This window comes from Diabrotica virgifera, chromosome 4 (genome assembly GCF_917563875.1).
Source record: "Diabrotica virgifera virgifera chromosome 4, PGI_DIABVI_V3a".
NCBI lineage: Eukaryota > Metazoa > Arthropoda > Insecta > Coleoptera > Chrysomelidae > Diabrotica > Diabrotica virgifera.
The window spans coordinates 236117135-236189223 of NC_065446.1; the positions used below are offsets into that span (position 1 = coordinate 236117135).

The 72089-nt window shown below is 33.2% G+C and overlaps 1 protein-coding gene across 1 annotated transcript; it reads left to right on the forward strand.

The window, feature by feature from the left end:
• The first annotated feature begins 33073 nt into the window (after positions 1-33073).
• On the forward strand, positions 33074-58522 carry LOC114338861 (odorant receptor 2a-like). Its single transcript, XM_050649500.1, has 4 exons — positions 33074-33112; positions 42803-42910; positions 54433-54591; positions 58472-58522. The coding sequence occupies exons 1-4, from the start codon at positions 33074-33076 to the stop codon at positions 58520-58522; spliced, it is 357 nt and encodes a 118-aa protein (XP_050505457.1).
• The last annotated feature ends 13567 nt before the right edge of the window (positions 58523-72089 follow it).

Below are 72089 nucleotides of genomic sequence, written 5' to 3' on the forward strand. Positions count from 1 at the left end.
ATGGTCTGATATGTGCAATTACATCCTAATGGAAAAAGATATTTAAAGATTTTTCTCAAATTATGGATACCAACAACATTTTCATTTATAACTTTTATTTTTAATTTGACGAAGAAAAGTTATTTTTCGTAAAAAGCTCTTCATAGTCTAAGATTTATGATGCAACCATCGTCTATTAACTTTTATTAATTTATACAAGGTTATAAAAAACAAGAATTTCGATCAAGAGTAAAGTACCTTTATAGTTCACAATATTTAAATTAGAATGATATAATTGCACATTAAAACATAATTTTTAATTCTAATCAACTTTTCATAATAGCAATTTTCCATATTATAAATTAAAATACGTAAATAAACAAAGTTTTCGTTATGATAATGCTCGCATTTTCAGCTTGTTTATTAAATAAACATTCCAAGCAGTGTTTTTCATTTACAACTATTACGAGAAAAGAAATATTCAAATAATCCAAAAAACAAAAACTAAGGGATGTCTCCGATATAATACGAAAGGACTACGAAACAAAATCAGCCCTTTAATTTTCCCACAGACTTTTTGAAAGTTAGTAGAAACTACAACGGTTCCATTCACCCCCGTATAATGCCAACTAATTAAAAATTGTTTATTAGCAGAATAATAAAAAACGATGTCAATACATGCACCTACAAACTGATGAAATCTTGAAAATCGAAGTACAAATAAAAAAATTATAAAGTGTCAAATTTGTCAAAAATTTTTAGTCGCGGAATTTTATGCCTGTGAGTGTATTCATTTCTTCTAGTCATATTTCTATATATAACATAACAATCCACTTTGTATACATTTTTATATAAAATGTTACACAAGTAACTGAGTTTTTGTTTTTGCAGTGCAAATGGTACAATATCGCCGGTGAGTACGGGAATGAGTTAAGGGGTAATTTATTTTTATATATTGGTAATACATTTACTCTATTTCAATTTTAACACACTGTATAGAAGAACATACCAATCAATATTATACAAACCATCGAAAACATCTATTTTCATAATCGAATACAAGCAAAGATCCAAAATGGAAAACTAACGCAGTTTATACCAGTACAAAGCGGAGTCAGACAAGGTGACTCATTAAGCCCACTGCTCTTTAATATAATAATAAACGAAATAATAGAAGCAGTACGTAAAGGTCATGGTTACAGAATGGGGAACAAAGAAATCCAAATATTATGTTATGCAGATCTTCAATACAACAGCCAAGAAATACAATATGATAATATCAGCAGAAAAAACCAAATGTATGACAACATCTAAATACCCACTACGACGAAAAATCGAAATTGATGGGAAAATAATAAAGCAGGAAGCAAGGTGTAGATATCTAGTCTGGGCTGATTATCGGAGAATAGGCCATTTTTGGGAAAAGTTATTTACCAGCAATTTTATTGCTGGAATCGAATTATAAGATCCTTTATATTAATAATATAGGTATGCAAAGTCCTCAGATAGTGTGCTCCTTTCTTTATAAACAAAATGGCGCACGAAAATCGTATTTTTTTCAATTATTGCTCTAGAACTCCGAAGATTTTAACTTTACAACAAAAACATTCAAATAAAAATTCACCGTGATTAAATTCTACATAGAGACGTGTTTTTCCCGATCTGCTCCGACGAAAATTTTCCTCGGAAAATGCGGGTTTTCCCAACAAAATCTTTAATTTTCAAATAAAGTTTTAGATAAGTAATTATTTACCAATAATTAAATAATTTGGTGACTTAAAAGCCTTCTTGGTTTAGATTATAGTTCCAGAAGCTGGTGAAAATTAACCGAATATTTTAGCAACAATTCAATTGTTAATTAATAATTTACGGTCACAATAATAACCAAAATAATTATGATACACTGATCAAAATTTAAAATCTTATAAAGATGAAATGCCTATTTAACATTTTGTTGACAAAATATAAATTTTTTATTTTTTTGCATAACCTTTAAATGTATAAAAAAAATAGTTATAAACAAATTAACGTTTCTCAGAAAGTTTTTAGTATATTATAATTTTAAAAAATAGCTAAAATGCGCATTTGAAATATCTTGAAAATGAATGCTTTAAAACTTTTTTGCAACCATTTTCAAAAAAGTTATGAAACAGCAAAGTTAACGTACGATTACTACGGTGTTAATAATTTTTTTTAATTCTTTCAAAGCGTTGAAGTGAGTTTAAAGTACAAGCTAATTATTTATAAAACAATATCGATTATCAGCTTAATGGTTATATTTTAATTAAAGATTATAAATATATTTTTTTGTAATTTACACGCGCGAAAGTAGAATAATACAGTACCGTAGCTACCCGCCCACATACACAACTCGCGCGAGTTTAAGCGTGTCAGTCGCTTCGAGTGAACATTTTATATCCGGCTCTGTATCAAGCCTACTTTCGCGCTAATAATTACAAAAAAAAGTATTTTTAATCTTTGATTAAAATATAACCATTGCACTAATTTTTGACATTCTTTGTGAGTAATTAGATTGTACCATAGACTCACTTTTATGCTTTGAAACCATTAAAACAAATTATAAACAATGGAGATATCGTATATTTATTTTGCTGTTTCCTAACTTATTTGCAAATGGTTGGAAACATTTTTTAAAGCATTCATTTTCAAGACCTATGAAATACGCATTTTAAGTAGTTTTTAAAATTAGAATATAATAAACAATTTCTAAGAAATGTTAATTTGTTTATAACAATTTTTTTTAAACATTTAAAGATTATGCAAAAAATGAAAAATTTATATTTTGTCGACAAAATATTAAATAGGCATCACACCTTTATAATCTTTCTAAGTTTGATCAATGTCTCATGATTATTTTGGTTGTTATTGCGACTGTAAATTGTTAATTTACAATTGAATTGTTGCCAAAATATTCGTTTCATTTTAACTGGCTTCTGAATTTATAATCTATACCAAGAAAGCTTTTATTTCACCAAGCTATATAATTATTGATAAATAATTACTGGCTCAAAAAATTTATTTGGAAATTCGAGATTTTGTTGAGAAAACCCACGTTTTCCGAGGAAAATTTTCTTCTGAGCAAATCGGGAAAAACATGCCTCTATGTAGAATTAAATTGGGGTGAATTTTTATTTGAGTATTTTTGGTGTAAAGTTAAAATCTTCGGAGTTATAAAGCAATAATTGAAAAAAATACGATTTGTCGGCGCCATTTTGTTTATAAAAAAAGTAGCACATTATCTGTGGACTTTGCATACCTACATTAATAATATATAGGATCTTATAATTCGATTAAAGCAATAAAATTGCTGGTAAATAACCTTTCTTTGTACTTTACTAATTAGACCAACGTATTATAACTATTTTTTTTTTCAAAATTTAAAGATTATGCAAAAAAAAGAAAAATTTATATTTTGTCAATAAAATATTAAACAAGCATCTCATCTTTATAATCTTTATAAATTTGATCAATGTATCATGATTATTTTGGTTATTATTGCGATCGTAAATTGTTAATTAACAATTGAATTGTTGCTAAAATATTCGTTTAATTTTCACCAGCTTCTGGAATTACAATCTATACCAAGAAATCTTTGATGTCACTAAGTTATTTAATTATTGGTTAATAATTACTTACCTAAAACTTTATTTGAATATTATAGTTTTTGTTAGGAAAACCCGCATTTTCCGAGGAAAATTTTCATCGGAGCCAATCGTGAAAAACATATCTCGATGCAGAATTTAATTGCGGTGAATTTATATTTGGGTGTTTTTGTTGTAAAGTTAAAATCTTCGGAGTTATAGAGCAATAATTGAAAAAAATACGATTTATCGGCGCCATTTTGTTTATAAAAAAAGTAGCACACTGTCTGCGGACTTTGCATACCTATATTATTAATATATAGGATCTTATAATTCGATTCCAGCAATAAAATTGCTGGTAAATAACTTTTCCATGAATTTTGCTAATTAGCCCAGAGTAATCTGGGAATAGATCTAACCAGTTACGGAGATGTTGAAGAGGAAGTACGACAACAAAGGTTAAAAGCAAGTAAAGCGGCGGGATCCCTTAATGACACAATCTCGAAGAACAAACACCTAAGACAAGGCACAAAAGCAAAAATCTATAAAGCAGCAATTAGACCTATGTTGACATACACGGCGGAGACAAGACCTGACACATCTAAAACGAGACGACTATTAGAAACAACAGAGATGAAAATACTCCGACGAATATCAGGGAAAAGTCTATTGGATAGGGAGAGAAGCGAAAACACAAGAAGATCATGCAATGTAGAAAACATGGATGGGTGACAAAACGGAAGCAGGTGTGGAATGAGCACATTAGTAGAATGGCAGAGGATACGATAGTACGGATAGCACGAGATAAGTCACCAAATGGACGAAGAAGTATTGGCAGACCAAGAAAAAGATGGTGCGATAATTTAAACAATTTGGGAGGCTAATATTGAAGAAGAAACATTTAAAGCCTACATACAAGAAGGAAGGAGAAGAAGAAGAAAAAGCAGATATTTTAACACCTTATTTCAAATAACACAATTTATGTTTTATTTATTATTTATTTACATTGGCAACTCAATGTGAAGTCGTTGCCACTCACTCTCCTCAATATGAAGACATAATATTGTCTATTTAGCAACGTGCCTTTTTGGAGTCATATAATACCCAACGGCCATATCCTTCGGAATTATATTCATCCTTTGAATTTTTTAATTATTTTGTCATTGTAAGACATTTAGTCAATACTGAAAATGTTTAAACCTATTAGACCAGTGTAAATAGCAAAAAAACAATAAAAAATTAATAGCACGATGAGACCAATTCCAAATGAAAGTACACATATTAGATAACATGTGGAACATTTTTCACCAAATCTGGATGAGGGGAACATGGGTTGGGGGAGCGCTTTTAGAGGTGAAAACGGTTAATTACGATTTGCGGCAAAACGGCACATCCTAGGGAAAAAAGTTAAATTTCAAAGTTGTAGGCTATAAGAAGATCTACCACTTTTGTAAATAAGCATTTTTCACATAACCTCAAAATACCCGAGAAAATTGGAAAATTAGATGTTTTTGATTTTATTTTTTTTCTCACTGAAAAAAAAATTTTTTTTTACCAAATATGGTAGAAACTTACCTCTTTATGTTTCAAATACGCTGTAATTTTTTTGTTTAAAAATATTTTTTAAAACTCTTGTTTTTTATGTTTAAGGGAAAATGTAAGCATTTTTTCAATTATTGAAAAATCTCCCGAAATTTTTTTAGCTTTTTTAAAGAAGTTGGCATTTTTTTTGTTTATTGAAATCTCTATTTTCTGATGGTGCAAGAAATATATACGTTACTGTGGAAAATTTTGTCACAAAAGGCAAAAATCGGAAATTTATTTTCAACCCCTCGCCATTTTCAGATTCTCAGACGTAATGTAAGTTGCATAGCGAGTAGGTGCAGCCCATTTAGTGACAAATTTATTTATTTTAAAGGAAATTGTGGAATCTACATAAAAAGGTAAATACCTACTACCTGTGTCTTATTCTCAATTAATCAATGAAATTTTATCATTTTCTTTCATAAATAGTATGACTAAAATAACCTGAAATTTTTTAATTTTTTTAAATTAACAAATTTTTAATAATAATTTAATAAAATATATTCAAAATAAATTAGAAATAGGTACTTCAGTACAATATTAACAAACAATAATTTCTTTCTTTTGCACAAGCAAATTTAGTTTTACTCAAAGAGAAAATTGTAAAATCATGATTTTGTATTTGTAGATTATCACTATGGATATGGAAGAATCTGTTTGTATAATCTGCAATGAGGCAGATAATAAGCAGTTGTATAAAATAAAAGAAAATGCTTTGAAACGTTTAGTGGAGTCTGGTAAAAAAAGATTTGACAGTAGACACAAAAAATTTGCAAATATGACATCAGCTTTTATTCATAAAAGTTGTCAGAAAAATTATAATGATGATGCTCTAATAACTAAATACCTTGATTTATGGCAAAAAACATAGTGAAAGCATTATTAGACAATAAAAACTTGTCACATTTAGCCAATACTTTCTACAAAAAAGATGCAAGTAAAGAAAATATCGCCAAAAATGGTTTACAATTAATTCTATCAATTTATAAATGTAGAAATGAAAATATAAGTTTGAATCAATTAAGATTTAACAAATACCAATTAGCAAGAGTAAAAACTTCTTTTAAACTAGCTAATCTCCCACCAACTGAAGGCGCAGCAGAACAATACTGTTACAGAGCATATCATCAGATTCAATCTTGGATGGGTAACAAACTGACGGCAACAAATTGGGGCTGGAAGCAACATAAACGTGGCATTGTGCCCATATTCACAAATGCAGAATTAATTCCAGAAATATTACTAAAAAGTATTTGCTGCAGCTGTGAGACTGGATGCAATAGTCAAAAATGTGGGTGCCGAAAGCATGGTTTGAAATGTACCAATTTATGTTCAAATTGTACTTCTGATAAATGCTCCAATGTTTAAAAACCATATTTTTTTATATTAATGAATATGATGCCATTATGGATGAGAAACCAACGCCAAATGAAGAAAATGTAGACGAAGACCATGATGGTCTAGAAGATTTAGAGGAAACTGCAGAATCTGTAAGCATTACCGAATGTGATGAAGAAATGCCATCAAAGAAGCAAATACTTAATTAATTGATGAAAAATTGGCCATTAAAATTATAATAATTACTTTCTTTTGTATTAAATAAACTTTTTCGTTAAAAAAGTTATTGCGACTTTTAATTTGGTTCATGAGAAAAAAGTTTTAAAAAAAATGTAGTTTCTAGGTAAGTAGGCCGACCTTTAAAAAAAATATAGTTTAAAAAAAATAAAAAACACGCTTTTAAAGCACTAAAAATTTAAAAATAACTTTTAAAATTAAAGCTAGTAATATTTTATTTTTAAATTTTTAGTGCTTTAAAAGCGTGTTTTTTATTTTTTTTAACCATAATTTATTCACAAAATTAAAAATCACAGACAACGGTATTAGTGTAGTAAATTTTTAACAGAGGTTCGTTGGTTTCTGCTCGCTATGCCACTTACATCTGAGAATCTGAAAATGGTGAGAGGTTGAAAATAAATTTCCGATTTTTGCCTTTTCTGACAAAATTTTCCACAGTAACGTATATATTTTTTTACACCTTCAGAAAATAGAGGTTTCAATAAACAAAAAAATGCCAACTTCTTTAAAAAAGCTAAAAAAATTTCGGGAGATTTTTCAATTGAAAAAATGCTTACATTTTCCCTTAGACATAAAAAAACAAGAGTTTTAAAAAATATTTTTATACAGAAAAATTACAGCCTGTTTGGCACAGAAAGAGGTAAGTTTCCACCATATTTGGTAAAAAATAATTTTTTTTTTTCATTGAGAACAAAAATAAAATCAAAAACATTGAATTTTCCGATTTTTTCGGATATTTTGAGGTTATGTGAAAAATGTTTATTTACAAAAGTTGTAGATCTTTTTATTGCCTACAACTTTGTGATTTAACTTTTTTCTATAGGATGTGCCGTTTTGCCGCAAAACGTAATTAACCGTTTTCACCCCTAAAAATGCTCCCCCAACCCATGTTCCTCTCATCCAGATTTGGTGAAAAATGTTTCACATGTTATCTAATATGCGTACTTTCATTTGGAATTGATCTCATCCTGCTATTAATTTTTTATTTTTTTGGTCCATTTTAGAGCTATCTGCACTGGTCTATATGTATTTTTGTTGGCTCAGCATGTCATGCCTGTAACAACATACACTGATGATGCTCTATTTAGAGAGCGAAAACGTTCTGTGACAATTATAGCACTTTAAGGGTTTTTAAATAAATATACTTTTTATAAAGTGAATTTTTTCATTAAATTTATTTGTAATTAATTGTATATAGCCAGCTACGGGAAATTCTTCCTTGTAGATACTCAGTTTCAGCTACCTGTATAATCTAGGAAAAGTATTTAAATTATGAAAGGTGGAAATTATTCCTTTTGTAGATAAAAGTTTGTAGTAGTTTCATTGCCTAACGCGATGGTGCTTCACGGTAATTCATACTTCTTCGTCTAATACCATTTTAAACTTAGATACATTTTTATAATAAGTTAAAACTTTTTTTCATTTTTACGATTTTTTATTTTTGCTATTTGCAGTCATAACTCCGTATCAAACAAGCAATTGGAATTCGTAGGTCCTAGGTTTTTACCCAAACTGGCAGGAGGTAAAACCGGAAGTTGATATTTGAGCTTTTCGTGTAACTTTGCGTCAATTGACATAATATTGTACTAATTTTGAATCGTTTCTCCAGTCATAACTTTTTAACCTTTTTGTATATTCGAGCTTGACTTTTCAATACGCATTGATTGATATTACGATTAAATCTTTTCAAACGGAAGTGATATAAAGTTATTCTCGTCTTGCTAAGGCGATTCGTCTTTAAAACAATACTTGAAGTTGCAACTGTGGAACCAGAAGTCTCAGGATAAATTTCTCAGCTTTAGTACCATCCTTGAATTATCAGCTGCCACTCGATGCCTCATTTACAGTTCTAATAACGTAAGAAGGGCAGACAGACGGGCGATTTTTGTTTTCGTCTTGCTAAGGCGCGTCGAATAGTATATCGCTTGTTTTATGTCGGCGACTTTGAAACTTTACTCTAGTCGTAACTCTGAAACAACCGGAAATCCGAGGTCAAAGTTCCCACCTATACTACCATCTTTGGATTATATGGTCTCAGTCGACACCTTATTTGTGATTCTATATGTTTTAATACAGGAGTTATATTCGCTGACAGACAGACAGACAGAAACAAGAAACCATGAAACATGAAATCGAAAGTATATATTATTTGTTCTTATCTTGCGTCGAATAATATATCGCATGTACAATTTTGGCGACTTTAAAACAGTACTTTCGGTTGAAATTCTAAAACCGGAAGTCCTAGACCAAATGTTTTACCTTTAGTACCATCCTTGGGTTATAAGCTTTCATACGATACCTCATTTGTCATTTGCCATGTGCCCAAAAACAAATTTTCTTAATTAAAATTGACAAAAAAAAACTTAATATCGAATTTATGTAATTCAAAATACATTTTACTGCTGCCATAAAACAGAAAAAATATTTTTTGGTCAAATAAATATTGCTTTTCACTTGAATTCCAGGTGAATGTTACAGCTTCCACTAACCTGCCTCTTGGCAGTTTGAACATTTAATTTAGCAGTAAAGCAATGTTAATTTCTGAAAAAAGAAACATTTTATTCTGTTTTCTCAAAGCAGCAAAATGTATTTTGAATTACTTAAATAAGTTGCATAAAACCAATCTTCTTTTTGTGTCAATTAATTTAGTTCATAAATTCTTTTTGGCACCCTAGATAATTAATCGTTAATGTTTATATAACTGAATAGAGAATTGAATACCTTTTCACATGCGCTAGCACACGACCCCTATTCGTTTTTAAAAATATGCCAAAAAATCATAATTTGAAAATAAAAATCGACTTACGTTGGGATTTATTTCCAAAGTCGCCCGTTCATAAAAACATGGAGTTGCTCCAACTTTACGTGCTCACTGTATGTTTGAATGATAATAGAGTTTTGCCCTTGATACATATTGAATTCAGCTCATTGCTAAAATAAGAAGTCTACTCTTACTTTTCCTTCTTATTGAAGAAAAAAATTGTTATGTTCAAGAGTAGTGTCTGTAATGTGTACTTACCGACCATCGCGAACGATATCAAATGTCCAAGTAACATGTAAAATATTGGTGATTTTGAATCATATATCAATCTGCAATATATATTTGATGGACGTTACCTTTTTGTTCCACCTCTCTCCTACTAAGTACGAGGATTGTTCAAATTTGTTTGAACCATTCTTGCGTGTAATTAATAATTTAACTTATTACCGGTACATGTGATATTAAACTTTCCTTATAAATCGCGTCAAAATGAATTCTTTCAACTGATATTATAAATACTCTACAACTTTTTTTTTATTTATTATTTCTTTTAAAGGAATAACTTGTTTTGTTATGAAAACCGAAGATTATTCCAAATTGTGGCATATTAAAGCTTATCTAACAAGCATTCTCTTATGGCCATTTTTGGGTTTCTATACCAAAACAGTTGACTTGATAATGTGCCTGTTACCAGTTATATTTGTTACTATTGGGCTGATTACTTATGTCAGAGAAAACATTTTTTTATATATAACCCCTAATGGATTCTGCAATCTGCCGGAAGGGCAATAAGCGTTTGCTTTGACAAATGAGAGATTGACATGTAGAGTATTACTCCAGTGAGTGATCTCCTTTAAAGAACGATTTAGCTAAATTTAAATGTAGTGTTTTTTGACAATGATAGTACTTATTGGTGTCTATATGTTCTTAGAAGCTAAAACTTATCTAAGTCCTGTAGACAGATCGGCAGGCAGCAGGCGTCCAAGTCTACGCACTTCGTTGACATCGGGCACATTTACGCGGTTGACACTCTTTCAATGTAACGAACACTGAACTGGTAGATCACTTTCTTGATGGATTCCAACTTGACGTAAGAGTCCTTTCAATTTAAATTGTAAGCCGCTATGCCATACTTTGTCAAATGCCTGTGATATATCAAAGAAGGCTGCTGAGCAATATCTTTTACGGTTCAGATCCCTGTAGATTTGGTTAGCTAATCTGTGCACCTGCTCAATTGTTCTGTGCTTTTTTCGGAATCCAAACGGATGATCTAGAATCAGTTTTTTTTAAGTTTATTATTATTTCGGGCCTATTGGCGTAGAGCCTTTCGAAAACTTTGGATAACATTGGGAGCAGGCTTATTGGCCGATATGAGGAGACGACTTCCAGTGTTTTTCCGGGCTTAGGGATCAAGATGATTTGTGCAACCTTCCAGGTACAGGGGAAGTAACTCGTCCGTAGCATTGCGTTGAATATGAAGGTTGTGAGTTTGTAAAATTTTTCAGGTAACTCTTTTAGGATTGCCTTTTTTATGTTGATTTTATGTTTTACAATGTGTTTGACTCCTTTTACAGTAAATTTGTGTAGGGACAAGTCCATTTGAAATGGAGCATCCAGGTAGTCCATTATATCTTTTTCTTCTGCGGTGGATACCTCGGAAAAAAATGGTTTAAATACATTTTTTAGGTGTTCCGCGAAGACTTCAGCTTTTTCTTTATTGCTTCTGGTACATGTATTATTTGAAGTTTTTGATTGGTGGTTTTGGAAGTTGTTGCATTTTGAGTTTTATTGCTGCTTTCCATAATGAGTATTCCGTTGCTTCTGTAGCTGTAAGACTTTCCAGATAGTCTTGAATGCCTTGGTTTAGCTCTTCTTGAATTAGTTGTTTCAATTCCTTGGTTAATTTATTAGGTTACTTCTTGTTTTCACCAGTCCTGGCCTGTTGCCATTGTTTCCGTAATTGTCTTTTACAGCAATTTTTTCTTTAATTGTGGGGGATGTTTCACTTTTGCCTAGAGATGTTTCATAGTTTGTAGTTTCTAACCAAGATGCTTCTTGTATAATATGCTTTGTTAAGTTTTCGACTGCTGTTTCGATGTCTAGCTCAGTTTTTACCGATAAATCTAGGGAAATTAAATTATATAGTTTGTCCCGGAATGTGTTCCAGTTCGTCCTACTGTGTACAGAGAAGGTTGTTTTTCTTCATTTGTAATCTGAGAGATAATTTTATTATTACTAAAGAGTGATCGGATGATAAATCTGGTCTGGTAGAAGACTAGCCTAAAAACAAGATTATGTTTTGGTATTTTCCATTATTTAAGTTTACTTAAATTGATTTTGTTTTATTCATTTTAATTATCCTCTTGTTTGATCACCTCTCGATTTTATTCAGTTGTACATCTTTTCTTCTTTAAGTACCGTGCCCAAATTTTAGGCGTGAGTAGCTTTCATGACAATTTGCCGATATTGATCTCGATCTTGTGCGGCATGTAATAGTTGATCTGCTGATAGCCAGTCCATTGACAAAGGTTTCGGAACCATGAATATGTCTTCCTACCAATTGCTATTTTTCGGTCGATTTTTCCATTGAGTATTAACTGCAGTATCTTGTGTCTGCTACCTCTCATTATATGCCCGAGATATTCAAGTGTTCTCTTTTTTATCATCTTGATTAAATCACCTTCGACTTGACCTACTCTGTTTAAAACTTCTTTGTTTAAAATGCGTTGAACCCAAGATATTCTGAGAATTTTACGATATGACAACATCTCGAAGGATTCTAATTTGTTCATCATGTTAACCTTTATGATCCAGGTTTCACATCCATACAGTAATACAGGATACACATAATATTTTAGGAACTTGATTCTTAGTTGTAAATTCAGCTGAGAGTTGCTCAGAACAGATCTAAGTTTCATAAATGCTCCTCTTGCAATTTCTATACGAGTTTTAATTTCTTCATCCGGATTTACTGTCTCGTTTATCCAACATTATAGGTATTTAAAATGGTTAACTTTTGTTAAAGGTTCCTTATTGACAATTAGTTGCATAGGGCCGACGTCTTGTTTGCTAACCATAAGTAACTTTGTCTTTGTTGTATTTATGACAATCCGTTATTGAAGCATTCTCTAGTGATTTGATCTATAATAAATTGAAGATCCTCGATACTTTCAGCCATGATCGCGGTGTCGTCTGCATATTTGATGTTGTTAATAGTTTCTTCCCCAATTCGAACTCCACATTGCCTTTCCAAGGCTTCGTTAAAAATTATTTCTGAGTATACGTTAAACAAAGTTGGAAATAACACACAACCCTGTCTGCCACCTCTTTGAATGCAAATTTTGTCTCTCTCTTTGCCATCTACCAGAATAGAAGCTTCTCGATTCCAATATAGATGTTGTAAAAGTCTCAGATCTTTATCAACTATTCCAATCATTTCTAGATATTCAAACAGCCTATCAGGATAAACCCTATCAAACGCCTTATCAAAATCTATAAAGCGGACGTGAATTGGTTTCTGTACTTTCCATGACCGTTGATGTAATGTTAACATTGAGAACAAAGCTTCCCTTGTTCCCATTTCTTCTCTGAAACCGAATTGTTGGTTTCCCATTGTCTCTTCACATTTCTGCTTGATCCGATTAAGAATTATCTTAAGAAGTAGCTTATAGCCCGATCAGGAAAGCAAAATTTTACGAAAACCTCCAAAAAAATAAAGAAGGATGAAAATTTGGGAATAGCTAGTTTATATTGTCTATTATTATATAAGAAAAAATTTACAATTCCTCATCCCCTCCATTTTACAAAAATTGGAAAATACGGGGTGAAAAATTTTTTCTCGGGGGTGAAAAATATACGTTCAAAATAAGTCCGGAATTTGATAAAATGACTAATTCTAAGTAACTTTTGTCCTACAGAGTTTTTTTACTAAGTCAATACTTTTCGAGTTATTTGCGAGTGAATGTGTTCATTTTTACCAAAAAAAAATGTTTTTGGACGGTTTTCCGGAGATAACTCAAAAAGTAAGTATTTTAGCGAAAAAAATATTCTTAGTAAACATATAGCTTATAAAAAACTGAAAAAAAATGGTGTATGCGTAACGTCTGCAGACCTAGTAGAAGCAGAGTTGGAGCTAATGAAATGTAGGTTCTTCTTCGTCAGATTCAAAATCGAATATTTCAATATGAAATAACCAAAAAACAGAGCACTTTTCGGGGAAAATTAATTTCAACTTTTTTGAAGTGTTTAAAAAAAGGTTTATTTTTGTCTTTGAAAAAACTTCTAACATTAAAAGTAAATGAGTTACGCTTAAAATATTGTTGGTCCCTTTTATTTTTTGGTAAAAAAATGGCGAAAGTCACCCCTTAATTAGCTTCTCGAATAAAATTAATCGTTACCGCTCTACAAGTTATTTTACTTATGTACTGTTTATATTATATATAAGTTTCATTGGTTAAAAGGGCTCAGTTTTGAAACAAATTGGGTTTAAAATAAAACATTTTTTTTTGTATTTTGAAAAAAATCGTAATTGTTTATGGAATTAACTTAAAAAGAATTAGAAATACCAAAAATCTCAAAGAGTAATAAAATGTACGTTTTGCTTTTCTGTATATTGTTGGTTTTTTGTTTTCTTGTTAGAAAAAAATTGGTTATGCTACGGCTGTTCAAAATTTGCCTAAACTCGTGATTAGTTACCCGTTCAAGTCATTTTAACTACAGCTTTTTCAAAACGAAGCACTTTAAACCGATGAAACTTACAGATTATATAAATAATACATAGACAAAGTAACTTGTGCAGTGGTAATGCGCTGTTGTGCTTCGAAAGCGCATGATTAAATGCTACATTTGGTCAGTCCTCTTGTATGGTGTCGAAGCATGGACATTAAAAATATCCACCATTAACCGTTTGGAGGCCTTTGAAATATGGCTACACAGACGTATTCTGAAAGTACCATGGACGGCTATGCTGACAAATGTGGCAGTCCTTAAGAGAGCAAATGCTACCGCGAGCTGCTTGATAACATCAAATATAGAAAGATGGCCCATTTTGGACACGTAGTAAGGGGAGACTGGTATAATATTCTTCAACTTATTATGATGGGTAAAATCGAAGGACGCAGAGGAATTGGTAGAAAGCAGGCCTCTTGGTTGAAGAATATCCGGGAGTGGACAGGAATAAAGAAAGCAGAACACCTATTTAGAATAGCTCGAGACAGAGACAGTTTCGCCATGTTAATCGCCAACGTCAAGGGGACTTGATAGGGCACGTTAAGAAGAAGAGCAGTGGTAATGTTAAAATTTATAATATGTAATGCTAATTAGGGGGTGATTTTCGCGATTTTTTTAACAAAAAATAAAAGGAACCAACAATATTTTGAGCGTAATTCACTTTTAATATTACAAGTTTTAAAAAAAAACAAAAGTAAACCTTTTTTAAACACTTTAAGAAAGTTAAAATGAATGTCCGCTAAAAGTGCTCCGTTTTTGGGTTGTTTCACATTGAAATATTTGATTTGGAATTTGACGAAGAATAACCTACTTTTCATTTGCTGCAACTCTGCTTCTACTGGGTCTACAGACCTAACGTATACATAGTGTGACCAACTTCAAATCGGTCAAATTCGGGACAAGGCTGGAAAAAATATCTGAAATCCGGGACTATTTAATGAAAATCGGGCCATTTTTTTTAATATTGAATTTCCACCATTTTCGCCAATTACCATTTTATTGATTATTTAACATTTTTATGTTAACAATGATATTTTTGATGAGATTAAGCCACAATTAGTTGTAATGATAATTACATGTTTGTTAGTTTTTGCCGTTTCGACTTCAGACCCGGAAATAGTTCTCAAAAACCACAAGTTGAGTTTTCGTAGAACTATAATACCATGATATAAAATGCATGCGATTCGGATGTGGTATTAGTATTACACTCTAAAAATTGTACTTTTTTTCGTCCCGCCAATTTAATTTGATGTGAATTCTTAAAAGAATAACATATTTAAAATTTCAAAATAGAATTTTACCAAAACGTTGAAAATTCAGATGGCCCGGAAGCCTTGTCCGGGACGCCGGGACACGACTTCGTAATTCGGCCCATGTCCCGGATTTTTCGGACTAGTTTGTCACACTACGTATACACCATTTTTTCAGTTTTTATGGCCTATATTTTTGTTAAGAATATTTTTTTTGCCAAAATACTTACTTTTTGAGTTATCTCCGAAAAACCGTCCAAAAACATGTTTTATTTTGTTAATCATGAACATATTCACTCACAAATAACTCAAAAAGTATTGACTCAGTGAAAAAATTCTATAGAAGAAAAGTTGTTTAGAATTAGTCATTTTATCTAATCCCGGTCTTATTTTGAATGTATTTTTTTCATCTTCGAGAGAGAGAGAGATATTCCCCTCCATTTTTAAAATGTAGGGGATGTAGAATTGTAAACTTTTTCTTATAATAATAGACAATTTCAACTACCTAGTCCCAAATTTTCATCCTTCCTTTATTTTTTTTGGAGTCAGAGTGTTCTTTGATCGGGCTATTAAGGAAGTGGTTCATAAAACTAATTAGTCTAAAGTCTTTACATGATGATGTATTAGGTTTCTTTGGGAGTGGAATAAATGTAGACTCTAACCATAGCTGTGGCATCATTCCAGTTTCGTATATGTGGTTAAAAATGTTTGTTAGTTCTGAGACATTGTCGTAATCTTGAAGTTTGAGCCAGTCTGATGACTAAAGCTCGGATTTATAGGCAACAAAAATTGAAGAAAAATGCGCCTATATAGGCAAAGATTTTTATTAAAAAAGGCAGGAATATTAACATTTAGGCAAAATATAGGCAATAAAGGAATATAACTTATTATTTATAAATATAACCACTTAAAATTTTATCATTAATAGAAACAACTAAATGTTTTTCAATATTTTCGGTCTTAAAACTATGTCTTCGATCACTTAAAATTAATTTGTAGATTGAAAACGAACGTTCGACATCGACAGATGTAATTGAAGCATATTTCAGAGCGGATAATAAATCTGGCATAATTTGTAATTCCTCGGAAAATGTCCCATTCAAAACTTTAGCAACATTAGATAAAAACGAAAAACCTTCATTCTTGTCGAAAACATATTTCATTTTTTAAAAATTTAATTGAGCGTTACTTCCAGGTGCCGATTTAATTTTCGTCTTTAAATTATCTATTAATTTTACTGACTCACATAAATTTATCTCTTGTTTTTCTAATAAGGTAATTGTGGTAACTATTAATTTATAATTGTCATTGATATAAGCGAGTTCCTGTTTCAATTTGGGATTTTTTAATATTTTTTTTGCTTCTCGAATGGCTTCGGAAATATCATCATCAAATTCTGACATAACTAATTCTATTTCATTGCAGTGTTCAAAGTAAAAAAAACTGCTTCAAGCCAGGTTCCCCACCTTGTAATTACTGGTTTAGGTGGCAAAGGGACACCGGGAAGTCTTTCTTTATATATTTGCTCAACGGAGCCTTTACAAAAACTTTTTTCATAAAATTTATAAAATTATTTACCAACGGAAACAGATTTCTTATTTCTTTAGCAATTCTATTTACCCCGTGGGCTACACAAGTGCAATGAATTAAATTAGGATAAAAAATCTTTAAATTAACAGCAGCTTTTAACATATATGCCGCAGCATCTAAAAGCATTAAAACTATTTTATTCACTGGTATAGGGTTGGGTAAAAAGAGGTTTGTTAAACCTCTAAATCTTGTATAAATCGACTTATTGTTAAATTGTTTGTTTTTTCCAATTCTTTAACGGCAACTAAATAAGGTTTTCTCGCAAAGTTTTCGTTTAAAATTCCAATCATTAAATTAGCTATATACATGCCGCATATATCTGTCGTTTCATCCACGATAATATACAAAAAATTGCCCTTTAACTCCTGCTTAATTTTTGAAATACATTCCACATAACATTTTTCCACAGTATGTTTTCTCAATGTACTCTCGTCCTGTAAGGATTTATTAAGATATTTTTCGAAAAAGCATTTAAAACTGGGGTTATTAACTTTATATAGAGGAATGTTGGATGCAATCATCATCTGGCATAAATCAAATTTAAATGCGTCTTCCTCCTTTTTTTTTTGAACTGCTTAAACTATCCCGCAGAGATATTTGGGCTAACTTAGAGGAATTTAATTTTTCCAAATTACGTTTATGAAGTGGGGTTCCACAATGCTGGTCAATAAAGTACTTTTTTCTACTTGAAATCTGAGAATTTAAAAAAAAATATTTAGAATTCTAAAACCGCTTTAGAATTTAGTTATGTTGTGGGACGAGAAAAAAAGAGAAAAAATAAAACTTACCGATTTGACGCATGGTTTACAAAATGCTCCATCTCCTTCTAGAGAAAGTTCCGAATAAGGTGCGATCCATAGCCTTAATTTAGATGTCATCTTTTCACACAAATGTCTAAAAAGTTTTAAAACGTGTTCTTTGCTTTTCGGTATACGCAACAAAACTAAACTAGGATATAGCAATTTGTGACTAAACTCTGATACAGTAACTGACTGTACAACTGATAATAAACTAATAAAGCTTAGGGATTTCCAAATAGTTAACCCTCAAGTCTCGATCAGGTACATTTTCCTAGAAATCTGTTATATAAGCAAACCATTGATATTTTATTATTGATCCAAAATTTTATTATAGAATGGTTTAGTAATAGAATAATATCATGGGTAGTACCATGATATTTTAAAAAAGGCACAAATAGGCGGAATTTACGAAAAAAGGCAAAAAGTGCAAAAAACAATTATAATAGGCAAAATAGGCAAAAAAGGCATTTTGCCTATAATCCGAGCTTTACTGATGTCATTTGGTCAGGACGTAGAGATTTCGCATTTTTGTTTGTTGTACAAGTAGAACGTTGAATGTTATAGGTAATTGGATGGCTGCAACGATAAGAGCATCATCTGTAAACATACCAGTGATGGTTTAATTATTGGAGGGTAGATCTGCTATGTATAGCACTTATAATATTGGTCCAAGAATGCTGCCCTGTGGGACATCAGATTGTATAGGAAAAATATTGCAATTACTTTTACTCACTCTTGTTTGGAATTATCTATCACCTAGGTAGGATTTTAACAGTTTCAAGTAGGTGATGGGAGGATATTTCTTGATTTTGAAAATCAGGCCTGTGTACCAAAACTTGTCAAAAGCTTGCTTGACTAATACCCAGAAAGGCAGCTGTGCAGTACTGTGTGCTTTCCATTGCAAAATTTGTCGTCGTCTGCGTAGCAGATTATTTTAAGTTGTTTTTCTCCCATTGGGTATCCTTTTTGGTTCTTAGTTTTTTTATTATTTCATCCATGATCAGGTTAAACAATAGAGGACTCAGTGAGTCTTCCTTTGTTATCCAGATAAGATAGTTTGTATTAATGTAGAACTAAATCAAGTCTGTTAAGAATAAAATGTGTATAATTGATTTTTTTTTATTTTAGCTCTATCGACAATGGTCATGAATACCAATGACTATTGCAAACTTTTTATTTGGAGTACTAAATTTTACTTTATGGCTGGGTTAATATGGCCTACACTAAGTTTTGCTGTAAAAACAGTGTCTCTAATTATACAGGTTTCCCTTTCAATTTTTGTATCTGTTGGTCTCATTCTCTATTTGTATGGTCACATTACAGATTTTGGTAAGGCAACTAATGTTATGTGTATGATTATATTTATTTTTATGGTAAGTAATTATTTTTATATTACCAAACACAAATAAATTAGATAATCAGGGGTGGCCAAGCTTCTTAATAGTCCGAGCCACTTTTCACAAGTTGAAGTTTTTCGCGAGCCGCAATAAAATACTTATTCAAAAAGTATCTATGTATAGAAGGTTTTTACAATTTTTTTAACAGAACTTTTACTTACTGAAAACCGAAATACAATTACGAAATATTTAAACTTAATTACATTTTTGTTTTCCTTCTTTTGATAATTCTTTAGAATTTGGTTATTAATATGTGACTTCTCAGTTATTCTTTTAGATGCTGGTTAGGTAATATTGATCGGTGTTAGGATTTCACGAATTATAAAAAGGAATAAAATGGTCCACACAAGTACGTTGTTCCTAATATGGAAATAATTCGACAAGCATTCTTTTTTAGGGTACCTTCTTGGATTCTGGTACAAATTTCCAAAATTCGGTATTCGGCGTCGACTTATAGTTTTATTTTCGAGCTTGATTTTCTTGCGTCTCTATTAATTTTAATTCTCCAGATGTTGTTTGGGTCATATATTGGTAATAATAAAAAATTCACCTTACGAACTATGTTCATTTGAAATGAATTCGGAAAAAAATTAAGAGACGATTTAACATATTTTAGGGCTTCAAATCTATTTTGGAGTTCGGTCAATATTCCTTCCAGCCTTTTTATATACCTACTCGTTCAGTTTTTCTAGTATAATATGGTAAAAATTTTTTTCTAAGTCGAGTAAAATGACTTAAATGCAGAATGTGTACCTAATACAAATTACAAATTACATATGTAGCAAGAGTTATACAAAAATCGGTCTGGATTCGGTTGACTACTGACTTTTACATTGCGCCACTCTTATGTAATGTTCGTTAGCACAGTTTTAGATGTGTCATATCAGTCTTATCTTGGATGGAAATGGAATTTATTTGTTACAAAGTCTTTCATGTTTGTTGTCAGTAAATTAAAAGTCATTTTGGAACACATATTATGAAACAATAATAATTTTTTTAAATCATATCTAATACAAAATTGAAAAATAACTCGGGTACAATCGAGAGCCACAATTTATTTAGCGTATGGCTTAAGTATATCACAGAATATATTAAAATTTATGCATTATACAATGCATCACAAACAGATGTCCAATTTTTTTATATATTCGATTGACCCTTCGGTTGCCATTACAAAGTCTATAGGGTCGCCTGTGTATGCTCTGCGTGGGCAGTGCTGAACAATGTGACTGATCGTCTGTCTTGCAGCGCCGCAGTTACAAGAAGGCGAGGGGAGTTTACCCCATCTGTGGAGGGAGTCGGTGCATCTTCCACAGTTTGTTCGAATTCGATTAAGGGCTGCCGAAATCTTACGGGGACGTTCAAATTCGCCAGGTTTCCCTATGATGTCCGGTAGACTATGGTAATGCGGATCTGTCCTACTTTCCCAATCTTCTCTCCATCGGGTATTCAAGTCAAAGTTGGATTGCTGCAGCGCTTGAGCAGATTGTAGAGGGGGTAACCTGGATCGGAGACGGTTTCCAAGAATATCGGGGATGTCGTTGTGGACTAGAAGCTGGCGACTGTCCATTATTTTGTTATATTATTTAACCAATGCATGTTCGCGGCGTAGGTTGGGTGGTGCTATATTACTAAGGGTAGGTAGCCACATTGTAGGGGTGGGCTTAATTGTGCCTGTTATCATACGCATAGTACGGTTTAGTTGGGTGTCGACCAAGTGGGTATGCCTGCTATTTAGCCACACTGGAGCACAGTATTCTGCCACCGGATATATCAGGCCAAGAGCAGAGGATCTTAATGTTGATGCTGTGGACCCCCATGTAGTGCCGCAGAGTTTCTGTATTATATTGTTGCGTGTTTTCAATTTTGCTGCTGTTTTCGTCAGGTGTTCTCTGAATGTGAGCGTTCTGTCTAGAGTAACCCCAAGGTATTTCGGGTATTTATTGTGTTTTAACAGCTTGTTATTAAAATACACGCGCAATTCTCTGTTTGCCAACTTGTTGTTTAGATGAAAAGCTGATACTTCAGTTTTTGTAGTACTTGGCTGTAGTCTCCATTTCTTAAGGTATTCGCTGAGGATGGATAAGTCATTCGTGAGAGTGATTTCTGTAGTTTCTAAAGATTGGTGGCTTGTTGCAAGGGTCCAGTCGTCAGCATATCCAAAGTTCCGAGATTCGGTTTCAGGCATGTCAGCAATATAGAGGCTGAAAAGTAAAGGGGCAAGGACAGAACCCTGTGGAAGACCATTGTTAAGTTTCATCTGTCTACTCGTCTCCTTTCCCATTATAACCTGGAAGGCTGTGTTGGTCAGCATGTTGTCAATGAGGTTAGTTATCTTTCTGCAGGGGATAATGCGGGCCAGTTTATATATTAATCCCTGTCTCCAAACAGTATCATATGCTGCTGTTAGATCTATAAATACTGTTGCTGTCTTTTGTTTCTTTTGAAAACTAGCTTCTATAAAAGTTGTTAATGACAGCACTTGGTCCGTACAGCTTCGATGAGGGCGGAAGCCAGCTTGTTCAATGGGGACATTTTCTAGTATCCTGTGACTAATTCTGTTGAGGAGAAGCTTTTCTAATAGTTTATATACCATGCTAAGTAGAGCTATGGGGCGGTAGTTTTCTGGCTTATCGTTTGATTTGCCCGGTTTCGGAATTGCAATTATCTTTGTTCGCTTAAGTGAGAAAGGAATGTTACCTGACTGAAGTATATCATTAAAGAACATTGCAAGCCACTGTTTCGTGTATGCACCACTGTGTATCAAGAACTCTGGATGGATACCATCAAAGCCTGGTGCTTTACCTGATTTCATTTCTTTCAGCGCATGTGTGATTTCGGAAATAAGTATTCTTGCTGAATATTCGGAGTTCGTTCTGTTCATTTGTTTTAATGCCCTTAAGTCTCTTTTCACGTTGGTAGTATGTGTTCGATCTCGTGGAGCTCTGGATAGAGATACTATATGGGAGGCAACCTTGTTAGGAGAAATTTTAGACTCTGTGGATTCCAGCTGGTTAGCTCCTCCAATTTTCCGCAACAAGGACCATGCCTGCCGGCTTGATTTTTTGAAGTCAAGGTTTTCGACAGTCTTTGTCCATTTTTATGGAGAGCCACAAGTAATCCTTCAAAGAGCCGCAGTTTGGCCACCCCTGATATATACAATGAGGCTTTTGGCCTACTGCAGTGCGACCTATTTAGATGTATTGTGGTCCTCTAGAGGGGAACTAGACTATAGACCACTTAAACAATATTCTCTAGACTGACTCCTTTTAAAGTCCTAATAAATTCGAGCCTGAAATTTATATATAGCTCTTTTCCAACGGCTTTTCTTCGCCTAATGCAAAGAACCACATATTTGCCAGGCTGACAGAATCGGTATAGGTCATCATCTGCCAATCCTATTAGAGTCGACTGCCTATTCAGCTTACAGTGCCCTCTCAGCAGACCTAATACGAATTTGAGTATTTTAAGGTCTTTGCTTATTAGTTCGCCGTAAGTTTTGGAGCATGGTCTGTAATGAACTATTTCGTCTGTTAGATGAAATAGTTTTCAATCCTAATAGCAAAATTAATAATATTGAAAGTATCAAAAATATTACTAAAAGATTTTTAAATTGAAAACTTATTGGTACATTTCCCTGGTGACACCTCCAAGGCTTCTACAATTTGCAAGCCAAATGGATGCTGCAGTGAAGACAAAGGGAAGAAATTCTACACTATGCAATTCACATCCCCCGTCTGCAGCTTGGTAAAGTTCCAACGGAAAATTCACCTGGTTACTCTACGAAGTAATACGACTATAAAATAAAAATGTATATCATACGAAGGCAAAACAATCTTACTTTTCAAAGCATTTTCAATAGCATTAATTTTGCTATTAGGATTGAAAACTACTTCATCTTTCAATTGCCAGATGACGCTAGTCACCTAATACCTTCACTTCGGTTGCAATGGGTGGGAAAAACCCTCGGCGCTGGTCAATTAGGGTATGGAGAACAGTGCCTACGTTCTTTCCAATGATACTCCAATAAAAGTCGAAAATCGCGATTCAGAGGACTGTACTCCGCTCCGTATTCTAATTGAAAATAAGATTGTTTTGCCTTCGCATTGCAACTGAATAAAAATGGTATACATTTTTATTTTATTTCGTCTGTCTTTGTGCCGACGAATTCCTCTACCATTCCAGAGAGTTGCTTTTCCTCTAGTATGTCTTACCTTCCTGGGACCGGAAAGTTAATATTGCTACTTCAAAAGGTGTGATATTAAAAGTTCTGGAGATTTGGAATACGTTGAGAAGGTTCATAAATCCCTTTGTCTGGGGTATCGAAAACTCTAGGCCTTAGACTTTAGATGAGATACATTACATTATAACATTATTCGGAATTTCCATCAACAAAGAGACAAATTATTTTGGTCGATACTAACAGACATATTAACAGATAAATTTCTATGAAATGGGCTTTAAACCTTTAACTACACGCGCTGGCGTATTTTGTACGCCAGATATAAGAATTCTACTGCAAATATATTTAAAAATTTAATTTTTGAACTTGTTTATCTCTCTAACCTATCACTGGAATGTGCTTTACAATTTGTTTTTAATTTCGTTATAATCGGCGTTCTGGGAAGTTCGTAATTTACAGTTTAGTATTTGTTGTTTCCGGTGGTTGGCAATATACGCCACGATTATATTAATATAAGTAGTAATATAAGTTCATATTTCAATTGTGTTTTAGTCATTATGGCACAAAATATATTTTTCTTTATAAACAATACTGTTTCTCCAGTAAAAAATCACATTTCAAAAAAAATTGTATAAGTAATTTTATTTATCATTGAATCCAGTTATTCCATGATTCCAGTTATAAATCCCAATTGGCTTACTGAGAAGGAACTCGAAGTATTCACTGATGCTGAATAAGGTTTATAACAAACAACAAGAGTATCTTTTCAAAAAAAAAAACAATAAACAAATCTGCTGTTTTTAAGTGTATTTTCTTGTGGCGTATAAAGTACGCCACGCGTGTAGTTATGTTATAACTTGATGCGCGGGTAGTTAAAGGTTAAATTTTGAGGTTATTTGGCCGCGTCCGTATTAACAAGGTGGCCGTAAATACTAGGTGATGGATGAATAAGGGAATCTGCATATCGGTTTGGAAATTTTGAAGCTGGACGGTAGTACACGTAGCCCCTTTTGACAGGTGGCCGTTAATACAGGATTTATTGTATTCATAAATTGTTTCTAATTATCGATAACCGAGGTCCATATATTTATATTTATTTTATTGGAATCGACCTATAGGCCTGGATCCAGCGTCAAAAAGTTTATTAATACCAAGCTGAAAATTTGTTAACAGCTTAACGGTGTCTAGTCGGACAAACTTGGATGTACGGAAACACTGGAACAGGGTAATTCTTAATTGTGGAACAGGTTACAGGTTTCGAACGTCAGACTACGAAAATGTCCCATGTATTTTGTCGGACAGATCTTCCAATTTATTTTTTACTCTTTCAGCAAACTGTCATGCAAAAATCAGACTGCTATTTTCTACCAACATAATTCCTGTCATTTGACATATTATACGTGTGAGACTTACTAAAATGCCCAATATAGTTTTCGGATACACATTTTTTCATATATTATATAAAGGTTGCTATTAATAGTTATTTAACCAACAAGTGTATTAACAATTGAGCTACTTTAACGCGTGAGAGGAGCGAATGCGTTAATGTTCGAGATTGTTAATCGCCATTTTAATTCACCAGTTCGTTACAACACTTTTCCGTCGACCGTACTTTTCAGAAATAAAGATATATCCATCTTTTGATTTTTCAAATACACAGAATTTTAAACAATAAAGTAAATAATGACATACAATGACAGATAGTACTAACAGCGGCTACTTGATTCTAAATTTTTTAGTGGGAATATAAATAGGTATATGTTTGGTTGCCGACACCACAGGTCACTGCCAATCACAGAGCGTTTAATTAATTTATGCAAGCAATGTATGTTGTGTTGCCTATAATGAAATCGTTTATTAATAGAAAATCATTCATTAATAGGGGTCATTAATCAATGATTCTGAGGGTGTTAAAGTTTATGATAAATGGACGGTCGACGGAAAATAAACGTAAATAATACCTGCTAGTTTTCATAGTCATAAACTTATCAGGATGACACGTTCCACAATTATTAAAAGCACGATCCACAATTAAAACGTCCCCTCTTTCAGTGTTCCCATACACCAAAGTTTGTCCAACTTGACAGCATTAAGCTATTAACAAATTTTCAGCTTGCTTTTAATAAACTTTTTTTTGGTATGCGGGATCTAGGCCTACTAGTCTCCAAAAGTTTTCATCCGTAATTTTTGAGCTTACGTCACACAAAAACGAACCCATCTTAGAATAAGCTCTCATTAAATCATCTAATAAGTTTCTGCTGCTACTTCAGTGCATTTTTTAGTGCATTTCTAAACTTACTGTTTTATGGTACAAGTCAGATGAATTTAAGGCTATATTCAATATAATATTGACAGAGTTTTGGCCGTACAATTTAATTAATTTAGAAAGCCAAAGAAAAGTTAAAGAGATGTACAGCTTGATGAATGTTATGATATGGTGTTTCTTTTGGACAGGTAAGCCATTTAGAAATATTTTTTATTGTTAAGTAAGTTCCCTAATAACACAAAACATTCCAGGAATGTTCCTATAAGGTACACACAGGACATTGAAAACATTCCTGGAATGTCCCCAAAAGCACACGAATGTCCCTGGAAAGTCCCAGGAAAGTGCCGTGTCAGCATTTTAAATATTCCTTGAATGTCTTGTTGGAACATTCCATGAATGTCTACGAATGTTCTTTGGACATTCACAGTATATTTTTTAGACATTCTCTGAAATATATCGTCAGTGATGTGACAATACATCCTACATGTTTTTTCATGAGTTTTGCAGGAGACGAAAAACATTTTTTAAGGCCACCTCCTGTTTTCATACGTAAGTTTTGACTTGTTTTAAAGTAAATAAATAGTTGAATTTACTACAAAACTACTTACTAACGTAAGTCAAAAAACATATGAAAACCGGAGGTGGCACAAACAAGTGTTGTCTCTCTTACAAATCTCATGAAAAAACAGATAGGAGGTATTGTCACATCAGTGAGGATATGTGGCCATACCAAATAATGCATCCTTGATAAATATAAATATTTTTATTGCACAAAATCTTTTCATAAATTTTTTTTAATGTAATTTACTGATATTCCTATGAAAAAATGTGTCACATTTGCTTTGTAAACCTTTCTTTTGCCTTTCATAGCCACATATTCCGTTTCCTTCCTGGTTTTTTGTAGAACACTTCCCTCAGCTGATTCTTAAAAAAATTAAAATAAATGGTAATTTTTCTATTCTTTACAAGTAACAATCAGAAGAAATGTTATTTTTACAGGTAATAATATGGATAAATAGTAATAATAATAAAATAAATATTAAATAATATTTAAATAAATAATATTTTGTATTTTGACAATTACGTCCGATTTGGAAGTAGAAACCTTCCTAATCAATTAGAATAGTTGATTACAAAAATGCCACAAAGAAATAGCTTTTTCACAAACAAATAAATATTTATTTTATTATATTTATTGTTTTTATTATTTACTTTAACGTAAGATTACAACTTAATTCTTGTTTTCTATTTCTGATATTTTTATTTATTTACATTGAATATTAATCAAATAATAGGGTTTTTCATCGATTGTCATTTGTTTCGGGCTTCTGTCATGTGTCACATAATATTAATATATCTGCGTCATACGTCTTTGGTTTGTATCATTGGTATATGCCAATAACGTATGACGTAGATATATTAATATTATGTGACACATGACAGAAGCTCGAAACAAATGACTGTGAATGAAAAGCTCTATTAAACAATGTCAAATTATTGATGGATTCGACCGTTACTTGATGGAAGTTCATTTTATCTAACAATAAAACAATGAAATCGTTTGTTTTCTATACTTCCACAAAATTTATTATAACTAAGTGACTACAGCTGCTTCGGCAGAGTGCCTTTCTCAAGTGATCACTTGTTTTCAGTGTTTTATTGTTAAATGTCAAATTAGATCTCTGATGTAGATAATGAAGTGCAACGGTATCTATATTGTACGAACTGTATTATTAATTAGATTAAGCATATAACCTGTGTGACATAAGCTATTGGAACAGCACAGTCTCTCAATGAACAGATGAAAGTGAAGTTATGTCAATATCTTTTTCTAAAAAATGTTTTGAATATACTCCTCTATTAACAAATCTAATCTATACTTCACGCCTTCTTCGCAGGATCTTCTGGAAAACTAAAAATACAAATATATGCATTATTAAGCATTATTAATAAAAAATATGATTAATGAACTCAAAAATATTATAAAACAGCTTAGGAATTGTTTATTAATATAGTCGCTTCGCTAAATTCAGACAAAACTGGCTAGTGATTTTAGTAGGTAATTTTTTTTTATTTTGCCAAAATAGGGCTTTTCATCGATTGTCATTTATTTCCAGCTGCTCTCATATGTTGTATAATCTGTGTATAATATTAATATACATGGATTATACGACATATATGATAGATACTCGAAACAAATGACTGTTAATGAAAAGCCTAACTATTTAGTAATTCTTAACTATTTAGTAATTATTTTTTTTTGTAAAATTTGCAAAATTATTTACTAAAATCACCAGCCAGTTGTGCCTGAGACTCAGTGGTACTGGGACTCAGAGTATAGCGGACCGATAATATCTTTATATTCTGTGTATTCATTATATTATGTAGTTGGTACTATTATAGTGTGTGGTCTACGTTCGTGTTTATAAACACATACATTAGCAAAAACGCACAAAGAAGAATTATTATTTTAATTTCACAAATAATCATTTTGTTATTATCTCTATTTACTATTTTGTTATTATATTATCTCTATTTACTATTTTATTTAGGAATAAGCAAAGTTTGTTGCTTATTCGCAATTAAAATAATAATTCTTCTGATTTACGCATTTTATTCACTTTGTTATATCTACGTTACTTAGGGCCAATTTCTCATATCGAGTTCAACTCCAGTTTAACCTGAACTTCTAGTAAACGTCAGTTTAAAGTCAAAATCGTCTTTCTCAATTCCCGTTCAACCGATGGCAGTTTAAACTTGAACGATGCTTGAACGGTGGAATTCGGCCGTTCAAAGATTTCAGAACTCGGTTCAGATGATTTCATGGACTACGCATGCGTTGTATTAACACGAAACGCTGTCATAATATAAATATATCCTATTTTATTATATTAAGCCTAACGATAAACGATAACATTATTTGTGTTTTTATAATATTTCTTTATAATTATTAAAATGACTATTTGACTATAAATACTTAAATTTAACTTTATTCAAAAACAGCATAAAAAAGGTAGTTCAAAATGGCGACAGTTTTTACCGCTTGCCATCTATTGGCATTTCTCGAAAGCTGTAGAACGAGCACTGACATGAACGCGCAATGAGAAATGCATTCCAAACAGAACCGGAGATCACCCGTGAACCCGGTTCAACTGAACCATAGATTAACGCAGGTATGAGAAATCGACCCTTAAAGATTTTTTATGAATAATATTAGGGTATTAGTATTGATTTATTTTCTGAAATAGGGGTTATTCCATTGTTTACATATTTGCATACTAACCTAGTATGAAACGTTATTCCTGCAGAATACATTGCTTCTGGTACTGCAACTTCGTTGAGAACAGGATACCATTTTATGCACTATACAAGCACAAATACAAAACAAAACAAACAACAAAAAACATACACGTTTCGTTTACCAAACATTACCAAAACGAAAGAAAACAATCCAACGATCATGCTATCACGCACGGCAAGATGGCCAAAGCGAAGCCACGCGAAGCGCCGAAGTGAGGTCGTTGTCGTTGGTCGTTTTTAGTCACGTGATGCCCTCTCTAAGCGCCGTTCACAAATTCTGACAAATACACACTCGGCGAATTTGAACATGACCGCAATTCAGAATAATTATAAATGCCTCTCTTCGTTTTTGCACAAGTTTCTGTTATAAGTAATGTTAAATCTGTTACAAGTATTTATTATTTGGCAGCTTAAAATATAGGAACATTGGTAGTATGTTCACAGAGTGTCTTATGGTAACATTCCAGGAATAATTTTATCAGATGTTCACCGAATGTTCCCTGAATGGCCAGGACATTCAAATATTGATAGAACTTTGGTAGTACATTCCTGGAATGTTTTGTGTTGTTAGGGTTAAGGAAATGTTATAAATACTTCCCACCCATAATATATTTGTTTTATTTAAATAATATGTGACATCGCAAAGTGATCTCCATTTTACACCCCCCTTTGTTTTTAAACGGATCAGTAAATATTATTAGTTTTTATGTTGAATTGTTGTTCTACCGTCAACTGGTAGAAATTTTAAGGAGGAACTTTTGAGAGTTGGAGATGACAAATATGGATACACGTGACCGTACAAGCTAAGACACATTTGTAAAGTAGGTACATCAAACTGTCTTCAAGAAAGGCCATCCTGAGGTCATGTAAACCAACTATATTATGCCTAAGAACAAGTGTAAATATTTGTTCCTTTTAAATAATATGAGCCATCGGAAAGTGATCTCCATTTTACACCGCCCTTTGTTTTTACAGGGATCAGTAAATATTATTAGTTTTTATGTTGAATTGTTGTTTTACCGTCAACTGGTAGAAATTTTAAGAGGAGGAACTGTTGAAAGTTGGAGATGACAAATATGGATACACGTGACCGTACAAGCTAAGACACATAATTTGTAAAGTAGGTACATCAAACTGTCTTCAAGATGGCCATGTCAGGCCACCCTGAGGTTATGTATACCAACTATAACATGCCTGAGAACAAGTGTAAATATTTGTTCTATTTAAATAATATGAGCCATCGGTAAGTTATCTCCATTTTACACCTCCTTTTGTTTTTAAAAGGATCAGTAAATATTCTTAGTTTTTATGTTGAATTGTTGTTTTACCCTCAACTGGTAGAAATTTTAAGAGGAGGAACTGTTGAGAGTTGGAGATGACAAATATGGATACACGTGACCGTACAAGCTAAGACACATTTGTGAAGTAGGTACATCAAACTGTCTTCAAGAAAGGCCACCCTGAGGGGATGTAAACCAACTATATGCCTGAGAACAATTGGAGACGGTACGAAAACTACTGCCAGTTTCGCAGTAGACTGTCGCGCAATATCAGAAAATAGACGCCAGACATGGATCCCCACAGATAGTTGAAAACACTAGTATGACACACAGTAGCAGGAAAGCACCGAAATTAATAAATATTCTGAATGAAAACAAATCCGGGAAATCCACCCTTATCAATGTAGTTCCAAATCAACTAGTTACACAACTTCTATAGAACGGTTACCCGCGTAAAGGACAAAACACTGTAAGCAGGTTATAAAAAGAGGAGCGTACCCGAAACCTGATCAATTTGACGAGACATTCACAATGGACGAACGATTGCCATTGTAGAAGTACATAGGTAAAGAGAGCAAGCCTAGATGACATCGGAAATGAAATCCTTTAAAGTATCAGTAGTTTTTCGAAAACATGGCTACCAAAGGTCCTAAGTCTTCCGATCGTGACATTTTGTTAACTTAGTAGGTTTCCATTATCCTTACTGACTTAAAAACATACGTTGTTTATCTTTTTAGGCCTTATCTACGCTTTTATGTACCAAATTCCACCGTTGTTTAAAACTAATGGACTCCCATACCCTGTTGTATACCCTTTCGACTGGACAGCTACTCCCTGGTATCAAATTGTATACTTTTCGCAGGCATTTGTCCAATCAATCATATCACTTGTCGGTACTGGAGCGGACTTTTTGGTTCTTGGCGGATTGTTAAGTATTACCAGTCAGTACTGTATCCTTCAAGAATGCGTTGAAATATTTAATACCCCTGAAATGTACGCAACCAACAAACGACTAAGGGAAATTATGAATGATGGTTTAGAAAATAGATATGCAGATGAAAGAAGAGAATATTTTGTTAGGTGTGTTAGACATCATCAGCGAATTTTAAGGTAATTTTAATAAATTAAAACCACAAGGAAAAATGACTTCCTGTAGTCGGCTGTAGACCATTAATCATAAAAATTAGATAAAATCCTATATAAAAGGTGTTATTATATTAAACAAGTCTTCTTCGGCTAAATCGCAGAGCATTTTCAAACTAAAGTGTTCACCATCACTGCCGCTAATCTGAAATAGGTACTTATAACCAATTAACAAAAGCAAACGTGTATATTAAATGCAAGAATAAAAAACCGCTAAACGCCGTAAAAACGAGTGGCGCATACAATATTCCAGCTGCAAAAAATCTGATATGATTATTACGTGGCGCGAAAATGTATTTTCATTTTGATGCAAAACAAAATTCTAGTTTTATTTTAAAAGATTTTTTCATAATATTTGCCCAAATTGAAGTACAATTTTACGCGCGTTTACTTCAAATTTAGCAAATATTATGAAAAAATATTTTCAAATAAAACTAGAATTTTGTTTTGCATCAAAATGAAAATACATTTTCACGCCACGTAATATTCATATCAGATCTTTTGTAGCTGGAATATTGTATGCGCCACTCATTTATATGGCGTTTAGCGGTTTTTTATTTTTGTATCAGGAGACTTTCAAAGTTATTTATAAATTAAATGTATAAAGTTGAATGCATGTTTCTCGATTACACGTTAAGTTTTATAAATGGTCGCTTTTGTCGCAATATGTCCCAAATGATCTAGTGTCCATCGAATGTACACCAGATTTTTTTTCTAATCGAAATATATTGAAAAAAATATTGGGATGGCCGGTAAATGAACTCGGATTACCCGTTGGCAGATCAAATTAGCGTCGTAACCACTACAACTACATAAACCATTTTGGGAATAATCGGTAATTGGATTATACTTTTGTAGCTTAATAATTTCTATACGGCTCAACCGATTTTGTTCACTAAACATGAGTTTGAAACATACTCATAAGTAGTATCTTATGGATCTAAGGTCAAGTATGATAACTGAAACTATTACAGGAATTATTGAGCTTGAAAAACCCTTTTTCCCATAAGAAATAGACCTGATCATGCTTTTGAAGCCTATAACTTAAAAATTCGAATTTTCCCGGATATAAGATATACACCGTTAGATTCGTCTAGAGTCCTTCTACAAACGCTCAGTTATTGTCGTAATTCGTAGGTTGAAATTTTGAGTAATTGTCGAAAACCCAAAATTTTTAAAGTTTAGTTTTTCAGTTTTTCGGCTAGACTGAGCCCTGTATATGTCTGATCCTGACAGCTTAAACACCATTTGAAAGCTTAACTCAACGCTATTGATTTGGTGTATTAACTGTTCTCCTGTCTCTTCTTGAACCGAACATATATACCGCCAAAAAATATGCCATTTTGTACTTACCAAGTCCTATAGCTTGCTTATTAATCAATTAACTTAACAATTATTAACATAATTGATTAAGTAATTTCATAATTGTAATCAATTATGTTTTCAGCAACCTAAACAAAGATGACATTGACAGTTGGTGACAGTAATTAAATATTTGATAATGACCATTGTTGATTACCGTGCTAGGTCTAGTTTGCATGGAGGAAGAGCTCTGAATTGGGTAGGGGTTTTTCAGTACTTTGTGAAAGACAGACCTGGATGGGGAAGTCCTTAACCCCAACACGGCGCGTCCCAATGGCTGATAGGGAACGTTCCTGTAGATATACAGGACAGGTACGAATAAGGCTTCGCCAAATAAGTACCGGCGGATCAACTGAGGACATGACACAGGACAGCAGCTGTGTCATTAGTGGCTCGCGCCTAAGGAATACAATTCCTAACAGGTGCGGTGCCATAAAGTCGCAGGCGACAATCAAATAATGATTTAACCGGCTGCGATACTGCGAACCTAAACCTAAATAAAAACCGAATGTGCGCCGTTATAAGCAATCAACCGTTACCAGGAGGTACGGAAGGGCACTCTATTGTCCTGGGGTTGAGAAATCGGCCCCAAAGGCGGATGAGCTGAAAATTCAGTCAACGGCAGTGGAATCAGGAAAGCAACGGGAAACTACCTGATTATAACTTCCCTAGTAACTCATGATGACAGATGTTAATAATGTAAATATATTTACTAATCATGGGACTCGGAATCCAAGATTCGGCGTGGGAAACAGCAGGGTTTCCCCATTCGTCAGCAAGCGAATTCCCTGTAATTCATCAAATTTGGTAATAGATAAGGAATGTTTAATAGCGACTTGGAATATTACAAGTATGTTTGAATCTGGAAAGATTCACAATACGATCAAGGAAATGCGAAGGTTAAATATAAATATCTTTGGTATAAGCGAGATGAGGTGGCCGGGTTCTGGCCATATAACGATAGATAATTATGAAATTTACTACTCTGGTGAAGAAGGTCCGCAACATAGAAATGGTGTGGCATTTATTTTAGAACAAAATGTCGCAAAATCAGTAAAAAATATCGTGCTATACTCAGATAGGTTAATAATGTTACAAATAAAAACAAATCGTACAGACTTAAACATCATTCAGGTATATGCACCTACACAACAATATGACGATGAAGTTGTCGAAAGCTTTTATTCAGATCTAGACTATTTATTATCACTCACAGGAAGCCAAGATATAAACATTGTATTGGGGGATTTCAATGCCAAGATTGGAAGAGGTAGTGAAGAAGATGTCGTTGGCAAGTTTGGTTTAGGAACGAGAAACGACCGTGGAGATAGAATGATTAGATTTTGTGTAGAAAAACAATTAGTAATATCCAACACTTTCTTTGACTTGCCTAAGCGACGACTTTACACCTGGAAATCTCCTATGGACACTTATGGAAGAATAGTAAGAAATCAAATTGATTATATCTGTATATCCAAAAGATATAGAAATGCTATCTTGTCCTCCAAAACATATCCAGGAGCGGATGTACCCTCCAAGCACAACTTACTAGCAGCTAAAGTATTACTTAAATTTAAAAAGAATAAAAAACCCAAAATATCTCCTAGGATCAGCAAAGATAAACTTTCAAATGCGGAAGTGAAAGAAATAGTAACCGATAAATTAGAAGATCAATTTCAGAAATTGGGAAATAAAAATTCAGAAGAACAATTATGGGAGTCATGCAAAGAAACATTGGAAAAAGTCCAAGAAGACCATCTAATGGAAAATCAGCGTAGGAATAAGCAACAGTGGATAACAGAAGAGATATTGAATTTAATGGATGCAAGAAGAAAATATAAGAATGCTAATCTGACAGAATACAAAAAGCTAAACAGTATGATTCGAAGAAAAATAAGATCAGATAAATCAGAGTGGCATAAACCACAATGTAAAGAAATTGAGAACTACGAGCGTATCTATGACGCATTCAATATGCACAAAAAACTGAAAGAAGTTGCAGGACTGAATAAAAAATGTAATCCTCCACTACTCGAAGATAAAAACGGAAAAATTATAATCGATATCGAAGGTCAACTAATACGATGGACAGAATATATAAAGGAATTTTTCGATGATAAAAGAAGCGAACTAGAAACGCTAAATGACATAAGCGGTCCTCCAATAACTAAGGAAGAAGTGCAATACGCTATAAAGAACGCAAAAAACGGGAAGGCGATCGGACCAGATGGGATTTACGTAGAAACACTAAAGCTTTTAGGTGTCGAGGGCATTAAGAAACGAAATTGTTCAACTTAATCTATGAAAGCGGAAAAATTCCTAAAGATTGGCTTAAATCCTCATTTGTTGTACTACCAAAAAAACACAGAGCCACAAAATGCAGCGACTATGGCACCATCAGCCTAATGAGTCATGTAATGAAAACGTTTCTTAGAATCGTTCATCAAAGAACATATAGAAAAATTGAGGAAAGAATCTCAAGTACTCAATTCGGTTTTCGCTGTGGCCTTGGAACGCGTGATGCACTATTCGCAACCCAAGTTTTAATTCAAAGATGCAGAGATGTAAATCATGACGTTTTCATGTGCGCGATTGATTTTGAAAAGGCCTTTGATAAAGTTCGCCATGAAAAAATGCTACATATTCTCAAAACTACCGGTCTGGACGGTAGGGACATTAGAATAATCGCAAATTTGTATTGGAGCCAGGCTGCATGTATTAGGGTTGCGAATCAGTGCTCTGAAGAAGTAAAAATCAAGCGCGGAGTTCGACAAGGCTGTATATTGTCACCAATGTTGTTTAATCTTTACGCTGAAACAATCTTAAATGAAGTCTTGGAAAACGCAAAAGAGGGAATACTCATTAATGGTATGCTTATGAACAATATCAGATACGCAGATGACACCTTGTTGCTGACTGGATCCATTGAACATCTTCAAGCGTTATTTAATCGAATGGTGGCATTCTGCGCGATATATGGACTCAAACTCAACGCAAGAAAAACAAAGTTTATGGTTATTAGTAAACAGGCAGCCGTAAATAATAATAACTATAACGTAACAATCGGTAATGACTCAATTGAACGAGTAAGTAATCTTGTATATCTGGGTACTCATATTAATGAAAGCTGGAACCCTAGTATAGAAATAAAAAGTAGAATTGCCAAAGCAAGAACAAGTTTTATGAAATTTAAGAAAATCCTGTGCAGTCATGATCTAAATTTGGAACTTCGCATAAGAATGGTCAGATGTTATATATTCCCAGTACTACTTTACAGGGTTGAAGCATGGACACTGACAGAATCGCTTTTAAAAAACCTAGAAGCATTTGAAATGTGGGTCTACCGCCGTATTCTGAAGATCAGTTGGGTAGAAAGAGTCACAAACGAAAGGGTTTTGCAACGTTTGAATAAAAGTTGCGAAGTAGTGAACACGGTTAAAAGGCGCAAATTGGAATACTTTGGTCATATAATTCGTCACCCAGAAAAATATGACATACTTCACCTTGTCATGCAAGGTAAAATAATGGGAAAAAGAAGTGTGGGCCGCCGTACAACTTCTTGGCTTAAAAACCTACGCCAATGGTTTGGGAAAACTAGCACTGAACTATTTCGTGCGGCTGTAAATAAGACAATGATTGTTAATATGCTGCGCAACATGAGAGCCAACGATCGACAAGCGCTCTCGGCACCTTAAGAAGAAGAAGATTGTTGATTAGCGTTCGAACCACCGGCCCTTAGAAAATCGAAAATTTCGTGTATATATAGTGTCGCGTGTAGGGGGTGCAGGTGTGCGCAACTGGCGAGAACTGCCGTTCTCTGGTAATTGATTTAAATATTTATGTTTCAACTATTTCAACTCGTATAATAAATAGCCCGATCAAAAACAATCTGACCCAAAAGAAATAAAGGATGAAAATTTGGGAATAGCTAGTTGAAATTGTCTATTCTTAATTTATTATATAACAAAAAGTTTACAATTATACATCCCCTCTATTTTACAAAAATGGAAGCGAATACCCCCTTCTCGGGGGTGAAAAATATACATTCAAAATAAGTCCGGAATTAGATAAAATCACTAATTCTAAGCAGCTTTTGTTTTATAGAGTTTTCTCACTAAGTCAATACTTGTCGAGTTATTTGCGAGTGAATATGTTCATTTTTAACAAGGAAAAACATGTTTTTGGACGGTTTTTCGCAAATAACTCAAAAAGTAAGTATTTTATAAAAAAAATATTCCTAACCAAAATATAGCTTATAAAAAATTTAAAAAAAAAATGTGTATGCACTCAGTCTGTAGACCCGGGAGAAACAGAATTGTAGTTATTTAAAAGTAGGTTCTTAATCGTCGGAGCACTTTCCGGGGAAAATTCATTATAACTTTTTAAAGTGTTTAAAAAAAGGTTTTTTTTCAACTTCTATAATTACACCCAATTGGGTGAGTTACACCCAAATATAGTTGGTCGCTTTTTTATTTTGTTAAAAAAATCACGAAAATTACCCCCAACTGGCATCCCAAATAAAATTGATAGTTACCGCTTCACAAGTTACTTTGCTTGTGTATTCTTTATAATATAATCTGTAAGTTTCATTGGTTCAAAGTGTTCGTTTTTGAAAAAATTTGTTTTAAAATAAAAAAACCTAATTTTGAAAAAAATTCGGTTTTTTTTCAAATTAACTTAAAAATTTTTAGTAATACCAAAAATCTCAAAGAGTAATAAAATGTACGTTTTGCTTTTCTGAATATTTTGGATTTTTTGTTTTCCTGATAGACAAAAATTGGTACAAAGTAACTCGTGAGGTGGTAACGATTAATTTTATTTGGGATGATAATCAGGGGGTGATTTTCAAGATTTTTTTACCAAAAAATAAAAGCGACTAAAAACATCTTGAGCGTTACTCACTTACGTTTAATGTTAGAAGTTTTTAAAAAAAGTTGTAGTAAGTTTTCCTCAAAAGTAAACCGTTATTCGGTTATCTCACGTTGAAATATTCGATTTAAAATTTGACGAAGAACCTACTTCTCATTAGCTAGAACTCGACTTCAAGTGGATCGGGAGACTTCATGCATGCAATTCCGGCTTATTTTGAATGTATATTTTCACCCCCGAGAAGGGGGAATTCCCCTTCATTTTTGTAAAATGGAGGGGGATTACATTTTTGTAAAATGGAGCGGATACAGAATTGTGAACTTTTTCCTATAATAATAGACAATTTCAACTACCTATTCTCAAATTTTCATCCTTTCTTAATCTTTTTGGTGATTTTCGTAAAGTTTTGTGTTCCTTGTTCGGGCTATAACTGCTAATTTATATTTACATTTTTTAGATTCACAAAACAATTCAATATTGCAATGAACCCTCTGGAGTTGTATCAGTTATTTGTAAGTATATTTGGTCTATGTCTTGGCGCCCTTGGGATTGCGAATTTGGTTAGTATTTTTTTGTAAATAAATATACTTAGTCTCACAATAAAACACTGAAAACTTTTGTTTTCTATACTTCCACAAAATTTATTATTTACAACTATGTGACTACAGCTGTTTCGGCAAAGTGCCTTTCTCAAGTGATATAATTTACAATGTGTTTGCCTTTTTAAGTCTCTAACTGAAGTGGTTGAGGAGTGGGTAGCTGTTTGTCTTGAGTTGGTCATTCAGAATTAAATCTGTATTTTTCAGTTTATTAATTTCCATAGATTCTAAAAAAGATAGTTTAAGGCCTTTATTTTGGATATGCAGAATTTGAAACTCTTCATTGAAAGAATGATTATGATCTAGAAGGTGAAGTACGTATGTAGAAGTGTCTGTTTTTCTATTGTTGAAAGCCCTTTTGTGTTCTGCTATCCGTTTGTCAAAAGTTCTGCCAGTTTGACCGATGTACGTTTTCGGACAGTCACCACAAGTTAGTTTGTACACACCACTCTGTAGTTGCTTTCTCTTTCGGCTTTTATTGTTCTTAATATATTTGCTTAAGTTGTTGTTAGTTCTGAAAGCTGGTATTATTCCTTTCTTTTTTATGTATCTGGCTATTTTTGTTGTTATCTTGCCAGTATATGTGAGAGAGCAGAAGGTACTGGGTTCTTTCTGTGGTGGTGGATACACTAATTTCAGGGCTTTCTTATGGAGTTTTTGATTTAAAATTTTGTTAACTGTTTGTTCGTTATAGCCGTTGTTTACTGCTATTTGTTTAATGATGTTTAGTTCTATCTCGAAGTTATTTTTTGTCATGGGAATTTCTGTCAGTCTATGTATCATGCTATGGTAGGCTGCTAATTTGTGTTGTGTAGGATGGGATGATGAATTGTGTATAGTTGTGTCAGTATGGGTAGGTTTATGATATACGGAGAACTCATGTTTGTTGTGTAGTCTGGTAATCGTGACATCTAGAAAGTTTATGGTTCATAAATATATCTGATAATAATGGGCTTAGAGGATTACCCATAATAAGTCCTGCATTGTTGTTTGTGTATATTTGATTATTGAATTCAAAATAGTCTTGATTTATGCAGTGCCGGATTTAGGGTACTTGCGGCCCTAGGCCAAATTACCCCGGGCGGCCCCCGATAACCTCAAGATTATGTAATTAAAGCATAAAACACATTTCATATTAACACATACCGTTTGTTTTAATTTTACTTTTTAAAATTGGTAGGTACAACGTACAGAGCATAACATAAATGCATAGAAATCCCACTAATGTTCTATTTGAATACGGTACATAAATAGATTGAAATGTATTCGCTAATTAAATAATCTTGGTTTACAAATTTGGCTAAAACCCCAAAACAGCTCTACCAACAATTTATATATTTATAAAAACTATATAATTCAAAAAGTTACCAAACAGCTGTTATTTGAAAAATTATTAATATTGCTAAAATTATTATATTATTTAGTATTGCATTTAATTATTAAAATTAAATATCATTTGTTTCTTTCGGGTGAAAAGTACAGGTGACAACAAAAGACTAAAAGAAGCCGAGTTGAAAAGACATTATAAGTAAAAGAACAAGCAAAATAATATGAACTGTAATAGTAATAGGATACGGTACTGAAAAATAAAAATATTAAGGATACAACAAATAAACTTCGAGATCGGTCAATTCTAACATTATTCTCTTATACTGAAAAATGTCAATGTCATGTTCTTAATTTGGATAAAGTTGGATTAGTGATTAACATTGACACTCACTCCACTCCATACTCATAATAAATCTCATATCTAAACTCTAAACACTCTAGCTTTTTTGGCTGCAAAATTTTTAATCAAATCGTTAAAGACTAAGGCTTAAAAAAGCTCAGCATTTGAAACAAAACTAGCCAAACTGAACAATCTAGAATCTTCGTCAGAAGTCGAGTTCCTCAAGTAGTTTTTGATTATTTTTAACACGCTGAATGATCTTTCTCCAGATGCATTAGATGTCATCATGCATAGTAGAATGCGCAAAGCCGTGTCCATAGTCGAAAATAATGTTGTTAACTGTTTTTCACGAATGAGTTTCAGATACTCCAAAAGTGTATTCCTCGGAGCATTGGTAAATTGGTAATCTTGTTATCATGAGGTTCTCTTTCTTCATCAAATATACTTTCAACAAAGCCTTTGAACTGTAACTACACACTCTTCTCCAAAGTCGCCGTCTATGTCGATTCGATACATTTTAGCCCAAATAGAAGCTTTCTCACTGATTTCTTCATTGGAAATTGACGATAAGTTGTTTAAAAATCCAAATTCTTCATTAAGGCTGAAATAAACTTCGGTTCTTTCTTTCAATTCTGAATAAAGCCTGTTAATTACAACATTGGACATTGAATGTATTAATCTTTAAGTCTTCTTTGCCATTAAAGTGGGGTTCAGTATATTCATCTTCTTTGTCTTCGCCAGGGGAAGCTTTTATTTTAGAGCGTCTGTTTTTTTAAGAATATAGGTTTCATTTTTAGACAACTTTTTTTTTTATAGAAATCAATGTTGTCTCTCAGACTCAAATCCTTTAGGGATTTGTATATGTTACAAGTCACACTCAAGTCTGCAGCAGTCTTTTGCAATATTTTGGTACTCCAGAACAACTCCAGACTAATTTCATTTGACGTAAAAAATCTTTTTCCTAGTGTTCCTCCTACAGAAACTTTCGTTTTAGTTAAAAATCTTTTAGACCATAATAGTACAAATCCGATCATTGCATCTAAAATTTTACACCTCCTTGAAATTTGCATAAATCAAGACTATTTTGAATTCAATAATCAAATATACACAAACAACAGTGCAGGACTTATTATGGGTAATCTTCTAAGCAAATTACTATCAGATATATTTATGAACCTACTTGAAACAACAAGTTCTAAACATCCCGTATTTAAACAGTTCTTATATTGGTGGAGATACGTGGATGATATACTAGTATGCTTTACAGGAACTAACAGACAACTTGACCAATTTCTATCATACATTAATTCACTTCATATTAATATTGAGTTTACAATAGAAACAGAACAGAACAACTCCATAAACTTTCTAGATGTAACGATTACCAGACTACACAACAAACATGAGTTCTCCGTATATCATAAACCTACCCATACTGACACAACTATACACAATTCATCATCCCATCCTACACAACACAAATTAGCAGCCTACCATAGCATGATACATAGACTGACAGAAATTCCCCATGACAAAAAATAACTTCGAGATAGAACTAAACATCATTAAACAAATAGCAGTAAACAACGGCTATAACGAAAAAACAGTTAACAAAATTTTAAATCAAAAACTCCATAAGAAAGCCCTGAAATTAGTGTATCCACCACCACAGAAAGAACCCAGTACCTTCTGCTCTCTTACATATACTCGCAAGATAACAACAAAAATAGCCAGATACATAAAAAAGAAAGGAATAATACCAGCTTTCAGAACTAACAACAACTTAAGCAAATATATTAAGAACAATAAAAGCCGAAAGAGAAAGCAACTACAGAGTGGTGTGTACAAACTAACTTGTGGTGACTGTCCGAAAACGTACATCGGTCAAACTGGCAGAACTTTTGACAAACGGATAGCAGAACACAAAAGTGCTTTCAATAATAGAAAAACAGACACTTCTACATACGCACTTCACCTTCTAGATCATAATCATTCTTTCAATAAAAACTTTCAAATTCTGCATATCCAAAATAAAGGCCTTAAGCTATCTTTTTTAGAATCTATGAAAATTAATAAACTGAAAAATACAGATGTAATTCTGAATGACCAACTCGAGACAAACAGCTCCCCACTCCCCAACCTCTTCAGTTAGAGACTTAAAAAGGCAAACACATTGTACATTTTATCACTTGAGAAAGGCACTCTGCCGAAACAGTTGTAGTCACATAGTTGTAAATAATAAATTTTGTGGAAGTATAGAAATCAAAAGTTTTCAGTGTTTTATTGTGAGATAAAATTTAGTCGTTCATTTACCTCCGTGACTAGCACGCGGACTCAAAATCTACAGCGAATTTGTTTTTTCAAATTTATTTTAATTTTCCCCGCCTATTATGTTCTTTTAATACAAATTTTTTTAAGTACCATCTTTGCGACGAAGGTTGGCAATCATCATGGGTATTTTGACCTTCGAGGCAGCTGCTCTGAAGAGTTATCTTGAACTGCAACCAAACCACTCTCTCAGGTTCTTCAACCAGGAAACGCGTCTCCTTTCTACGTTTCTCCTACCCTCTATTTTTCCTTGAATTATGAGTCTTAAGATGATATACCTATCTTTTGCCTCTTATCACATGTCCCAGATATTGCAATTTCCTTTCTTTTATTACGTTTTCAATTTCCCTCTCTCTGCCTATTCTCCTTAACACTTCTATATTCGTGACTCTATTTACCCATGAAATCCATAACACTCTTCTAAATATCCACATTTCAAACGCGTTAAGTCGATTTATTGCATTGCGATTTAATGTCCATGATTCTGCTCCATAGTAAGACACACTGTGTGATACAAATTACATTATCTAATTTTAGGAGTTAGCAGGTACAGTTGCTGAGCAAGGAATAAATTTTGTTTATTTATACGGATTTTCACTGCAGCTATTCATAGATTGTTTTTTTGGAACATACCTTTACCACCAAGTAAGTTGAGTACCGATGTAAACATAATATGTAAATATTATTTCATGATTATTATGAAAATACACTTTCGTCATCATAAAGTTTGCCGTTTAGTCCTTCTTCTTCTTTCATTGTTTCTTTTTTTTTTCTTATTATGTACGGTACAAAGAGATTTATTGATTTATATTTATTTATTTATTTATTTATATTTATAGCACTATACAAAAGACCTGGCCAGAGCCGTGCGGTACATCTTTTCAATATGATGCAAGTCTTCGAAATGCCGCCCCCTAAATATTATTGAAACTTAATACTAGTATTTATTTTTATTAAATGAAAATACACAAAATGAATGAAAATTTTTATTTTAAAACCAAAACATATAGACCTGGATCCCGCGTAAGAAAAAAAAGTTGATTAATAGCAAGCTGAAAATTTGTTAATAGCTTAACGGTATCTAGTCGGACAAACACTGATGCACGGGAACACTGGAACAGGGGAAGTTTTAACGGTGGAGCATGATAAACGTGTCGTCCTGACAAGTTTATGATGGTGAAAAATAGCAAGTTGTTTTTAAGTTTATTTAATAGCCAACGTTATATAATATAAGAAAAAATGTTTGTCCGACAAAAAGGTTGGGCATTTTAACGAGTCCGACACGTATAACATGTCACAGCACAGGAACTATGTTGGTGATGAATAGCAGTCTGATTTTTGCATGAGAGTTTAATGAAAGGTTAAAAAAGCAATTGGAAGTTCTGTCGGACAAAATTAGTGGGAAATTTTCCTAGTCGGACATTCTAAACATGTAAGATATAGACAAAAATGTTGGTGATAAATAGCAAGCTAATTTTGATTTGTTTATGTACAAATTATATTTTGTAACGCAAAAAGTTATATGTCGGACAAAAAGTTTGGGCAAATCGAAGGAAATAAATAAAAAACATTTTTTCAGAATGACTTAGTCACATATTGATAAAGCTATTTTAGTTGTATATTATTATTTATATACACATAATTGCATGTGCATATATATTTGTACATGCACACTCCAAAAACAGTGAGGTAAGTATCAATGCATGTATATATTGCAAAACAATTATTTTTTTGGGTGGAGTTTGTTCTAGATATTCTCAAAATGACAATAAAAAATGTCAAAGAACATGTGAAAGCAATCTCTTAGGGTTTTCTAATTAGGCGCATCAGAAAGTACGGAAAATTTTCTACCAAAAACGTTGTATACATTTTTTTCCATACTCAAATCTTAACTCTGTAAACGACATTGAAAAATGTGAAGAGTCTAAAACTTCGGTGCTTATAAGAATAGACGTAAATATGACACATTATGCCTAGAGGTATGTATTAGAAGGCTGCATTTGTCAGTGTGACACTTTGTGCTATACAAAGTAGTATTTGAAAATACATGGTCTCTGAGTTTCTGTTTGCCACGTGTGTTGGAAATTAAAATTTATATTAACTATGGAGTGTTTTTGTGTCTATTTTTGAGTGTCAACAGTTTAAATTTTAAGTCGCCAAATCAAAAGTGAAACCATTCAACGGAACATTTTTGAGTTATTTTCGAACAAAGTTAGTAAAATACTTGGTCATCAATTCAAAGAGGTTCAGTTGCCAGATAATTGTGAAAATTATATTGAAAATCATTCTTCGTGCTATAATGCTTTGCTTGATTGAAAAGGGTACCTAAATGAATTATTACTAAAATTGTATAACGTAATTTTTCTCAACTTTCTACAAATGAAATAATAATGTAATTAATATGTCACATGGATAGAAATAATTTGCTGCCAAAATAAATCGATTAGTTTAAATTTGAAGTTACGATTGCAATTTATTATGAATTATTGTCAAAAGTGACAGTTTTTCTTAAATGGAAATGTATTCATAGACATAAGGGTAGACAGGGAATACAGTGCAAAAAGTCGATAGGTGGTCTATCTATCTCTTTTAACCAAGCGATCCCGCGCATGTGGCAGACAAAGATAGCTAGACCACTCAATCCATAATATAATTTGCCTGATCTACTATATATGTATTACAGTGATGTATCTAAATGATGTTGAGATAAATCGAAAGATATCGATTGTAATTGATTGCAGGTACTTTTGACATAGAATAATCACCCCTTATTGAAATTTCAAAAATTATTTTTTTAAATTGTCCGACTACAAAATCTACCCCTTATTTTTTTCCGACAACAGTCATTCATGGTAAGGAATAATTTACTTAATTAAATTTCGTCTTTGTCGGAAAGCTATTTATCACCAGCATTTTTGTCTATATCTTACCTGTTTAGAATGTCCGACTACGAAAACTTCCCATTAATTTTGTCGGACAGAACTTCCAATTACTTTTTTAACCTTTCATTATACTCTCATGCAAAAATCAGACTGCTGTTCATCACCAACATAATTCCTGTGATGTGACATGTTCTACATGTCGGACTCGTTAAAATGCCCAACATTTTTGTCGGACAAACATTTCCTCATATATTACATAACGTTGGCTATCGAATAAACTTAAAAACAACTTGCTATTTTTCACAATCATAAACTTGTCAGGACGACACGTTTATCATGCTCCACAGTTAAAACTTCCCCTGTTCCAGTGTTCCCGTGCATCAAAGTTTGTCCGACTAGACACCGTTAAGCTATTAACAAATTTTCAGCTTGCTATTAATCAACTTTTCTTTCTTACGCGGGATCCAGGTCTAATACTTAAAATTAAATGAAATATGTATTAACATTAAATAACATTTATGAAAATTGCAATTTTATCCTTGTGATTTTAATTTTGGCAACCTCGTCAATCAGATTGGTGTAGTCTAAAGTAGCAGTTAGTGAGGACTCTATTGAAATAAGTGCTAATTTTTTTAGTTTTGTTTGTCTTAAATAGCTTCGTAAATAGTTTTTAATCATTTTTTGTTTTGAAAAACTTCTTTCCCCAAGTTATCGAGACAGAGAGTGTTAATAAAATTCTTAGGGCCGGTACTTTCTGCACCTCGCATGACAAAATTCCTCTAACCGGGGTTTAATCGGGACAGATAATACCGGCCCTTAGTGATACAACTATATTTGGGTATAAAGAAATTAGGTTATTTTGGCACAAATAGTTCAAAACCTCTAAAGGTTTCATGGAGTATGGTATCATTTTTGGGATAAAGCATGCAATAATTCTTCTAGAAAATCATTTGCCTCTATATCTAATTCTTTTTCTATGAAAATTCTATTGAATGAAGATTTTCTAGTATTTTATCATCTTTCCCTTTTCCCTTTTCTTATATTTCCCTCAATTTAAAAATATTAAATAAAAATTTTAAAACTTAGAGTTTCTAAAAGCAAAAATCGATCAATCAAAGAATTAAAGGCAATGTCTAAAATATACAGTGCGTCCATAAAGTAACGCATAAATTCATTATTTCGTAAACCGGCGATATTAAGGAAAAATCCCGAAACAGGTCGATTTTTATTTTTAAATTCTGATTTTTTGGCATATATATCATACTAGTGACGTCATCCATCTGGGCATGATGACGTAATCGATGTTTTTTTAATGAGAATAGGGGTCATGTGCTAGCTCATTTGAAAGGGTATTCAATTCTCTATTCACTAATATAAACATTAACATATTTATTTATACAAGGTTCTCAAAAAAACATTTTTTTAATTAAAATAATTGAGACAAAAAGAAGAATGTATGTAATTTATTTAATTCAAAATACGTTTTACTGTTGTCAGAAAACAGGAAAAAAATGTTTATTTGACAAATGAATATTGTTTTTCGCTTAAATTCAATGTTAAAGCTGCCACCCACCTGTCTCTTGGCAGTTTGAACATTTCGTTTAAACGAAAATCAATGTTTATTTGTCAAATAAAAATTTTTTCTCTTTACTGACAGTAGTAAAATGCATTTTGAATTAAAATAAAGTACATACATTCTTCTTTTTTTCTCACTTATTTTAATTAAAAAAATGTTTTTTGAACACCCTGTGTAAATAATTATGTCAATGTTTATATTGTTCGATAGAGAATTGAATATCCTTTCAAATGAGCTATCACATGACCCCTGTTCCCATTAAAAAAAATCATCGATTACGTCATCACGCCTAGAAGGATGACGTCACTAGTATGATATATATGCCAAAAAATTGTAATTTAAAAATAAAAATCGACCTGTTTTGGGATTTTTCCTTAAAGTCGCCGGTTTACGAAATAACGAATTTATGCGTTACTTTATGGACGCACTGTAGATGAAAAAATTTACTTTAAATAATTGATCTTCCTCTGTTGAGAGCTGATCCACAGATCAAATTGACGCATTTTCCTTTTGCCTCAATATTCATTTTCAGCAGGAAATTCGGAACTTATATTTACAAGATGTTCTGCAATTTCATTATTTATTTATTTATTAATAACAGATACAAACAGGTTTCCCTACTTACACGTACCCGTATCTACAATGACAACAGTTTAGTACAACATGCACATAATGTAATAATTCGAGGTAACAGAGACAAAAATTATCAGTAATTTTCATTTGGTCATAGCCAAATTGTCAGTAAATTTTAATTTTTTCCATAGTTTCTGACGACATTTTTACACAATCTGACAAATTTATAGTTACATGTTGCAACGCCTTCGAGACTGAATTTATATCAAATAAAATATCATGCGAAAGAACTGCACGGCATATAAATTCATAATGTTTAATATTTTTTACTAATCCTAGTGCTTTGACTGTAGTTTCTGAATAATTGTTGACGTCTTCTACTATTTCGAATAAGGCATTATATATTTCACAAAATTGAAATCTTAGAGGTTCCAATGCATCTATTCGACTTAACCATCTAGTAGTACTCACCCGTGTTGAGCTGCCCCCCCCCCCACTTGCAAAAATTAAAAAACAAATAGCCCTGATTTATGAGCTATTTATGAGCTCTCATATTCCGCAAACTAAAAATTTTGAGCTCGTTCCACTGAGCAGGAATTTAATACCCTAGTGGGGTACTTAAAAATAGGAATATTGAATCGGTTTTTGCGGCAGAATTACGAGCTATTTATGAGCTCTTGAAATTATATAGTTTCGATTTTTGAGCTCATCCCCTTCACCCCCAAACAACCCTTTAATTGATTTAACTTAAGAGAAAAATGCTGAGAAAACTTAAAATATATCGCATTGCGAATATAATTCCTATAGCTTATATACTCTAAGAATAAACTATTAAATCAAGAGCATTTCGATTATTGAGCTACAACCCCTTCGCCAGAAAACCACCCTATCTTCCCGGCTTAAGAGAAAGTTGTACTTAAAATGCGTTAAACTAATTATTTGGCGACTACATATCATTTAATAATTTATAAGCTTCCAAATTACGCGCATTTAGATCAGTAAATTGCAATTTATTTTGTATAGTGCAGTCACTGAAGGTAAAAATAAACGATTACCTTCAATTTCGGTAAACCTTCATCGATTTTCACGAAAATTGGTCAGTGGTTAGAGAATACGTCAAGAAACAAAGGTGACATGGTACCACCTTGCGCCTTTACCCTGAGGGTGGATACCGCCCCTTCTCGGGGTGAAAATTATTTTATAAAAAATAACTGCACAAATCAATAAAAGAACAAATTAAAAGCAAAATTTATTATATAATGTTAATAAAATAAGTAAATACTTTTTAAGTCATTAAAGATCAAAGATTTTAATTATTTGTGAAAAAAATGCATGTTTTGAAGAGGTTTTTTGTAAATCACTAAAAAACTGCAAGTTTTTACAAAAAAGTATATAGTAGTTTAATTCGTATAGCTTATATTCTAAAAATAAACTCTAAAATCACGCGCCTTTCGATTATTGAACTACAACCCCTTCGCAAGAAAACCATCCCATATTCCCGGCTTAAGAGAGGGTTGTACTTAAAATAATTTAAATTTATTATTTGTCGACTATATATTGTTTAATAATTTATGAGCTCGCAAAATATACGCATCTCAATTATTGAATTGCCATTTTCTTTCTATAGTGCAGTCACTGAAGGTAAAAATCAACTATGACCTTCGATTTCGGTAAATTTCCATTCATTTTCACGAAAATTGCTGAGCGGATTTTGATACTATCAACTTTTTCTGGATCTTATTTTTCATAGGTATTTCTAAGTACTTTGACAAGTATTTAGTACCTAAGTGTTATAAAATGCATCTCTTTCCCGTTATTTAAGCTTGAACCCTTAGATTTGAACAGTCGCGGAAAAAAATATACATTTAATTACCAATAACTTACTTTAAATTAACATTAAAGGGTTTTTCAAGTAAGCAATTTATTATATTTTTTATTAGCTTCAATTTTAGTGATGAAAACTTTTTTGTAAAAACTTACAGTTTTTGAGTCATTTTAAAAGTCAATTAAAATATTTGATCTTTAATAACTCAAAAAGTATTGATTTATTTTAATCACATTATATAACAAATTTTGCTTACAATTTGTCCCTCTCTCGATTTGTGGGGTTATCTTTAATAAAGTAATTTTCACTCCCGAGAAGGGGTGACATATACCTCAGGCTAAAACCCCAAGTTGGTATTGTCAATTCGTGAAAACAAATGGCGATTTACAGAAATCGAAGGTAATAGTTGATTTTTACCTTCAGTGACTGCACTATAGAAAGAAAATGGCAATTCAATAATTGAGATGCGTATATTTTGCAAGCTCATAAATTATTAAACGATATGTAGTCGCCAAATAATTAATTTAAATTATTTTAAGAACAACTCTCTCTTAAGCCGGGAATATGGGGTCGTTTTCTTGCGAAGGGGTTGTAGCTCTATAATCGAAAGACGCGTGATTTAAGAGTTTATTCTTAGAATATAAGCTATACGAATTAAACTGCTATTAACTTTTTTGTAAAAACTTAAAATTTTTCAGTGATTTACAAAAAACCTCTCCAAAACATGCATTTTTTTCACAAATAATTAAAATCTTTGATCTTTAATAACTTAAAAAATATTGACTTATTTTATTAACTTTATATAATGAATTTTGCTTTTAATTTGTTCTTTTATTGATTTGTGCATTTATTTTTTATAAAATAATTTTCACCCCCGAGAAGGGGCGGTATCCACCCTCAGGGTAAAGGCGCAAGGTGGTACCATGTCACCTTTGTTTCTTGACGTATCCTCTAACTACTGACCAATTTTCGTGAAAATCGATGAAGGTTCACCGAAATTGAAGGTAATCGTTGATTTTTACCTTCAGTGACTGCACTATACAAAATAAATTGCAATTTACTGATCTAAATGCGCGTAATTTGGAAGGTTATAAATTATTAAATGATATGTAGTCGCCAAATAATTAGTTTAATGCATTTTAAGTACAACTTTCTCTTAAGCCGGGAAGATAGGGTGGTTTTCTTGCGAAGGGGTTGTAGCTCAATAATCGAAATGCTCTTGATTTAATAGTTTATTCTTAGAGTATATAAGCTATATGAATTATATCCGCAATACGATATATTTTAAGTTTTCTCAGCATCTTTCTCTTAAGTTAAATCAATTAAAGGGTTGTTTGGGGGTGAAGGGGATGAGCTCAAAAATCGAAAGTATATAATTTCAAGAGCTCATAAATAGCTCGTAATTCTGCCGCAAAAACCGATTCAATATTCCTATTTTTAAGTAGTGGGGGGGCTGACTCAGCCCCCCCCCCCACTAGGGTATTAAATTCCTGCTCAGTGGAACGAGCTCAAAATTTTTAGTTTGCGGAATATGAGAGCTCATAAATAGCTCATAAATCAGGGCTCTTTGTTTTTTAATTTTTGCAAGTGGGGGGGGGGGCAGCTCAACACGGGTGTACTACCCAACGGTTTTAGTGTTAGTTGTGCAACATGTTTTTTCAGAACTTCCCAACGCTTTGTAAAACCAGAAAAAAAGTGTACAGTTCTTGTATAATACAAAAAAAGGTTGTTGTTTCTGTAGAAGAAGACGCTGCGTCATTTATGACTAAGGTGACATGCACAGGTCACGTAAAACGCCCTCGGATATTTTTCAAATATTCTGTTTTGCACACCCTTTCTTATTCCTTTCATATTAACCCCGTTATCATAGCCTTGTCCTCTGAGCCCTTTTAAATCAAGAACTAATTTTTCCGAATTTGTCAAAATAAGTTCTGTATCTTCATCGGTTAAATATTTTCGGCTGACACTTGGTCCTATACCTATATATTTTTAATTATTGAATTGCTTAATTATTTGTATTTTGATTTTACTGATTATGCCGCCCCTCTTGTGATCCCGCCTGATGCGGCTGCCTCACCGCTTCATAGCACCGCACTGCCCAGGCCGCGAATTTACAAAACCTATACCATCTCAGTCATGGTAGCGACTGAATTCGAATAGGGTTTGTATGCATAATATTAGTTACATATCCTATACCATTTCAGTCATGGCAGCGACTGAGTTCGAATAGGGTTTGTATGCAGAATATTAGTTACATATCCTATACTATTTCCGTCCAGAAATTAACTGTATTGGTGTAGGATTTGCAGACGAAATTTTTGATTATTATTGAGCAAATGTCTATACTGTTTCAGTCATGTACGTAAAACTAATCAAATATTTACTAAGTGTATTTATTATTATATCATGAAATTTAGATATGTTTTGAAAATTAAAATGAATAGTATATATTTGGATAATATTAAAAATTAAAAACAAATGAATAAGTACTAATGTATGAATGTATACAGTATGTCCCTGTAAGTTGGAACCATATGGAAAAATTTTTTATTAACGATTTTACGCAAAAAAGATATTCTTCATAAAAAGTTCTGCATGGTCTAAAACCGAAGATGCAATCATCTGATATTAAGTTTTATTAATAGTATATGAGAGATGTCAAAAAATATGAATTTCTGTCAAGAGTAAAGGATCTTTATACAGAGAGGGCTAACGGAATAAATTCATTTTATCTAAAATGGACGACTTGGGAAAAAAATCCCGAAACAGGTCGATTTTATTTTTAAATTACAATTTTTTGGCATATATTTCATACTAGTGACGTCATCCATCTAAGCGTGATAACGTAATAGTTGATTTTGTTAAATGGGAATAGGGATCGTGTGGCAACTAATTTGAAAGTGTGTACAATTCTCTGTTCAGTAATATAAACAATAATATCATTATGTATACAAGGTGACCAAAAAAATAATTTTTTAATTAAATTAATTGACGCAAAAAGAAGAATGTATGTAATTTATTTAACTCAAAATACATTTTACTGCTATGAATAAATAGAAAAAAAATATTTATTTCACAAATAAACATTCCGTCTTGCTTAAATTAAATCACAAACAGCCTCCCACGGTCCCACGTAACTCTTGGGAGTTTGAACATTTAATTTAAGCCAAAAACCAGTGTTTATTTGCCAAATAAACATTTTTTCTATTTTCTGACAGCGATAGGAAGTATTTTGATTGAAATAAATTGCATACATTCTTCTTTTTTCGTCAATTAATATAATTCAAAAATTGTTTTTTGGCCACCCTGTATAAATAGTGATATTTGTGTTTATATTACTGAATAGAGAATTGAACACCCTGTCAAATGAGGTGCCACACGACCCATATTCCTATTTAAAAAAAATCATCGATTACGTTATCACGCTCAGATGGACGACGTCACTAGTACCTATGAAATATATGCCAAAAAATTATAATTTAAAAATAAAAATCGACCTGTTTTCCATATGGTTCCAACTTACAGGGACATACTGTATACATATATTCGTACATTAGTAATTACTAATTTGTTTTTAATTTTTAATATTATCGAAATATATATTATTAGTTTTAATTTTCAAAACATATCTAAATTTTATGATATAATAATAAATGCACTAATATTTGATTAGTTTTACTTACATGACTGAAACAGTATAGACATTTGCTCAATAATAATAAAAAATTTCGGTTTCAAATCCTACACCATTACAGTTAATTTCTGGACCGAAGTGGAATAGGATGTGTAACTAATATTCTGCATACAAAATCTACTCGAGTTCAGTCGCTGCCATGACTGAAATGGTATAGGATATGTAACTAATATTCTGCATACAAACCCTATTCGAATTCAGTCGCTGCCATGACTGAAATGGTATAGGTTTTGTAAATTCGCGCCCAGGCCTGGCCTCTTGTGACTAATCCAGGTCGTTTCCTGATGGGATTACAGTAGTTTATTACAATATTATTACTTTAAGAACTTTTTCTATTTGACTAATTAACAATAGCCCTAATCTACTACTAATTATGAAAACTACAAACTGTAAACAATTCTAATAAACAATTCTAATGAACAAATAATAACAAAAGATATTGGTACAAAGAGATATTGGAAACGTCTTTTTCGAGACCGCCTGTTGCTATATCAGACTAGATGGCGCTCTTGTATACAGTGGGTGATCAAATTATTAGAGCCACCTAATAAAATTCAATGTTTAAGGAAAGGGTATATAATTGAGTTGTATAATATTTTAATGCGTTTGTTTCCATTTAACTATCTTTTTACAATTGATGAAAGTGCAATAAATAGCCTGGCAATCGTGACAACACGTGTGCGTGCCAATGCGTGACCCAGATGCCATTGTATGTCAGGGATTCCCAGCCTAGCTTGCAACTCGTATGAATATCTATTATTTTGTAATCTTGTATTCTGACAGTCCTAGATTATTTTTTGTGAATTTCCTAAACATTGCACGTTCGTTACACTAGTGGTACCAGTACCAGAACATTATGGGAAAAGCCAAAGGTGACACACGAAGGAAAATAGCAGAAATAAAAACTTTATTATTCAACACAAATCACCCCAAAAAAAGCATAGCATTCATTTCTAAAGTTTCAAAGGCAACTGTGGACCGTATACAGAAAAAACTTACATACCATTATTAAACAAAAAGTAAAATTTGAGGTGGCTCTAACAGGAAATCAATAGGATCGCCCACTATATTTCACTGAAATTGTAAATTTACGGGACACATTATTTCCCTTCTGGGTATGGATTCGTATTCTACTCTGGTGGCTGATGACGCCGAGAGACAGAAACATTCATGTATCACCCTATTGAATACCAATTCATAACCAGAAGGAACACGATGTGTGCTGTTTTACCAATTATTTAAATAATTATTTATTTGGGATTTTACAACATAGCGTAGGCAGCGCTCTTTACGAAGCCATAATGCACCATTTTGTGCGGTACAAGAGATATAGGAACTGTCTTTTTCGAGACGGCCTGTTGCACAGACATCAGAGTAAATGGAGCTCTTGTAGCTGTAGATTTACTGAAATTGTGAATTTCTAGGACATATTGGTTTCTTTCTGGTTATGGATTCGTATTCTACTTGGGTGGCTGATGACACGGAGAGACAGAAACATGCATGTATCACGCTATTGAACACCAATTTATAACCAGAAGGAAAAATATGCATGTTCATTTTGTACCAATTATTTACTTATTTTAGACGAAAATACCAAAAACTGAATCTTGTTTTTAGGCTAGTCTTCTACCAGATGCTATATTTCATAGCAATTGGAGAATGTTGGAAGATAAAGAATTAAAAAAAGATTTTGCATTTCTGTTACAAAATTCTCAAAGAATACCACAGTTTAACGCTTATAATCTCTATGATATGCACATGTATTCTTATGTTAAGGTAAGTAGTCCAAGAAGATACAGCGGGATCCTCCCTCTCTATCAGCCATAATTGAGTTAGACAATCTTCGGAATTTCGTTGTTTCTATAAGACAACAGTTAAACGAGGCATTTTAAAAATATATCAGAATAAAGGAAAATGCTGAATATCCTGAACGTTTACCAGATTTGTCTTCATTGAATTTTTTGGTATTACTTAAAATTATTCATAGATACAGTTTTATTCATGAATTAATCAAAGCGAATTACACTCGAGCGCTTAAAATTGCCGATTTGTATCGGCCTCGTCAAAATTTTACATTAGATACAGAGCTAAAAGTTTATTTTAATTTTCTTAAATGTGACAGTTTCCAAAACTAAAAAACTCGTTGTACCTAAACAGAAACAAAATCCTTAAAAATATTATCAGTATAACAATGTAAATAGATTATTGCCAATTTAATAATAATCTGATTGGAAAGAATTAAAGAATTAGATTGGAAATTAAAATCAGTAAAAAATAATCGGGTATAATATCACAAGAGGGTGAGAATAAATTGAAAATATTGCGACAGTTTTTCGAAAATTTGTTGTCTGGCAATAGACACGAGAGCCCGCAGGGCTCGAGTGGCTAGAGGAAAGGCACCAAATTTGAGACACTTTTTTGAAAAAACAAATATAAAACAGAATATTCTAAAGTTTTTAAAACATTTATTCCAAAAACTTAAATTTAATGTTTCTACAACACAACAAAAAATAAATAAAGCGAATAAGACATATATTTTTGCAAAAAAATACATTTAATTTTTTTGCGACATTTAATATTAAAAATAAAAGGTCGCCTAATTTGAGATAGCCAGGTATCCAAATTTGAGACAGGTACCCCAATTTGAGATACTATTCAAAAAAGCCCTTTCCTTCGCAGAAAAGGCAAATGAACATGCTCGACTTTATTTCTCCACAGTCTTCATGTGCCCACCTGCCACATTGCCCATCGTTCTCCATATTTATCGTCGGAAAATTTTCCGGTGGAAAATAGATATTCCGCTTCGTTTTCTCCACGTTCGTCGGACGATAAATCAGCTAATGGAAACTTCGCTGCTATCTGAACTTGAACGCGAAGAAACTTTCCGTTTTCTTCTTGATGTTTTGCCTTTTGATGTAGAAGGTTGACCTACATCTTCGTGTACTGCTATTTCTTCTTCGGACGTTGCTGTTTTTTCTGATCTAACACTTTTTGTTGAATTATTTTTTTTGAGCTTATATTTCGTCACTTTCGTTTTGTGTTTCCAAGTGCTTTTTAATTCCAAATTCAAAGTCCCTAAAAGTATGGCGACAAATAGGGACTAGTCCCGTTTTTCGGAAACCATTGCAAGATATTTCCATCGTCGCAGCTTTGTTATATGCTTTACAAAAAATACTGGTAATGGTATAAGCCGACACAACACTCAACTGATTTTCTCTAAGCCAGTTTTCTATTTCTTGTGCGTAGTAAGTTTTCAGCGGTGCCATAAAAGCAACATCCAACGGTGCATTTTATGTGTAGAATGTGGTGGGAGGCAAATAGTCGTCACATGTTTCTGTTTGGCCATTAGAGCATATTAGAGCAACGTTTCTCGTATGAGAATAGTGGCCATAAGGACCAGAAGAACAGGGTCTGCAGCTAAAAGTTTAGTGAATTTTATGAAGTGTTGTAGCCATCTAGTGAAAATATCGGCCTGTACCCAACCTGACACATGGCATTCTGCGACTGCTCCAGTGGGAGCTCCTAGCATCAACTCTGTTTTCATATTTTTTCTAGGGAAGATTAAAAATGGTTGTACGAAAACTCCTGCAGCATTCATACATGTAATAACAGTAATCAGCTTGCTTCTTTCTGCTGAAACAGATGTTTGTGCTGAACAATTGTAATACCTGTTTCGTCTACATTGAATATAATTTGTGCAGGGTTAGTAAGCTTAAGATATTCTGGTTCATACAGGTCAAAGAACTTGGATACATTTTCATGAGTAAACGATTTTACTCGAGCAGATGACATTCCCTGAGGAGTACGCATTGAAAGCGTCGGATGCCTTTTCAGAAAGAGTCTCAACCATTTCTTTCCGGCTGATTTTTTGACAACGCTAAATGGATGTGGTATTAGTTTTGTATTGCAAGTTGAAATGCCAGTCGTTTTATATCACGCGCTCTTAGCCCAAAATAACGTTGCTCCATAGTTAGGGCATACTCAAGTCGGCGGCCAATGGATATCCCGACTAGTTCTTCTGGAATCTTGTCTGATTTCACATATCGTTCTAAGGTACCTTTTGGTACTCCAAAAACTTTTGAGGCCTTCAAATAGCCCATATCTCTATTTCTTACTGTATTTACAGCCCGTATCATATCATTTGCATTCCATTTTTTATTTTTTGGCGGCATCTACAAACAAAAAAATACATAAAAATAAAAATTTTGCACGGTGTTCTAATTTGAGACACTCTCAAATTTGGAACCTACAGGTGTTTCAAATTAGGATTTTTCCGTCAAAAAATAAAACGGATTTTTGTTGGTTATGTATGCCAAACAATTACCCTTTAATTTGCATAAAATTTATTAACTAACATTAAACTACCAAAAAAAATTACTGGAGTAAATGTAATCATCTGTATGATTGTATTGTAAGTTTTTATAAATTCTGAAAAACTTTGTGTATGGTATAAATCAAATTAACGTCGACAAAACAACAACGGTCACTTCTAAGAGCCAACTAAAAGCAGATCTACTACTAACTTTACAGAATGATCAGTTTTCAATATTTTCACTAGATGTCAACCCATAGTACACAAATATACGACGGTGTCTCAAATTAAGCGCCTGTCTCAAATTTGGTGCCTTTCCTCTATTGCCCAATGACAACAAATTTGAGTAAAAATGAAGCATTATTTTCTTATTTATTCTTACTCTCGTGTGATCTTCGTAAGATTATTTTTTAATACATATATTATGGATATTTTCTTAAATGTGACAGTTGTCAAAACTAGGAAACTGGTTGCCATTAAACAGAAACAATCTACTTAAAAAAATTCTATCGGTAATTTTCTACAGTAGATATTTCTCAGTATAATTTTAATCTGATTGGACAGAATTAAACACATGATCAGATATCTTACTATACGATTGGAAGTTAAAATCATCAAACAATAATCAGGTATAATATCACAAGAGAGTGAGAATAAATTGAAAAGAATGCGACAGTTTTCCGAAAATTTGTTGTCTGACAATAGACACGAGAGCCCGCAAGGCTCGAGTGGCTATTGCCCAATGACAACAAATTTGATTAAAAATGAAGTATTATTTTCTTATTTATTCTTACTGTCGTGTGATATTCGTAAAATTATTTTTTAATGCGTATATTATGGATATTTTCTTAAATGTGACAGTTGTCAAACTGGGAAACTGGTTGCCATTAAACTGAAACAATCTATTTAAAAAAATTCTATCGGTAATTTTCTACAGTAGATAATTCTCAGTATAATTTTAATATGATTGGACAGAATTAAACACGTGATCAAATATCTTACTATACGATTGGAAATTAAAATCATCAAAAAGTAATCAGTTTAATTTTTATTTCTGTAACTTTCTATTGGTCAGAATCTCCTATGAATGAAATAATCGCGCAAATTTCATTAAAACATGAACACAATAAGATAAATTTGAAATAAATTAGTAAATATTATCTAAATATTATTTTATTGTATGTAATATAATATATTTTTTATGCACGAAAGTAAATGAAAATTTACTTTCACGCACGTCGTGCGGGAAAGTGCAACTTTCGGAAACGAAATGTGTGCGTGAAAGTGGCTCTTTTAGCACGGCCGTAGAAAAATAACTATTTGACAAACGCATTTTATTTTTAGGTTATAAAAGTAGCCTTCTCGTTTTATACCATTTTATCAAAACTAAAATAAGAAAACAAGGATGTGCAACGAATAAGCAATTTTAGGTTATTTGGTTGTATTTGTAATTGGTGTTCAATAAAAATTATTTAACAGTACCTCTTTTTTTATTTAATTAACAGTCTAGTTGTTTATTTAAGGGGATAGGCGCAAAATTTTGGAACAACGCATTTTAAATATTTATACCTATTCTTTTTTTCGAATCCTGAGAAAACTAATGAGTATTGCTGAAAATTCTAAACGCAGAATGAAACATTACATTATTACCGAGGGCAAAAGTCCCTGAAAACTTCTCTAATGTTTATTTTATTAAGTTGCAAGAGTGAAAAAATAAAAAGAAAATTTAGTGTGATTTTTAACTTCAAATGTCTCATTCAAAAGAAACATTTTGTTTATTCTGTGACTCTCGACCCTCGCTAATAATAGAATCTTTTAATCTGCGTTTAAATTTTTCAAAAATATTTATTAGTTTTCTCAAAATTCGAAAAAATGAATGCATTTAAAAGCATTGGTCCAAAATTTTGCACCTATGCTCTTAAGACTTAATAATCTTCTTCTTCTTCCTTCTTGTATGTAGGCTTTAAAGCCTGTTTCTTCTTCAATATTAGCCTCCTAAATTGTTTAAATTATCGCACCATTTTTTCTTGGTCTGCCAATACTTTTGCGTCAATTTGGTGACTCATCACGTTCTCTTCGTATTATCCTATCCTCTGTCATTCTACGAATGTGTTCGTTCCACTCCAGTTTCCGTTTTGTCACCCATCCATTTATGTCTTCTACATTGCATGATCTTCTTATGTTTTCGCTTCTCTCCCAATCCAACAGCTTTTCCCTGATATTCGTCGAAGTATTTTCATCTCTGTTGTTTCTAGTAGTCGTCTCGTTTTAGATGTGTCCGCCGTGTATATCAATATAGGTCTAATTGCTGCTTTATAGATTATTGCTTTTGTGTCTTGTCTTAGGCGTTTGTACTTCCAGATTGTGTCATTAAGTTATCCCGCCCATTTACTTGCTTTTAAGGTTTATTGTCGTACTTCCTCTTCAACATCTCCGTAACTGATATCTATTCCCAGATTTCCAAACTTTGCTTCCTGCTTTATTATTTTCCCATCAAATTCGATTTTAAATCTTAGTGGGTATTAAGATGTCATACATTTTGTTTTTTCTGCTGATATTACGTTTGTTCTAGCAAACACTCAAACTAGTCAGAAACCGTCAGCAAACAGTTGGTCAGTGAGAGAACATAATAAAGTCACCAGTGCTATCCCCTCTATTCGCGCTGGTCCGCTATTCGCTGATGGTTTCAAACCGGTTGAAACTGATGCTAGAACAAACCTATTATTATATTGTATTTCTTAGCTGTTGTACTGAATATGTGTGTTTGTGTTAATCTTTGGAGATCGTGTTCTGTCTCGGCGATTAATGCGGCGTCGTCTGCATAACATAATATTTGGATTTCTTTGTTCCCCATTCTGTATCCATGAACTTTACGTACTGCTTCTATTATTTCGTACATTATTATATATTAAAGAGAAGTTGGCTTAACGAGTCACCTTGTATGAATCCTCTTTCTGTGTTAGTTTTCCATTTATCTTTACCTGTATTCGATTATGGAAGTAGATGTTTTCGATGGTTTGTATAATATTTATTGGTATGTATATACTATAGAGTAAGGGTAAGTCGTCTTCGACTTAGATGCGATCGCAAGCCTTCGTCAGGTCTATAAAACATGGATATGCTGGTTTATTGTACTCGATGGCCTTTTCTGTGATTTGTCTCAGTCCAAATAAGGCGTCTACGCAGGATATTCCGGATATGAATCCTTGTTGTTGATCTGATAAAGTTGTTAGTTTATTGATTTTGTTGGTTAGGACTTTTGTGGTTAGCTTAAGTGCGGTGTTCAGTAGATTTATACCTCTATAATTGTTGGGGTCTTCTTTGTCTAGTTTCTTGAACATTGATATCATTACGCTGTTTCTCGATGAGCAACTCTGCCGGTCCCAAGCCCGGAAAAAAGGAGGGTTGATGGGCCAGGTTAGCATCCTACCTATTGTAAAAGAGGACAAAGCTCAAAGAACCGATATAAGCCTCTGAACCCGACGGAACCTAACTTGCGGTACCACGCAAAGAAAAGGAAAACGAAAAGAAAAAATAAAAGTTAATAATCAGCTGCAGAAAATATGTATACAGGGTGGTAAATCATATAACGGGCCATAGGAAACTCAATGTAAAATTCTAAACTATTGAATTCCTGCTTCCCTAATTATTTTACATCAAAAGTCATGAGAACTTATTTGTAGAGGATTGAAATATGTATTAAAAACAAAAGTTGCAATTATTCTACGATTTAAACACATTCCAAAATTTTTAAAAATATAATGTATTTACCGCAGTAGGTATGTGTGGGCATGTTAGGCCACACGTTACTATTTAACTGACAGTGTGCATACTATTGTTTGAAGAAAATATCTTTATTATTAATATATTCTCCTTAACTGAGGGTATCTTATCAACTTTATTGCGTTTTAAACAATAAATGATAAAATAAATAAAAAATTGACAGTTCAAATTGTTAATATAATAACTTTATTGTCACCAAATGCAACCTTATACACATTTTGCACTGTGTGGCATAACTTTGGCGTATTACTCTGAAAATTATATTATATTTTTACAAAATTTTAAATAATTATTGTTCGTAGAACAATTTTAACAGTTGTTTTCAATACAGATTTCAATCCTCTACAAATAGTTTCTGATGGCTTTTGATGTAAAATAAATAGGGAAGCAGGAATTCAACAGTTTAGAATTTTACATTGAGTTTCCTATGGCCCGTTTTCCAATTCACCACCCGGTATATGTTCTTGTTATAGAGGTCCAATCTAGTCAAGATGTGAAATAATAATAACAATAATAATAATAAAATTTCCTGTGGGAGTTTTTTGTCAGTTCTTCTATCAGGCGCGGCCACCCTGCGGATGGGGGATTCTTTCTGGGTATCCGTAGCGCCAATACCCAGAGAGTAGCAGGAATATTTGCCGTGGAACAAAAACTGACACCTGGCAGTAGGTATAAAATGCACACCCATGAGAATGGAGATTATTAATTTATGTTTCAGATCGCTGCCTGGGGATCGCCAGGGCAGGTCTGGAGCCGGCGCTGGATGTAACAGCATGCGGGACGTCGGTGGCAGGGTGTTGACGAGGCGGGCCCCTGTCATACAATCAGCTACAGCCCAACCACAACCACAACCACAAGCGAGCCAAACAACAAGAGCTCCACCCTCCGAAGATGCTGCGCTGGAACATGAGCCGGCGTTCACTCAAGCGGGACGACCGATGCAGCGCATGAAATGGACTGTGTCCATTAATAAAAACATTTTGCGCTTCTACTACAAGGTGACAAACCTCTGTCAAGAAACAATCAGCTACCGACAACAGCTGTATGCCGAATTTTGCAGGACATACCCAGATATTCAAGTATCGGAGCAACGAGTATCAGACAAATACCGGGTAATTATAAGAAACAACCTTATCCCAGAGACTAGACGCAATACCATCAGAAGCGAAGTCGGACGGGAGATTCATAACAATGTTTTAATTTCATTGAAGATCAAGTCCCTGGTGAAGTTCATGAACAGATTCCTGAGCTTTACATACAAGAAACTCAACCTGACGATACAGAGCAGGAAAACAACGAGTTACGTGATAACCTAGCTAAGGGAACAAACCCACTTAGCAGACCACCGCTACCACGAATAAACTCTTGTAAGAAACTAGGGGAGCTGTTACAAATTGTGAACACTGAAGTCCTACCCAATTATGTCGTAGAAGCCCACACATTAGAAAATTTGCACATGCTAATCTACTGTGCAGCAATAGCAATTGCTAATGTAATGGTCGTTAAGATCAGAATACGAGGGGGTACTAATAACGAAAGCACTGGTAACAGAATTGCACCCTGGGAAAAAAGACTGCTCGGAAAGATTGAATTAATACGTAAGGATATTGGTATAGTCACAGAATACATACGAGGTGTAGCAAGTAGAAAAGTCATCAGGAGAGCTGAAGAAATAATGCTGAGTACCGCAAGATACTCAAGATATGATCCAGAAAACAACACAGCCCATCAGTGTCTGGATACATTAAAACAAAACTCTCCGTTTATTCAGGTCGATTAAGGAGGTACAAAGTTAGTAACAACCGCAAAAGCGACGATGCTCTTTTTGAGAGTTCTGAGAAGGCGTTCTATCAAAAACTCAATTCCACTGTAGAACGTGTCGATAAGACTTACCCAAGCCAAGAAGAAATTCATGAGTTTTGGGGAAATCAACTTTCCACACCAGCTGCTCTTAACAACATTGCTGGATGGATATAAGATACGACACAGAACTGCCAACACTACATTACTACCCTTTACGAACCCTTCACTACTGAAGAAAATATCATCAAAGAGGAATCTCAAATAACTGGAAATCTCCTGGACCAGATGGAGTTCAAATCTTTTGGCTCAAGAAGTTTTGGAGTGTTCATGAATGCTTATCAACACTAATTAATCATGTTATTTCTAATCCGCAGAATATACCAGCATTCCTATCTCAGGGTACCACTTATTTAATAGCGAAGGATCAAAATAACAGCCAAGATCCAGCCAAATACCGCCCAATTACTTGTCTTCCAACTTTGTATAAATTGGTCACATCCTGTGTAGCTCGGCGTATCTACCAACACTGTGCTCTGCACAATATCATAGAGCCTCAACAGAAAGGATGCGGTAAGGGTTCCATGGGTTGCAAAGAACAACTCATCATCGACTCAATCATTTCTAATCAGGCATATTCCAAAAAGAGGAATCTTTTTACTGCCTTCATTGATTACAAGAAGGCCTTTGATTCAGTGCCGCATGAATGGCCTATAGATATATTGAGAATATATAAAGTCGATGATAATATAGTCACCTTTTTAGAGCATATAATTACGGAGTGGAAAACTAGAATTCACCTTCAAATACCTGGTGAAATTAACATCGAAACTGAAAATAATCGCAATCAGCCGGGGCCTGTTTCAAGGAGATTCTTTGAGTCCTCTGTGGTTCTGTCTAGCTATGAACCCACTATCTCAGTTATTGAACTCCACAGACGCAGGTTTTAGCATCAAAAATAACAACAATGTGGTGGCGAAGATTAATCATTTATTGAACATTTTTAATGGCTTCCACCCGAAACCAACTCGATGAGATGCTAAAAACTGTAGAAACTTTTTCTAATGATATTAGTATGCACTTCGGACTAGACAAGTGCCGTATTTTAAATGTAGTCAGAGGAAAAGTACAGCCCGGAGGATTCGATATGCAAAATGGCCAGAACATCGAGGCCATGGGTGAAAACGATATGTATAAATATCTTGGAGTAAACCAACCGCGGAAAATTGACCATAAACACATGAAAACAGAGATAAAGATAGAGGGAGATAAAGATAGAGAGTTTATAGGAAGGGTAAAACAGCTGCTTCGCTCACACCTTAACAGTAGAAATTTGTTTAAGGCAATAAACACCTACGCATGTTCCGCGCTTAGCTACTCATTTGGCATTGTTAAGTGGACAAAAACGGACATAGAAAATCTTCAGCGAAAAGTAAGAACGCACCTCACAAAGGCACAAAAACACCATCCCAAAAGTGCAGTGGAAAGAACGACATTACCACGGAATTTAGGAGGAAGAGGACTTATGGATATAGGTGAGCAATTAGACAAACAAATTGCTAACTTAAGAATTTATTTTCAGATGCAGGCTGAGACATCTACTCTACATCGCGCTATTTGCGCAGTAGATGACACAACACCGATCAAACTGAGGGAACCAGCAATGCGCATATACCACCTTACTAAAGACGAAAAAATGCGCACCTCGATGGGTAAACCTCTACACGGGCGACATCCCAATAAGGTCAGCCAAGACTATGTCGACAATACAGCGTCGAACTATTGGTTGACATCAGGAAGGATGTTCCCTGAAACGGAGGGATCAATACTGGCCATTCAGGATCAGGTTATACCAACCAGAAATTACCTGAAATATATCGTCAAAGACCCTCAGGTTCAAAACGACAGATAACGATATGGATGTCAAGCCCAGGAAACCATCCAACATATTACCGGGGGCTGCCAGGCATTTGCTGCAACTGAATACAAGGGACGGCATAACTCAGTTGGAAAGATCCTTCATCAAGAGATAGCTATCAAACTGGGACTTCTCCAAACGGACCATCAGCCATATTATCAATAAGTCCCTGAGAGTATGCTTGAGGATGGCAACTACAAGCTATACTGGGACTGCACTCTGCTCACAGACCAAACAGTGGCACATAATAGACCAGATCTCGTACTAGTTAATAAATTAACAAAACATACAACACTAATTGATGTGGCGATACCCAACAAAAATAATCTACGTAGTAAATTTACTGAAAAGATCGCCAAGTACAGAGATCTTGAAATTTAAATACGAAGGCAATGGAGAATGCAAAGTACCCAGACGATACCGATTATTATGTCTACTACTGGAGTCATTCCAAATACCCTCCTCGAAAGCATAAAAAAGCTGGGTCTGAATGAACATCTTTATAAGACCATGCAGAAAGCTGTACTACTCGCGACGGCCAGAAGTGTACGAAAATTTTTGGGAGACACACCTGCATTAAAAAGCACCTAGGGCTCGATAACACGGAAAGAGTCACACCAGAGCTCAGTCCATTTGATACCGTAAGTATCTGGGATGAGTCAATTTTCCCCTTATAGAGAGTGTGAGCCGTATGGCTAAATCTGGAAAAAAATTATTTTATTTTTTGGGAGATACACCTGCATACCAAGTTACCAATTGCTCGATAACACGGAAAGAGTCCCACCAGTGCTCAATCCTTTTGATACCGTAGGTATCTGGGATGAGTAAATTTTCCCCTTAGAGGGAGTGTGAGCAGTATGGCTAAATCTGGAAATTTATTATACTTAAATACATAAAGTTTTGACAAAAAGAAATGTATAAAGCCAGTCAAAGATACAAGTTTAAAATGATGACATTTACATAAAAGTAAAAAAAACAATAATGAGCAAGTGCACTATTTACGTAAGTTTATATATTGTCCTTTTCATGATCATTTTTCAGTGCGTAACAAATGATAGGAAAAAGGGTAAGTCCGTGATAATACACATTTATGACATTTATTCTAACATGACATTTTAGTTAAATCTGAGAGTTGTTACATTTTATATTCAATTTGGAATAAAAACAAATCAAATGTGTTTCTTGCATTTATAAAACGGTATTTTCTTTGATTTGTATAGTCTTATTCCCGAAAGATTTGTCATAAATTATACCACACATTCTGGGATCACAAATAGTTCGATTAAACCCAACTTACCTTAGTACAATTATGCTCATAAAATAAGTTACAGCCCTTTGAAATTACAAAATGAAAATCGATTTTTTTCAATATATCGAAAACTATCAGAGATTTTTTATTTAAAATGGACATGTATTATTCTTATGGCAGGAACATCTTAAAACAAAATTATGGTGAAGTTTGTACACCCCATAAAAATTGTATGGGGGTTTTGTTCCCTTAAACCCCCCAAACTTTTGTGTACGTTCTAATTAAATTATTATTGTGGTACCATTAGTTAAACACAACGCTTTTAAAACTTTTTTGCCTCTTAGTATTTTTTTCGATAATCCAGTTTTTATCGAGATGCGGCTTCTATTTTAATATCTTTACATAAAAATTTTTTGGGGGTTTTGTTCCTTTAAACCCCCCAAATGTTTGTGTACGTTCCAATTAAAGTATTATTGTGGTACCATTAGTTAAACACAGTGTTTTTAAAACTTTTTTGCCTCTTAGTCTTTTTTTTGACAAGTCACTTTTTATCGAGATGGGGCTTCTTTTTCAAAATATACCTAAAATGTAAATTATAAATAAATTTTCAGTCGTACTTAACCATATACAAATATGTGGTGGATTCAACAAATATTCAAAATATGTCGATAAACACTGGCTTATTGAAAAAGTACTAAGAGGCAAAAAAGTTTTAAAAACATTGTGTTTAACTAATGGTGCTACAATATAATTTAATTGGAACGTACACAAAAGTTTGGGGGGGTTTAAAGGAACAAAACCCCATAAAATTTTTATGGGGTGCACAAATTTCACTTTAATTTTTTTTAAGATGTTGCTGCCATAATAATACCACATGTCCACTTTCAATAAAAAATCTCAAAGAGTTTTCGATATATGAAAAAAAAACTCCATTTTCATTTTGTAACTTCAAAGGGCGGTAACTTTTTTTGTGTGCACTATTGTATATAGGTAAGTGAGGTTCAATCAATCTATTTTTGACCCCAGAATCTGTGGTATAATTTATGACCAATCTTTTCGGGACACCCTGTATAATAATTTTTAATCGATTTATTAAACCTTGAAAATGGCCATATTCGCATTTTTCAAATTTTAAATCGCGTATAAATCAACAACAATCAATTTTAGAGAAAAATCACAAGAGACCTTTTTTGCTCAGAATGACCCAATCTAAATAAAAAATTATTTTTGCTAATTTGATTAAAAAATTGTTTAAACAATTTTTGTGGACATGTGGATTTGTTATAAGGACCTCTTTTTGAGTAAGTATGTGCAAAAAAATCAAATCGAAATAATTTCTCTAACGGGGGCTACGATACAGACTTGACTATAGCGCTAATTTTAGAGAAAAATAACAAGAGTCTTTTTTTGCTCAAAATAACCCAAGTTATCTAAAAAAAAATTATTCGAAATGAAAAAATTATTTTTGTGAAATTGTTTAAAACAAATTGTTTAAATAATTTTTCGACCACGGCACCACCCGGCACCCTGTGGATATGTTATAAGGACATCTTTCTGAGTAAGTTTGTGCAAAAAAATCGAATCGGAATAATTTCGCTAACGGGGGCGACGGTACAGCCCCCTCTAATAGGTGGACCAAAAAACCTTGGAGTGGAGACCGAGAACGGATAGACGGAACTCGGAAGACCAGCCACAAGATGGACTAACGACAGAAAGAAGATTTGTACGAACTGGAAGTTTTTCGAGGAGGCCTATGTTCAGCAGTGGATGACTATGGGTTGATGACGAAACAGGTCGACCTTATATCGGATTCTCTACTATTAGAGTTTCACGATATTCGATAAAAATATCGATATTGTATTGATGTCGTTTCGAAAACCAATACGATACCGATAAAATGCATACCTTAGCAATATTAATGTCGATACGATACTCATTATCTAAAATCAATACAATACTCTTGTATTGTCGATACGCTTGCCTCGATATTATTGAAAATATCGATATCGAGAAAAAAAAATAAAACGCCACAGTTGTTTGATTATATTTTGTGGAATAGGTATTTAGATCATAATTATTTATTACATAAAAGTATAAGTGATCTGCAACCCAAGCATCAGCTGTTATAATATTTTACACTTGACTGCACGAACTTGAAATTCTTGAGAATGAGTAAATGTTTGTTATGATTACACTGTTCATATCATGTGGCATTTTTGTGGCAATATTATGGAAGTAAGTGATGATGACTCAAAAATAATTTTTAACAAATACTGAATTGCGATTTATTCCGAATCTCCGGGGATTTCCCTACATTTTCAAAAGTAGTTTTAAACAGTACAGAATCAGAATTAGTACGTATTTTTCGACTTTCAAAGAAGCATTCAGGCATATCCAATCTTTATAAGAATATACATATAAGTTATAAGCAATATTCGTAATATTTTTAGAATGATATCCATTTGCCACTCATGCAAAAGTGGGCATAAACGACCTACACAGCTCAGATGTATAATCCTTTTTATGTCGATATTTTATCGAGTATTGTATCGATATCTTATGGAAATCAATACCAATACGATATTTTTATAAGAAAGTATTGCCGATATCGATACTCGATACGAGACTCCATTGGCATAACCAATACAATACTCAATACTTAAAAAGTATCGATGTTGTATCGTATCGTGAAGCTCTATCTACTATTATTATATTTTCAGTTTGAGTTCTACTTTTAAATAATAGTCCTGTCGCCAGGGGGGTACAACGGCCTCCTGTATTCAGATGGACTTACTTAAGTTTTTATTATGTATTTTGGCCCGTAGAACACGAATTTTTTGGGTAACAGTTGATCCGGCTGTCGATAAGATTGTTATAAACAAAGAAGTTGAGGAATTACATAACAGCGATTTCTCGCAAAACAAAACATGTTTTTGTATTTTTTGGGCCATTCTAACCAAAAAATGTTCCTACAAGTTTTTTCGTAGGATGCATAGTTTTCGAGATAAACGCGGTTGAACTTTCAAAAAATCGAAAAATTGCAATTTTTGAACCCGAATAACTTTTGATTAAAAAATAAAATAGTAATTCTGCTTACCGCATTTGAAAGTTCAAGTCAAATTCTATCGGTTTCGAATATATACATTGCTAAAAATTTATGTGTTTATTGCTAAAAAAAGCTATAAACACATAGTGTTTCCCGTGCCTAATACATGCGTTTACATGCATGCTACGTAGAAATAGCCTCGCTTGCACTTGTACCTACTCTACCTACTCGTTCGATTTTAAATGAGAAATCATTGAAACATCACTCCAGCACTAGGTGTTTATACTTTTGTTTAACAATAAAATAATAATTTTTTAGCAATGCAAATAACTAAAACCGATATACTTTGACTTGAACTTTCAAATGCGATAAGCAGAATTGCTATTTTATTTTTTAATCAAAAGTTATTCGGGTTCAAAAATTGCAATTTTTCGATTTTTTGAAAGTTCAACCGCGTTTATCTCGAAAACTATCCATCCTGCGAAAAAATTTATAGGAACACTTTTTGGTTAGAATGGCCCAAAAAATACAAAAACATGTTTTGTTTTGCGAGAAATCGCTGTTATGTAATTCCTCAACTTCTTTGTTTATAACAATCTTATCGACACCCGGATCAACTGTTACCCAAAAAATTCGTGTTCTACGGGTCAAAATACATAAAAAAAAACTTGGGTAAGTCCATCTGAATACAGGAGGCCGTTGTACCCCTCCTGGCGACAGGACTATAACATATATAGTAGTAACTTATTATTTTGCCGGTAAAATTATTTTTTAGCAAAGTTCGGCGCAAGTATAAAACTCTTTTAGTAACTAATATTTTACATATAAAGCTCTTTTAAATCTTAGCCCCTAAATCGCTTAATCAGCTTATTCCCACAACCCTTTCAAACAAGGTGTTTTTAATTAATAATTTTAAAGAAATTTGCTGGAATTATAAGCTAATATAATGTACCTACAACGTTCGTAACGGTCGTTAAGAGTACTTATTTAAGGCGGAGAGCCCAATATACTGATTAAGCGATAAGAGGGACGATTACTACGACGATAAAAACTTTTAAAAGCAACAAAAGTAGCTAGGAATCAGTTCAAAGACAACTGAACGAAAATTTATTATGGGAAATTATCGGTGAGAATGTCTATGAGAGCTGAAAGAAATTCGTAACAACAGTAAAAGAAATCTGTGTGAGAAATTTACAAGGCAGGTCAAAGCTAAAAAAGCAGGGAAAACATATTGGATTTGATGGAACAATGGCGACTAGCGAAAAACAACGAAACACTTTATAACAGCATACAAAAAAAATTCGACGTAAAATACGAGAAGCAAAGAGTCAACTTCTAGACAAACAATATCATGACATTAAAGAACTTGAAAACAGATACGGCATGTTTAACATGTATAAAAAAGTGAAAGAAGCGGCTAATATCTTCAATAAGAAAGAAACTGCATTGCTACAGGATGAACATGGTGAAATAATATTTAAAGTAGAAGACAAACTTAAAGAATGGAAAAATTACGTTACGAACCTGTTCGAAGACGATAGGAGTAGTTCACCTCACGATATTACTAACTCCGACGGAGCCCTAATAACACGCTCTGAGGTACTAAAAGCCATACAATCATCAAAAGATGGCAGAGCGACTGGTACTGATGAAATTCCAACTGAAATATATAAGCTTATAAATGATAGCAATGTTTTAGTGGCTATAAATTCGTTTTTCAATACCATTTATACCAGCGGACAACTACCTAATGGTTGGTCTAATTCACTGTTTATATCTCTACCTAAGAAGACAACAGCAAAAACCTGTGCTGATTATAGAACCATCCGTTTTTTAAACCATTTATCGAAAAATTTTGTGAAGGTAATACATGGTTGTATCTAGAATAAATGCGAGGAATATCTGGATGACACAGTTTGGTTTCCGTAACGGGTTTGGAACGAGAGAGGCACTGTTTGGAATGAACGTACTTGCTCAAAGATGTCGAGATATATCTGTAGACATATAATGTTGTTTTATTGGCTTCCAAAAGGCATTTGATCGTGTTAAGCACCCTATATTGATCGAAGCTCTAAAAGACATTGGCTTGGACGGCAGAAATGTTCGAATAATTGCAAATTTATATTGGAATCAAACAACATCAGTTTTAGTAGATATTGTGGAATCACAGGCTTTTAATATTAAAAGAGGAGTACGGCAGGGATGTCTCTTGCCACTCCTGCTTTTCAACGTTTACTTCGAAAGAATTTTCAGAAAAGCACTTTCTGAAAAAAAGAAGAAATACTTGTGAACGGTGAAGTCATCAATAATTTGCGATATGCGGACGATACAGCACTCCTAGCTTCTACTCAAGAAGATCTGCAAACACTACTTGATAGTGTCGTTGAGAGTTGTAGGGAGACAGGTCTGGATCTGAACATACGGAAAACCAAAATACTCGTAATAAGTAAACAACCATATATGTAAATATGTAATACCAAACTTGAGCAAGTTGATAAAATCGTTTTCCTTGGACAGCAATTAAATTGTAACGCAGAAAGTCACGGAGAAATAAGATCTAGGATAGAGCAGGCTAGAGCCGCTTTTAGAAGGATTTCCAAGGTGTTATGTAACAGAGACCTAAAATTGGCATTGAGGATCCACCTACTTCGCTGCTACGTGTTCTCGGTCTTACTTTACGTTGTCGAGTCCTGGACTGTGAATAAAATCGATCTAAATTGCCTTGAGGCTTTCGAAATGTGGTGCTATAGAAGAATTTTAAAAGTTTCCTGGGTGGAGAAGATTCGAAACTCCACAATACTAGAATGTCTCCGCAAGACTACTGAGATCATATAAAGCATCAAGCAGAGAAAGCTGGAGTATTTCGGACATGTAATGGGAGGTCCCAAATATAGGTTGCTACAAAATATCATGCAAGGAAAAATAGCAGGCAAACGCAATCCAGGACGAAGAAGAACCTCATGGTTGAAGAACTTGCGAGATTGGTATGGTGTTGACACAAGCATGCTATTTAGGATGGCAGTGAATAAAATTAAGATAGCTATGATGGTAACCAACGTTCTGAAAGGATATGGTACATGAAGAAGAAAAGTAGCTTATTAGTTCAGGAAAATAATCAAGAAAGTACCCTCCTTTATGACACTGACCCCTAGAGGCAACCAACAGT

Bases quoted from the DNA above. Each gene is read 5' to 3' on its own strand.
- LOC114338861 (XM_050649500.1), top strand. From the start codon at position 33,074: ATGGCTGATAGGGAACGTTCCTGTAGATATACAGGACAG. The intron at 33,113-42,802 runs GTACGAATAAGG...ATCTAATTTTAG, and splicing joins CCTGTAGATATACAGGACAG to GAGTTAGCAGGTACAGTTGC. The intron at 54,592-58,471 runs GTAAGTAGTCCA...TTTTATTTTTAG, and splicing joins ACATGTATTCTTATGTTAAG to GTTATAAAAGTAGCCTTCTC.